Source organism: Macaca fascicularis, chromosome 13 (assembly GCF_037993035.2).
Source record: "Macaca fascicularis isolate 582-1 chromosome 13, T2T-MFA8v1.1".
In the NCBI taxonomy this organism is placed as follows: domain Eukaryota; kingdom Metazoa; phylum Chordata; class Mammalia; order Primates; family Cercopithecidae; genus Macaca; species Macaca fascicularis.
In genome coordinates this window covers 110,138,052-110,210,140 of record NC_088387.1, presented here as the reverse complement: position 1 = coordinate 110,210,140, position 72,089 = coordinate 110,138,052, and the positions used below count along the sequence as shown (strand labels likewise).

At 41.7% G+C, this 72,089-nt stretch overlaps 1 long non-coding RNA gene across 1 annotated transcript; it reads right to left on the bottom strand.

Annotated features, from left to right (window-relative positions):
- Positions 1-29,325: 29,325 nt before the first annotated feature.
- Positions 29,326-44,842, bottom strand: LOC102123950 (uncharacterized). Its single transcript, XR_283560.5, has 3 exons — positions 44,701-44,842; positions 43,941-44,072; positions 29,326-30,406 (listed from the first exon to the last, which is right to left on the bottom strand). It is a non-coding gene; the product is annotated as an uncharacterized lncRNA (long non-coding RNA).
- Between the last annotated feature and the right edge of the window lie 27,247 nt (positions 44,843-72,089).

The following is a 72,089-nucleotide window of genomic DNA, read 5'->3' as shown; positions in this document are numbered from 1 at the left end:
CCATTTGAAGTTGGTTTCATTGGCTAAAGTCAAGGTGTCAGCAATGGTTGTATTTTTCTGGGGCTTAGGGGAGAATCAGTTTCTTCCGCATTCCTTGGCTCATGGCCCTTCCTTACATGACTCCAACCTCTTGCTTCTGTTGTCACACTTCTTTCTCTGATCTCCTGCCAGCCTCTCATGAGGACCCCAATGGTTACATCGTATCCAATCAGATAATCCAGAGTAATACTCTCAACTCAAAACCCTTTGATTAACCACATTGGCCAAGTCCCTTTAGCCATAAAAGGTAACATTCACAGGTTCTGGGGATTATAACTTAGATATCTCCGGGGAGTCATTTTTTAGCCCATAATAGACAATCACATTGTCTATAAATAGGTAAAGCTGCTTCTTTTTTTACTTCATTTTTAATTCTTTTTCGTTTTATTTCTTCTTCTTGCCTATTGGATTGAGTATTTCTAATACAATGTTAAATGGAAGCGATGACAGCAGGCATATGCTCCTACTGTAATAGTTATGCCTCTGATATTTCACCATTATATTTTTGCTTGCTGTGGGTGTTTGTCCGAGACTCCATGAGATTAAAAGGATTCTTTATTTCCAGTTCTTGATGAGTTTCAAATATGCATGAATGTTGGATTTTATGAAGTGTTTCATTTTCTCTGAATTGTTGCAGGCACTTTCAATTAAAAGTGTGATGTAATAGTTATCTGTTGCTGTCTGACAAATCCTTCTAAATGAGCAGTTTTGGATAACAACTATTTACTTGCTCATATGCTGCCACTTGGCCTGGGACACTCATGTTATTTAGCTGCTCTGCTGGTGTGGGATGGTTCAAGGTGACTTCCTTCTCATTGCTGACTGCTAGGTAGGGCTGTCAGCCAAGAGGTCTAAGTGGGTCTCTCCATGGCTTCTGCAGGAGGATCGTTTGGGTTTCTTGCATCGTGGCAGCAATTTACAAGACAGCAAACCCTAATGAGCCTATTAAGTCTCTGTGTCCTGTTTGCTGATATCCTACTGGCTAAAGCAAGTCGTATGATCAACCTTGAGCCAATGTGGGAGGGGAATACAAAAGAGTTTGCCCAATTCATTCTGGGCATTAGCAGAGCAATCCACTACATGCAGTACAGTGTTTAGTTTTGGACTCTGTGTGTCTGTACATGTCTGGGACCAGTAGCTGCTTCTTCCTGCACATTTCCCTAAAATCTCTACCTGTCACCTGCCTCACGACTACAGAGACACAGCCACTTGGCTGCTAAGAAGAGGAAGAATGTTTATAATGCTTACTAACTCACAGAGTTTAGCTTAGCTATGGGGGGAACCTCTAAGACCCTAATTTCCTCCCCAAAACATAACCCCCATTCCCTGTCCCAAGCACAATGTTGTTTGGCTTTAATTCTGTCCTTGATAATACTTGCTACCAAGGGTGGAGTTCTGCAACCTTCTCCAGCCCAGCTCCCCAACCCCTCCTGCACCTCTCACCTCCCTTCCTCCAAACAGACAGGCCTGCTCTCATTATCTTTTCCAAACTGAAACTGCATAGAACCTTTCTGCAATGAACCCTCCCCCTCCTTCCCTCTCTCCTCTTTCTTTCTAACCTCCAGCTCTGCCCTTTGTACTTTTTAGCATTCTTATTATAGATGAAGGTTAGAGAGTGCAATGCTTATCCATCCTTCATTCTCAAGTGTGGTTGGGTTTATGTGCTATTCAGGAAGCCCTGGGTACTTCAATGATGAACAGAACAGAGGACACTTATGAGCAACTGCGGAGTAGTTAAAATGACTGATGGAGAAATATGGGGTGGTGTTCAGCCTCCGGTCAGGTCACTGAGGATAAAGGAAGGAGTAATTAAGATGGTTGGGTAATGCTTCTTGCAGAGAAGAAGCCTCTGCAGGCTATAAGCAGTCAGCAGGAATGGGGGTCAGGAAAGGGAATGAGGTGATTTGGAGAAGCCTCATTAGCATGAAAATGAAGGAAGGGGTGAGACACTGAACATGAACAGAGGCGCGAGCTGGTCAAGTGTTGCCACTGAGAAGGTTACAGCATTGAGGGAGTAATTTGCAACCCTTATGTTTGAATATCAAGGTAGAATAAGAATCTATTCCAACTCTTCATATTGACTAATGACATTTTCTTTACCAGGACTCTGCTAATTGAGAAGGGAAAATGAATGTCAGCTCAATGCTAATTCCCTTTGAAATTAACCTTGACTGGCGGCCACAGTTGGAATTAGTTTTTCATCCCCCAAAGTTCTAAGCTATGCTGACACTCCTGCAGGAATCATAAGGACCCCATCTCCCATCTCTGTCCCAAGAGATTCCTCTTTGCATCCTGCTGAGTCAGAAAGAGATGGGAAAGCTGGCATGATCAGAGAGGGACTCTCTGCCTTGCCTGCTTGTGGCCATCCTCCGCCTTCAGCCTCTATGTTTCTCCTGACTCTTGAGTTGCAGCGTGAAGTGAGATGAAGAGGGTCTCCCTTCCCATAGGCGTATTCACCGGGTATTGGCCTTGCTGACAAGATGGTCTCAGCTTGCGGCCACATGACATCTGTGTCAGAATCACCTGGGAAGCATTGTTGAAAGTTGCTTTCTGGCTCCATCCTATACATTTTGGATCAGTATTCTTGTGGGAGCTGTGGAATCTGCTTTTTTTTTTTTTTCTTTTTGTTTTGAGACAGGGTCTCAATTTCTTGCCCAGGCTGCAATGCAATGGTGTGATCATGGCTCACTGCAGCCTTGATCTCCACAGACTCAAGCAATCCTCCCACGTCAGTCTCATGAGTAGCTGGGACTACAGGCACGCGCCGCCATGCCCAGCTAATGTTTATATTTTTGTAGAGATAAGGTTTTGCCATGTTGCCCAGGCCGGTCTTGAACTCCTGGGCTAAAGTGATCCTCCTGCCTTGGCCTCCCAAAGTGCTGGGATTATAAGTATGAGTCACTGTGCCTGGCTGGAACCTGCATTTTTTAGAAAGTTCCCTTAGTGATACCCTTTTTGTGTACTTCAAGTCTGAGACTGCTCCTCTGGGACATACCTTCTCACTATTTTTATCTCGCCATCTGTTTCCTTCTCCTCACTCAGACCCAGCACAGCTTTGCAATACCCCAGGGAACTATATGCAAAATTGGTTCTTCTCCTTGGGCAGTGTGGCATTCCCCATTTATTCTTCTATAAGGATGAATTCCTTGTTGCAATTCTCATCCTTGCTTGTGTGAATAAAGGCTCCAGTATCATTTCCTAACTTGGGAAGAAGGGCAGGAGCCTGGAGGCACTTTAGCCTTGTAGGCCAGGCCTTTACCTGAGGCCACGATGGAAACAGACCTCAGAGGAGAGACACCAACAGCCCACCATGCAGGGGCTGTGTCTGCACGCCTTCCTCGGCAGCACGGATCCACACTCCACAAACCTCCCCAGGTCTGCTGGCAAATCCCCTGCCCCCACTCGGCTGGTTGCTCTTTGAGGACAGTGGTGGTATTTGCTGGCATATTAGGCTTCTCCAGAGAAACGGAACTCATGGGCTACCTATATATCAAATCGATATCTGCATCTATAGTATCTTTCTACACATACATTTATCTAGCTAGCTGGAGAGATGTTAAGGAAGTGGTTCATGCAACTGTGGGATCTGACAAGTCCAAAATCCACAGACTAAGCAGTAGGCTGGAGATTCAGGTAAAAGTGGATTTTGTGGTCTTGAGTCCAAAGGCTGGAAGCCAGGCAGAATTTCTGTGTTGCAGTCCGGAGGCAGCATTCTATCTTTGGGAAACCTCAGTCTTTGCTTTTAAAGTCTTCAACTGATTGTATGAGGTCCACCCACATTATAGAGGGTCATCTGCTTTACTCAAAGTCTACCAATTTAAATGTTAATCACATCTAAAAATACCTTTACAGCAACATCTAGGCTGGTGTTGGACCAAACGTCTAGGCACCATAGTCCAGCCAAGTGACACATAAAACAAACCATCACAGCTGGTTTGTTTCTAATCACTTTTTAAAGACCCCCCGGCCAGGTGCGGTGGCTCACGCCTGTAATCCCAGCACTTTGGGAGGCCGAGGCAGGTACATCACAAGGTCAGGAGATTGAGACCATCCTGGCTAACATGGTGAAACCCCGTATCTACTAAAAGTACAAAAAATTAGCCAGGCGTGGTGGCGCGTGCCTGTAGTCTCAGCTACTCGAGAGGCTGAGGCAGGAGAATGGTGTGAACCCGGGAGGCAGAGCTTGCAGTGAGCTGAGATTGCACCACTGCACTCCAGCCTGGGCGACAGAGTGAGAGTCCAGCGCAAAATAAATTGATTTATTTTCCAGTGCCTGCTGCTGTCTTGATAGAAAAGAAAAAAATCATTAAATATATAGAAAGGGCTTGAAAAAAATAAAATGTAATCACTCTGTTGCCTGAACTCTGGGCAGAGTAGTAGGAGAGGAACCACGGGAGTTAAGTAGTCCTGTCCCGAAGGATAGCATTTATTGTTGGTCGTTGGCATCTGCAGAGAACCAGAGAGGATCTATGCCCCATTCTCTCCCAGAGCAAGCAGAGTTTTCTTCTTTGGTGCCAGAAGTCTGATGAGTTAAGCCCTCCTAGGCGAGGAAGAGAAAGCCAGGTTGGCTGGCCGTCTGACGCTCTGCAGCTCTTGGCCCTGATATCTATTTGTACCTTGTGCTTTGAGAGATTAGCACTTACGTTTTCTGAAAGTGGAGTGCTGTTTCTGTGAATTCAATCAAGGTATATATTCTCTGCATGTGCTGCATGAAACTGCACTTAGCAATTTGCCACCTCTTCCAATTAAACTCTTTATCTCTTGGCGGGAAGGTGATAGCTGGAAGTGGCTCTTATTACAGGCAGAAATCTTGTGCGTTTTATTTTCCGAAATCATGCCCTGTTGTATGAGCTGCAGGTTTGGATGCAAAATAAATTGGACTTTCTAAAAGAGCCTTGATTTTTTTTTTTCTTGCTATATGATAGCTATGTATTTAGGGAAAATCTGTTTGAGGCTTTTGCAAAGACATAAATGTGTGGTTTCATGCCAATGCATATAGGAGATGTGTGCTACCACTCTTCTGAAGCCTCTGGGGCTATTTGTGAGATCATGAGCTTCTCATTTATCATTCAGCCCTTTTGTGGTGGTTGACACTTCCTTGGACCTTTTCCTTTCTTCTAAGGGAGTGGAGAAAGAAAAGGGGGACATAAGAACCAATGTCTGTTATTAAGGACTATCAAGCACTTCACATTTGTTATCTCATTCAATGCTCACAACTATGAAATGGTTACCAATGTATATGAATGCCCCATTCTATAGATGAGAAAACTGAAGATTGGAGAGAATAACTTGCCTAAGGACTCAGCTCTTGGCATTGATATCTATTTGTACTTTTTGCTTGGAGAGATTAGCACTTGTGTTTTCTGAAAGTGGAGTGGAGTGCACTTTCTGTGAATTCAGTCGAAGTATATTCTGTGCATGTGCTGCATGAAACTGCACTTAGCAATTTATATGACATCATACTTCTTAAAGGATATTGCTGTTTTCTAGTTTCATTAAGAAAAAAATGGGCCAGGTTCAGTGGCTCATGCCTGTAATCCCAGCACTTCAGGAGGCTGAGGCAGGAGGATCGTTTGAGCCCAGGAGTTTGAGACCAACCTGGGCAACTTAAGGAGACTTTGACTCTATAAACAATTAAAAAGTTAGCTAAGCATGATGACATGTATCTGTAGTCCCAGCTACTTAGATGGCTGAGGTGGGAGGATTGCTTGAGCCCTCGAGGTGGAGATTGCAGTGAGCCAGGTTTGCACACTGTACTCCAGCCTGGGTGACAGAGTGAGACCCTGTCTCCAAAAAATAAAAACAAAACAAAACAAAAAAAATAAAAAAACAGCACAAGGAAAGGATTTTGTCTCAGTTGTGCCTGCCTGATTATTGGTCAGGGTTCTAGCTGGCTGTAGCATGATCAAGGGGTGACCTCTTTCCTCCTGCTTGGATATCAGAGTATTCCTTGCCTACATCATTCTGAGGTTGCTGGGTGGGCTGGATCAGGACAAAGAATGGACTTTGATCTCTAGCTCACTCTAGCTCTCAACATTATTGGACAAAATGTGAAACTGAACAACAAGAACGATTTAGTCCAGTGTACAAAAGAAGCCCTAAACCATATTGTTCAGGTAGGTCACATTTGCTAAGAGGCTGTTTTCCTGATAAGCTTTACAAACATGACACCTTCCCCCACTCCCCCAACCCCCACTATATTGCAAAAAATTTGGAAAATATAGTTGAAAAATAACCTTTCCCGTAATTACATCATTCACATTCCTGTAAACATTTTGAGATTATTGCCAGTGGTGTGCTGAAGTTGGCTTGAGCCAGCTTGGGAAAGCCGATTGTGTACAACTATCCCCCGTTCTATGTTCAGAGACATAGTGACAACATGTTGGCAGCTAGAAATGCCACGGGGGGAGGACTCAGAGCGCAGCAACTGGCACATGCCAACAAACCAGATACAAACCAAAGGCTTAAAACAATTCAACACACCTCACCTTCCAACCTTTTTCTCTGTTTTAAGCCTAGTGTATCTAAGTTTTCATTTAACATAAAAGCACAAACATTTCCTCTTGGTATTAAAAAAAACTTATAAACACCATTTTAAAAAATTTTTTATTTCAATAGGCTTTGGGGAACAGGTGGTGTTTAGTTACATGAATGAGATCTTTAGTGGTGATTTCTGAGATTTTGGAGCACCCATCACCCAGTGTATACTGTACCCAATGTGTAGTCTTTTATCCCTCAACCCCCTCCCACCCTTTCCCCCAAGTCCACAAAGTTCATTTGTATCATACTTATGCTCTTACATCCACATAGATTAGCTCTTAATTATGAGCAAGAACATATGATGTTTGGTTTTCCATTCCTGAGTTACTTCACTTAGAATAATAGTCTCTGGCTGGGCACGGTGGCTCACGCTTGTAATTCCAGCACTTTGGGGGACCGAGGCAGGTAGATCACCTGAGCTCAGGAGTTCGAGACCAGCCTGGCCAACATGGTGAAACCCATCTCTACTAAAAAAAAAAACACACACACACACACAAATTAGCCGAGCGTCTTGCATGCCTGTAATCCCAGCTACTCAGGAGGCTGAGGCAAGAGAATCACTTGAACCTAGGAGGAGGAGGTTGCAGTGAGCTGAGATTGTGCCACTGCAATCCAGGCTGGGTGACAGAGTGAGACTCTGTCTCAAAAGATAATAATAATAGAATGATAGTCTCCAATTCCATTCAGGTTGCTGTGAATGCCATTATTTTGTTCCTTTTTATGGCTGAGTAGTAGTCCATGGTACATATATACCACATTTTCTTTATCCACTCATTGATTGATGGACATTTGGGCTCGTTCCATATTTTTGCAATTGCAAATTGATAAGAACCAATTTTTAATAGAAACAAAATTCTTCACAGAATAGATGTACCATAAAATATTTAGTGTTTTAAATTATGACATTTACCTTCCAATTATTAAAAGTTGTGCGTTAGCAAGCATACTTATGTACATAGATTCCAGAAATAGACTTACCCAGAAAGTCTATCCATGAAACTATTTTACAGACCATAAAACTGGGATGCAGGGAGTTCTGTGGCTTCTTATGAGTGTGCCTTGTGTTTTTCCTAAGCAGAAAGCCCAGCATTCTGAGTGCTGCTTGTCTCTCTACTCCTTTCCTCCCTGTCAGCTCTGGAGTTCCCTAAAGCCAGTGACTTGTATTTTGTATCCTTGCTAACCAAGGCAATGTTTGGCTTATAGAAAGTGCTTAATAAATGGTAGTTAATTGAAACAGTGCCTCATTTATGTCTAAAAGAGGTATACCAATTTTTAATATTCCCTGTATTTGCCCCAAATCCTAGAAGATATTAAGAAGATCAATAAAGTCAACAAAAAAAGGCAACCTATTTTAGGAGGTGAGAAATATGTCATCTTGTTAGTTTGCAAGTGAAACGTACAAGAAGATAAAGTAGCCACAGGTGCCCGCTTGGAGAAGATTGGAGGTCTTATAACATTGGACAATTGTGAGCTGTTACCCACCCAGCTTGTGCAGGGAGCCTTCCCTGACTGCTTCCGTATTCCTGGTCCTTTTTCTTCTGAAGTTCAAAAGTGTCTGCCCCAGTCAGACACCATAACATTAAAACAGTCTGCCCCACTCTACTGACGTGTGGCCAATGGCTGGGAAAGGTGAACCGTGGTTTTCTGCTGTAGTTCGACAGCCATGCTCTCAGCTTCTTCTCTGCCCTGGGTCACAGTCCATTAGATTTCCTCCCACACCTTGACCCTAGATTTTGTCTGCTAGTTTTCTCTTTTCTCCTGATATTTGAACTCAAGATTTTCTGGATTTCAGCCTACTTGATCTGTATCACAGTGGAGCAAATCCAACAGGTCTGAGTCTGAATCCTGGCTTTGCCATTTACTAATTGCTTGGCCTTTGCGAAGTGATTTAACTCTCTGGGTCTCAGTTTCATGATCTGTAAAATAGTTTCATGATTACGAGGAAATCAAATGAGCTCTTGCATGTACTAGGCATTCAATGAATAGAAGATTTTGCTGTTATTATTTTATAAGGAATTTGGGTCATACTCGCCTTCTGATTTTTTAAAAATGTTGGCTACCTTGAGTAGAAACCTTCAACCTAACCTCCACCTTTGCTTCATCTCCAAATTCAAACCCTACCTTCTTACCAGTTGTATCTACCCTGCTTCCCAGGTATGTATTAAGCCTCTTTTGTACCATGTGGGTTTTACATTTGGTTTCTAGTTATTTCACCCACGTGAGTTTAGCATCCCTACTGAAGACTCATGCAACTGAGAGTAGCGACTGTCTTCTGCTTCTGCTCCTGCAGGAGCTGGATGTTGGTCAATGAGATCCCAGGTCATATTCATTGATTGACTGGGTTAAGAGTTCTTCTTAAAGGGAGATTAAACAATCTCCCTCTTAATTTCATATTAATGATCTGGTTTAAATTTCTTTTCTTTTTGAAATCAAAATGAAGTTCAGTAACTGAGACTTCCTTTAAGGATTAAGTTCAGTCAGCCTGGAACTGGGTGTTCCTTTTCCCTTCACTAAGTCTGCATTGCTGCCCTGCTTCTTAATACTTCTTTTGTCTTATTTCTTGACAGGGATTTGTATTTTTCATGTTGTCTCATTCAGTTTTCTCAATGACCTGGTAGGTTATTCCTGTTTTACAGACAAAGAAGCTGAGGTTCAAGGTGAGTAAATAATTTGGCCAAAGTTATTCAGTAAGTAGGAGGGCAGGCATTATAAGTCCTGTCTTTGTGATTCCAAAGCTTATACTTTGTCTATCAGATGTCTTCTTTGAATCTCAACTTCATTGTTTATAAAATGAAAATAAAAATGCCCTACTTATCACATCAGATAGTTGTGAAGGCCTAACAGGAATCAGTCCGGGTGGGAGTGAAGGCAATGTGCCTGGGGTCCTAGACCTGGACAGTGGTGGAGGAGAGCAGCTGAGATTAGAAGTAGCCAGACCTACACACGTACTGTTTGTGACTTGTAGTTCACCTCTGCGTCTTGGGTAATGAGAGTGTCTACACTGGTCTTGGTAAAATGCAGGGCCACTAGGATGGAGACCGAGTGGGAAGTGACCCCAGAACTAGAAGTAGGGATAATACAAAAGTAAAGTGATGAAAGCTGGTTGAAGATGGGCCACAGTCTGCCTAAGAGATGCCCCATTCTCTAATGAGGGGTGGCTGGAGATAATAAAAGAAACCTTCCTGTATCGAATGATAAATGCATTGTCTGTAGTTATGCTAAAAATTAGCTGCGTAGTCAATTTAACGAAGTGAGGTAGATGGACCTATGATGGCCAATTAGTGGCTGCATTAACTTGGGGCAAGTTCTTTATCCTCTTAGGACCTCAGTTTCTACAGCTGTAGAAAAGGCTTCCTGTGAGGACTAAATCGAATAATATGTGTGAAATATCTCACCACGTGAGACTTACAGCACATTTTCGTAGTGCTTAATGGGGATTGTCAATGCATTGACATCCAAGTCAATAATGGAAGCCTCCTGAAGTTAAGAGCAGAAGCCATTGGGATGGAGACCAATGTCTTGTTGAGATGTTGGTATTCCCAGTGTTTGGAGTCATCTAGCTGCTCTCTTTCCAGAATGGAGCCTGAACCCAGCTTATTCTTATTTGGGGCCACAAGCAAGGGTGGGGGTGACCAACCACAAATACGCTCTGAAAGTGGCAAACCACTGTTCCGGGTGAAATTCAAGGACATTTCAAGGGAAGTCTTCACTTCCAGTTTAACTGATAATCATCAAGCCTGACCAACTGTATGTTGCAGAAGGAAAGTCTATTAGCTTTCGGGCCCCTTTTAAAAATCTCTCTGTGGGTTGGCTGACTCCTTTTTTGTTTTTGAAAATGAGCAGAAACATTTAGAGATCAAGCCACTGCCTTCTTAAAATGTGCATAGTAAAACATTTGGCTCTTCCGGAAGGGCAGGGGTGAGCACGTTGCTGGGGCTCCCGGCTGGACTGATGTGTTTGTTCTGTCAAGGGCTGTGGCATCAGCATCCTGGTTGGGATTTCTGCCAAAATAACCCATAAAATAATTGAGTCTCCTTTCCTCCCCCACATGGGTAAGTTGCACAATTTCCCTCAACATGCTGTTAAGCACATTCAGGTCACATGTACAAAGGGATTTGGAAGTGGAAAGTGTAAATCAGCTGGGGAGGAAACAGTTCTCCTTTTTCCTGAGTGTATGAAGTAGACGAAGCACTTCCTGGGCCTTTTGCAAAGCAAAGGAGAATAAATACAGAGGCCGCTGGGTCATGGTGGGAGATGCAGAGGAAATGAGAATACACGAAGCTCTGTGTGGGCGTGCAGCCTGGAGCACACACAGTGTGCAGGAAGCCATGGGACGCAGACGGAATCAGAAGCGGCCTCTCCCCAGGCTTCATGTGACCGTGCTGGGGAACAAAACTGTGCCACAAGTGAGCGCCAGGCACTGGCCTTTCTGGAAAGCCAGCAGAGGCCTTGTGACTGGGACCGCGAGGTTTCCTTTCCTGCTTCCTGCTTGGAGGTGGGTTGGGGTGGAGGGAGTGCAGAATACCTAAGGGATAGGCAGGGACCCCTGGGCCACCTCTGTCCCCGTCCCTGGTGGGAGGACTGTTCCATGCCAAGGTCTCCTCAAGGGTGGACAGCACAATGATTAATCTGTTTCCCAGTGCCTGGCACATGGCTGGCCTTCTGGGGGGCACATCTGCCCGGGTGGATACTGGCAGCACGCCCTCCCGGGCACTGGGGCAGGAACAAGAATCTGCTCCTTGGAATCAGTGGGCCTAGCCTCTGGGACTCTAGGCTGACAGTGGCTCTCCCTCTGAAACTAGGTCTTCTCTGTATGGAAGGGGGCAATTCCATCTACAGCCTTTTAGGGGTGCACTGCAGACTGAGTGCCTTCATGTGTCAAGCGCCTCATACAGTGCCTGGCAGATAGGACTCAAAAATTAGTTCTCTTCTTCCTTCTTCCATTTCTAGGTTTTCCAGACCCTCTGGAAATTATTCGATGATGGGAAAAATGGACATAACGTGGGCGTCCAGATTGAGTGTCTGAATTTTCATGCAGGATTTTTATTTCCCAGCCTCCTGACTTTGGGCAAATGACCTGCCTTCCCTGAGCTATCTGTGGCTTTCCTGAGAAGCACTGCAGAGTGCTGGCCCTGGTCTGGACCCTGGCACCACACTGCCTGTATCTTTTTTTTTTTTTTTTGAAACAGTTTCGATCTTCTTGCACAGGCTGGAGTGCAATGGTGAGGTCTCGGCTCACTGCAACCTCTGCTTCCTGGATTCAAGCAATTCTCCTGCCTCAGATTCCTAAGTAGCTGGGATTACAGGCGCCCACCACCATGCATGGCTAATTTTTGTAGTTTTAGTAGAGATGAGATTTCGGCGTGTTGGCCGGGCTGGTCTCGAACTCCTGACCTCAGGTGATCCTCCCACCTCAGCCTCCCAAAGTGGTGGGATTACACACACTGCCTGTATTTTAAATCTGGTTCTTCACTGATGACTTGGGCAAATTCCTTAACCTCTTTCGGTGTCTTTCCTTAGCTGTAACATGAAGATAATAATGGTTCCTGCCTTCATAGGTTGTTATGGGGAATTAGAAGAGATTAATACTTGTAAAGTGCTTGGGAGTGCTATAAAAGTCTTACCTATTATTTCTTCATCTGCAACATAAAATGAGAATAATGCTGCCAACCTGGGTCATTTGATAGATATAAGCGATGGAATAAAAAGTCAGAAACACCTTTGAAGTCTATAGCGCATTCTGCACATGTGAGTCACTGTTTGATCGTCCTCAGAGGCTTCCTCGAGCTGCTTCTCTCATCGTCTGCTTCTCCAGTCAGAATGGTAACTCCCTGCTTTGTGCCCCCATGAATTTCTGTTACAGCATCTGCAAATCTTATTGGCCTTTTAGTTTTCATGTCTGAGTAGGCATTATGGGACTTTTCCTTAGTTCAGCTAAAGACGGGGTCCTTGTCACATGGCCGTGAACGATTAGGCTCCAGACAATTCGAAGGGTGAGTAAGGCAGGGTTTTATTGGATGAAAAGGAAGAAAAGGGGAAACAGTTTCAGCAAAGCGAGAGTGTGTGCTTCCCGCCTTGCAGATTTAATCCTATGTACCACCCAGGAAGAGGATGGGCCAGGCCCCTCCCTGCTGTAGATGGTACAAACCTCTGTGGCTCCACCCCAGTGCACAGGCTGGGTGGAGTTTCCTTGGAGACTTCTTCCCACCTGGCCTTCTCATTGGGGGAACACTCCTTGTGCTGAAAGAATGCATCCAATTTGGCCCTGTATCAGTGCCTAGCTAGGGCTGTGCAATAAATATTTGTGGAATGAGTACAGAACTTCAAAGGAACCCAGGGTAGGCTGGGAAGTGCTTGCCCACAGCTCTCGACCTTTCTGACTTATTGCTGCTTCTCTCTCTTCTAGTAAGCAAAGAAAAGCTTGACTACATTTCTAGCACCTTCATCTGGATATATAATGCTAATACAATAATAAATTTGAAAATACCTAGTCAGTGTTGGCATATAATAGGTGCTGAGTTTAAAAAAAGATGGACCCGGGGAAGCCTTAAGCATGCAATTAATGAGGAGTCATTAATTAACCCTGAGTTGTAATGGCCTTATTGCTGTTGCTGAAAAAGTAACAATCTCTTTTAATTATACTATCCTAGTATATACACAGATTATAGGCTGTTGTCTGTTATGCCAGCATTTTTGCACATATGTATATACTTATTTGCAAAAAGATCACGTGATATGTATTTGTCTTCATCCATTTGGTTGCTATCACAAAACACCACAAACTAAGCAACAGAAATTTTCTTGCAATTCTGGAGGCTAGAAAGTCCAAGATTCGGTGCCTGGTGAAGGCCTGCTTTCTGGCTCATAGACAGCAACTTTTTCCTGTGTCCTTATGTGGTGAAAGGGACAAAGGGTCTCTCTCAGGCCTCTTCTTACAAGGGCATTGATCCCATTCATGAAGGCTCCATAGTCATGACTTAATCACTTCCCTAAGACCCCACCTCCTAATACTGTCCCCCGGGGGGTAGATTTCAACATAAGGAACATTCAGATCATAGAAGTACGAGGAGTATTTTTCCAAGTAATTTTTTTTTCCTGGGGTGATTTTTCACTGGTTAATGTTATTTCATCAAGTATGTGTACAATAAATTATTTAAACACCCCGTTGTTGGACAAAGTGCCCAGATGACATTTCAGTCTATTGGAAGGACAGAGATTCAGCAAGCAGCCACATATATGAATGCAAAATTTCAGCAGTGGTGAGTGCTATGAGGGAGAGGTGCATGGTGTCATCAGAGGGTATGGCAGGGAGATTTTATTTGCTTAGAGAGAAAGTCACAAATGAGCAGTGAGCTGAGGGCAAGTGGGAATTCAACAGATACAAAGAATATCCAGGATTGCGCACGGGGACGTGAAGAGAGTCCTAGAGAAACCTCCGGGAGTGTCAACAGTTCAAGGTTGTATTAAAAGAGGAGTCCACAGTAGAGAGAGAGAAAGATGGATGGACAAGGGAGAGATGCGGGAGAAAGATACCTCAAATGCTAAATAAAAAGGGCATGGTGCAGTGTGAAATGTTTCAGGGAGATCAAGAGATCAGTGCAATGAAAAATGCCCACTGGTGTAGACAATCACATGATCTCAAAGGAAGCTGTGTCTTTGAGAGTCTGGCTCAGATCCAGATTGATTGGAAGGGAACCGAGAGGTTGTTGAGGAAGTGGGAATGTTCATGGTGGACTACATTTCTAGAAACATAGCTATGCAAGCAAGCAGGGAGGAGGTAATAGTTACAGCAGAACCTGTGGTCAAGGCATAGTTCTACCTTCTCAGGGAGCCTCTTTTGGCTCATGCCTGCCAGGAAATCAACCAAGCCTTTCTGTGCCCATGGACTAATCAGAGTGCAGCATTTGTTTGCTTGTCTGTCTCTGCTTTCCTTCAGTAAGAGATCTTAGGTAAGAATTGAGTGCTCTCACCTTCTAGTATAGTGTCTTTTTTTTTTTGGGACAGAATCTCACTATCATCCAGGCTGAAGTGCATTGGCATGATCTCAGCTCACTGCAACATCTCCCTCCTGGGTTCAAGCAATTCTCCTGCCTTGGCCTCCCGAGTAGATGGGGCTACAGGCATGCACCACCACGCCTGGCTAGTTTTTGTATTTTTAGTAGAGATGGGTTTCACCATGTTGTCCAAGCTGGTCCCCAACTCCTGGTCTCAAGTGATCTGCCCTTATCCGTCTCCCAAAGTGCTGGGTTTACAGGTGTGACCCACTGCACCTGGCCCTAGTATAGTGTCTTTTAATAAGTACTGAATATTTGTGGAGTGTCTTTTTCAATCCAATCTGGGGCTAACTTGGGCATTAAATGACCAGCAAAGAAGAGAATGACTATTCAGAAGAGAGCAGCATCAACACAATATTATGGTTTAGGATAAAGGGGCTGACTCTGGAGTAGAGGCGTGGGTCTGTTTCCTCTGAATTGGGAGGAAAGATGGTACGGTTGGGGACAAACACAGACTGAAGACTGGGGACAGGAAATTGAGGAAGTTAATTTCTTGCAGTCTCCATTTTCTCGGTGAAATATTTGAAAAGGTTATATCTGATGAGATAGGGTAGCAGCGGTGTGGTAGGGGCTGGAAGAGGATAGAGAAGAGTATTCCTTTGCAATACTCAACAAGAACAATGACATTGGAGGGCATGGGGCACACACAGCAGGATCTCTGAGCCACCATGAGGGCTCGACTGAGATTGGAGACCTCAGTGCTGAATGACATTAAGGTTAATGTTTGCATTATTAAACAAGAGTCACACATCAGAGGCACTATGTCTGATTGGGATGCATACTCTGGGGTGTCTGGGAGGCCTGAGTTGATCTCTCCCACCACATTTGAGTAGCTGGTTATGAAGTCACCAGCTTTTCCCTCAACTTGTCCTAATAAACCCACTGCAGGGCCTGGGCAAAACCAGAAGTGTATTGGGACAGATGCATAGCAAGGTTAGCTTTGATTCCTGCCCTCAAGAAACACATGATGCAGGCATGTTTGCATAGAATTACTTTTCTGTGAGGTTAGTGTTGGGACAGGACCAATTGCAATCTGCTTATCCAGTACGGAAGACAAAACCACTGATTGTTTATTCTTTGTTATTTGCAGTAGTTTTTACTGGGTTAAGTTTGCTGTCTACTAAAACTGTGCAGTCCAGTCCATGATGTGGGGTCAGTTATTCTGATTAATTCAAATTAGATGACCATCTTTAGAAGGCCTTGTTTTAAAATATAGATTTATTTTTATTTAGGTATGGCAAGGCCAACACACAAGGAGATGACTTTTCTTGAACAGGCAATTTGTTATACTCACATACCCTAAGAGGAGGGGTCACTTCATGCCATGAGGGGCCCAGTGGGGAAACACTGGGATCAATCAGCAGTCAGAGGGAGAGGGGAAATTGTGGGCAAGAGCCTTGACTATGGTTTCTGTGGGAAGATACTGGTGGAAGAATCCACCAGTAAGCTTGGCATTAGTTTGAGTAATAGCAGTAGGCTGTGGCGCACAGGGGCTGTCACTCATTTTCTGGTTTCTGGCCCTGGGATGTTAGGGCAGGTGGCAAGTGGCCAGAATGTGAGAACCTGAGTGAGGAAGTGGTTGGGGTCTGGGCTCTGGATTGGTTGGTTTGCATTTATGTGATCCCAGGTGAGTTGTTGACCATCTCTAGAAATTGTGTGACCCTGGAAGGGGCAGTTCCTCCGCGGTCAGCAAGGCCCTGAGGTCAAAGTGTCATAATATGGAAATAAAATATGTTGCTAATACAAGCTGGGGAAATATCTGAAGAGTGATGCCTCAAAACCAGGCATTGGCACTCAAATGGCATTTGTTATCTTGCTTTAGGAGCCTCATTTGGCCAGACCAGGACAGTTCCTATTGTAAAAAGACACGGATATTTGAGCGTTTTTAAGATCAAATGTGATATCTCAGGACCCCTCACTTGGCATATGGGGATGTAGTGGTTAAGTGCACAAATGTGCCTGTCCAATCCATAGGTCCTGGTTGTGGGTTATCAGGGAAGAAGAAAAGGAGGACTCTTTTTCTGTGCACAGAACTCTCAGGACATGACCCTTCTCTGCTTTACAAAAGCCCAAGTCCCTCCTCAAAGAAGAAGAGAGAGAGTGGCATAAAGAACTGCCAGGTCAATGGTCTCATCCAAGTCATGGCATTTCCTTTATTTTCTCATTTGCTCCTTCAGGTGTGTGATATGTTAGCACGTCCCTGGGTACAAAGATGTGAATAAGATATGCCCGTTGCCTTAAAGGGCTCCCCATCCAGTCAGCAATAGAAGTAAGTAAATAGACCAGGTAGTCAGTGTGAGGTGTCAGCTAAGAGGTTGCAGGGGTGTCACCCAGTCTCAGAGGCTCTTGTTTTCAGTGTCATTGAGTTGGTCTTCTGGCCTCACTGTGTGTGACATTTGACTCCATCATCCCCAGATCTCGCTGACCCCAAGCCCAATGCTAAGTGGGCTGACTCACTGCAGAGGTGAGGTTCTGCAGAGGTGAAGCTCACCCATGGACTGGGCTCCACTGGTTTAGCTTTGAGGACCCCTTCACAACCAGAGCTGGGATCTAATCTGTGCAAGAGACCTTGTCCCCATCATGGCTCCCTTCCACAGATGTGTGTCAAGGTCTGTGGGTTCTGTTGAGCTTAAACACACGTGTCTATTTTGGCTCTTGGGCCCTTTCAGATAGAGGCTGGAAGAACCATTCAGGAGACAGGATCTGACGCGGAGGCACAAGCTCGACTGTGGCTGCCTCCTGGTGGGTCCTTGACTCTTGCCCCGTGCTCTGTAGAATAGTCGATTCACCAGCATTTGCATCACCCTCTCAAACTTACTCACTTTTTCTCACTTACCAGCTGATATTGAGGCAGAAATGACAAGCATAAAAATAAGAACTGGAAAGGGCCACATAAGTAATAACTATGCTGATGTGAATACTTCTTGAGTAACCTGTTTACCAACTACAAACCATATTCAAAGTCATTACACCATTCAAGTCTCACAACCACCACCTATCACATAGGCATTACCATTTCCCATTTTGCAAAATGGAAGATCAGAATATTTAGTGGCTTGCTCAAGATCACAGAGCTAGTAATAAAAAATCACATTTTTCATTCTCCACTTCCAACTCAGTGATCTGGACAGTGCCCCACTAAGTCATTCTAAATTAAGGGCTTAAGTCTGGGTTTTCCAAAAGTAGCTCTGTCAAGCAGTAGTTTGGGGGATGTTTACAGATGTAAAAACAAAACAGGGTTTCACTATCAGATCTTTTTCTTTGGGATACACTGAGTTAAACATAGTGAAATTGAGAGGTGACAACATGCTAGCAGCCCTCACTCTCAGCACGTCCTTGGCCTCGGTGTCCACTCCGGTGGTGCCTGAGGAGCTCTTCACAGTCTGCCACGGGACTGTGGGAGCCCCTCTCTGGGCTGGCGGAGGCTAGAGTCGGCTCCCTTTGCTTGCAGGGAGGTGTGGAAGAAGAGGCTGGCGGGAACCGGGGCTGCACGTGGCACTCGCGGGCCAGTGTGAGTTCCGGGTGGGTGTGGGCTCGGTGGCCCCGCAGTTAAGAGTGGCCGGCTTGCGCAGCTGCCCGGGGCAGTGAGGGGCTTAGCACCCGGGCCAGCAGCTGCAGAGGGTGCGCAGGGTCCCCCAGCAGTGCCGGCCTGCCCACGCTGAGCTCCAATTCTGGTTGGGGCTTGGCTGCCTCCCGGCAGGGCAGGGCTCAGGACCTGTAGCCTGCCAGGCCCGAGCCTCCACACCCCTCCGCCACCGGGGGCTCCTGCACAACCCGAGCCTCCCTGATGAGCGCTGCCCCCTGTGCCTCAGGGCACCGAGGCAGATCGACCCTTGCCCAAGGGCTGAGGAGTGCGGACGCACGGCCCAGGACTAGCAGGCAGCTCCGCCTGCAGCCCCAGTGCGGTATCCACTAGGTGAAGCCAGCTGAGCTCCTGGGTCTAGTGGAGACTTGGAGAACCTTTATGTCTAGCTAAGGGATTGTAAACGCACCAATCAGCACTCTGCGTCTAGCTTAGGGTTTGTAAATACACCAATCAGTACTCTGTATCTAGCTAACCTAGTGGGGACTTGGAAAACTTTTCTGTCTAGCACTCTGCGTCTAGCTAAAGGATTGTAAATGTACCAATCAACACTGTCAAAATGGACCAATCAGCAGGATGTGGGTGGGGTCAGATAAGGGAATAGAAGCAGGCTGCCCGAGCCAGCATAGGGAACCGGGTCGGGTACACTTCCACATCGGGGAAGGTTTGTTCTTTCAATCTTTACAAAAAGTCTTGTTGCTCACTCTGGGTCATGCCACCTGCAAGAACTGTAACACTCACCCCGAAGGTCTGCAGTTTCACTGCTGAAGTCAACGAGACCAGGAACCCATGGGGAAGAATGAACAAACTCCGGACACACCATCATTAAGAACTGTAACACTCACTGTGAGGGTCCGCAGCTTCGTTCTTGAAGTCAGGGAGACGAAGAACCCACCAATTCCGGACAGAAAATAATTTGATTTGCTGTGAGTGGGATCTATAGATCCTGTAACATGTAAATTTGCATCATGACCCCTCAAGGAAGACATGTAACCACTTAACCATTTTTCTTTTCGTAACCTTGATACTGCCTTCCATAGAACACTTTGCAGGACATTCTTAGGAATGCACTTTGGCAAATGCTGTCTCAAAGTGTTAGAATATTTGTGCTTTGACACTGGAATCTGGAAACCAACAATTTCGAAGGGTTTCTAAGGATGGGAGTTAAGACATCTAGTCTGGATGGTAGGGGAAGTATTTAAGGCAAGAAAGTACCCAAAACACACTGTGGCAGCCACATACTGGGGAGAGTGGGCCTGGGAACCTGTTTCGCTGTTTCTTTTGTCAGCCCCAGTGGGACGGAGGCCGTGGGAGAGAGGGAAAAAAGTAGCCATGTAGTCCTCGTGTATTCCTGACAGAGGGGACGGTCATAGCTAGGGAGGTGCTGGGCTGGTGTCAAGTCACTCCCCAACTAGGAGCTCAAGATCCTGGTGATCGGATGGGAAATTCCTCTGCGAGGTTCTCAGGTTTGTGTTTTAAAGTTGTTCGTATAACCCTGGGGGCTCCAGCCAGGCAAGAGATTTTCAAAGGTGGCGTGGAAGCTGAGAAGAATTGCACAAAACACGTCGAGCCCCAAAGGGAAAAATCATGTTGTTAAGGCATGGAGGCCAAATCCTGCCAGCTTGTATGCATCCAGGGCTGCGGCTGACGTCAGAGGAAGCAGGGTGTGTGCGAGCGCAGGGAGGGTCCGCCATGCTGAGGCACGCCTCTAGCCAGCTGCTCCCAAGCTGCTGACTGCTCACAAGTCGCCCTTAGCTCTTACTAAATGATTTGGCCACCAGCTCTTTGCACAACATTTTTATCTGGATCAGTTTTCTGAGAATCCCAGGGACAATCTGTGGGGCCTTGTGTTAGAAGGGGAGGCCTGGGGGAGTTCTTGGTGGCTGAGAATAACAGAAAAGAAATCGTTTCTGTGAATTTGTGGAGAAAAGGTTCTTAAACTACTTCTGTTTTGTAAGGATCTTTTCAGAAAGGTGCGAGGGAACCATGACCAAATAGAAAGAGAAAAAATGGTCTTTGATGGATCTTTGAAAATTGTCACCAATAATTTTTTGTTGGAGGCCCATGATAAATACCTTTCATCTTGATGAATCCCAGAACTGAGAGTATCAGCAGGAGTCGGTTTTTTTTTTTCTTTTTTTTTTCTTTTTTTTTTTTTTTTTGAGGTGGAGTCTTGCTCTGTTGCCCAGGCTAGGGTGCAGTGTCATGATTTCTGCTCACTGCAACCTCCGCCTCCTGGGTACGAGCAATTCTTGTGCCTCAGCCTCCCAAGTACCTGGGATTACAGATTTGCACTATCACACCCAGCTAGTTTTTGAATTTGTAGTAGAGATGGGCTTTCGCCATGTGGGCCAGGCTGGTCTTGAACTCCGTGGCCTCTGTGATCTATACGCTTCGACCTCCTAAACTGCTAGGATTATAGATGTGAGCCAATGCACCCAACTAGGAATCTGGTTTATTTGTGAGCTTCTGGAAGGAGCTTCTAAGTCCTTTCCTTGTGTGCTCATTTCCAGGCTAATGGAAGTTGCCACCTGTTTACACTTTTTATTAGTCAACCTCTTTTTACCTAATTAATGATTCTTTATATTAAATATTTTCTGCTCAATTTCCTTGTGTGACTTCTGGCTTCTTCATGAACCCTGACTGACACAGGTGATTGGCGACTTGGATTTTTATATTTTCCTGGTGGATGAGCTCTTTCATCATAATGACATTACTATCTTTATTTCCAGGAACACTTTTTGCCTTAAAGCCAAAGTTACTTTGTTTTACAGTAGTACAAAAAATCCATCTTTTTTTTGGTTAGTGTTTGCATGAAGTATTTTTTTTCTTTTTACTGTTGACCTTTCTATATGTTTACTTTTGAGACGTAGTTCTTTGCAATTAGTATGTAGTTGAGTTTTGTATAAGGTGTAGTTTTTTTTTTTTGTAATTAGCATGTAGTTGGTTTTTGTTTAAGGTGTTTTTTGTAATTAGCAGCATGTAGTTGGGTTTTGTTTAAGGTGTAGCTTTTTGTAATTAGCGTGTAGTTGGGTTGTGTATGAGGTTTTTTGTAATTAGCATGTAGTTGGGTTGTGTATAAGGTGCTGTTTTTTGTAATTAGCATGTAGTTGGGTTGTGTATAAGGTATTGTTTTTTGTAATTGGCATGTAGTTGGGTTGTGTATAAGGTGTTGTTTTTTGTAATTAGCATGTAGTTGGGTTTTGTTTTAGGTGTTGTTTTTTTTTGTAATTAGCATGTAGTTGGATTTTGTTTGCCCTTATCCCAGGGATCTTGCCTTTCTGGGGTTCCAACAGGAAGCTCAGATGTTACCAGGACCCATCTCCTTGAGACCATCAAAATCTCTGTTCAGTTTCCCAGCTTCGTGCCTCCAGCTTTCTGGGTGTGACTAACCCAGTGGTTAGTCCCTCAAATTCTTGCTTTCTTGGTTGCCTTCCAATACCTTCGAACAGATTTTTTAAAAGTCTAGTTTTTCTAGGATTGTTCTGAAACAAGTTGTTCTTCTATTGGTAGAAATGGAAACCTGGAAATATTAAACCAGCAAAAAATGTATTCTCCTTAAGAAACTAGTAGCTCTAAGCATTTAGCTGAAACAAAATAAGAGTAAGAAAGAAAAAGCAAATACAATACAAGCTCTTAAAACCCAAACTAGTGGCACATAGCTTGGAAATGAAGACATGCAGTGCCTGTTAAGAATTGATAAGGAATGACAATTAGATTCACAGGATGGTGAATACTGTGACATTATCTTGATTGAGATAAGAAAATGGGGGGAAGTGGTGGTGTTTCATGGGGAGGATACTCAGCTCCCTTTCTTGCCACTACTGTTATGACCTGGAAAAACTCATGGAACAAGATGGTAGCCAGAGCCCTCTGATACTAAGGAAGATGTAGGGGAATCCTGCTAAGGTAAAACCAGATTAAATCTAGTTAATATTTAATTAAAAATTTTAACTAGATGGATAGTTGCGTCTTGGTGGTTGTATTTATTTACATGCTGGTTTACATCATGTTTTAATTTAAATTGCAAACAATTTTCAGTTATTTCACTACAGTATCTGGCATATATAGATACCTTAATAGGCACTGGTGGGAGGAACGCAGTCAGCATAACTGGTAGTGAGCGTGTTATCCCCACAATTCAGTAATTTAAGCAAGAGACTGCATCTAACGCTTTGGGGCTCTCACCCTTTAGTAAGCCTCATCTTTCAGTGGGAAATAATGAAAATGTAGTTATGCCATTTTAGGACAAGTTAATCAGGATCTCTGGGTCTGGCCTGACCCTTGATGACTAATCATGTAATGGTGACTGTTAGGAGTGATGGAAAGAAAGAGACTAGCTTTGGGGTTGGATGACCTGGGATAGAGCCCCTCTTGGCCACTCACCAGCTTCAATGACTTGGAAAAGTTACTTAATCTCCCTGAGCCTCAGTTTCCTTACCCTACTGCTTTACAGGCCCACTGCGAGGAATGAATGAGACAAGGTATAAAGTACCCTTTGCAGTGTAAATTCTTAAACGTTAATTCTCCTCCTTGGCCCCTTTCCCATGGAGGCCATGCATTCAGTGAGTCCTCATGGGAGCTTAGGGGTGTATTGTTTTCCAGCTGATGGAGGCAGGACTGACAGATTCACATCTAAAAGGTAATGCCATTTAGGTGGCTTATAGAGCACCCTTGTCATAACTAACTCCATCTTAGAGAAAGACTCCATGTTATATTTCATAGGGCACTTTGCCAACAAGGATAAGATGTTTTGCTTAATAAACAAATCAAATAACAAAGACTGCATCCAACCAGATACGGACACAAACAAGCACACACTTCCACTACCAGTTCTCACCAGAGGACTCTGACCGTAAAAGAGTGGGCCTTCGGCATCTTGAAACAGCCGTCAACTGACAGTTGTCTTGCAGTCACTCCTGATAAGAACTCGGCATCTACCGCCAAGGGCTCTTTCTGGCAAGACTGATCGCCTGGCCCAGACCTGGATTCCTTCTGATGTCTTTGCTTCCCTGGAACTGGCTCATTAGCCTTTTGTCCTATCTCTTTTTCTCTTGACGCTAAATGTTACCTTGTTTGTTGTGTGGAAAGTTTAATCTGTATCTTTTATGTATTGTGTACTATTATATATATTTTGCAATATTTGTAGCTGTGACTTCTGAGTGAATGGGAAGTACGAAGGAGAATTGCCTCCTTGGGAAGACCATGTAGCTCGTGGCTTTTGTGATTGAAATAGCATTAATAAAAGCCTGACATTGTGGAAAAACACAAGCATACGTGGACCTGGTTATCTCTAACTTTGCACTGTTCACGACAGTCCCTTAAAGCAGTCCGTTCCAAATTCAAGTCTAGGACAATTACTCAACGAAGTTAGAGGCCATCTGCAACTTTGGTCTCACTGGGACGGGGCCAGAGCTTAGGAACAAATGGGAAGGAACCCATGTCAAGTGGTGGGTTCTTTTCTCATTCCTTTTGGCATGTCTGTTATTCCTTATGTGGTCTCAAACTGGTTCCTAAAATATGGTAAAGCCAGAATGGGGTATAAGGGAGAAAGCAGTGAGCCAGGGGATGCTTTCTGCCGGTGCCTACTGTTCTGTCATCTGGTTATGAAATCATTCTAATAGCTCATGTTTCCTGAGCTCTTTCTATGTGTCAGGCAGTGTTTTACATATATTAACTGACTTACCCTCCGTCACATAGCTTTTAAGTGTCAGAATGAAGATTCATAGCTGGGCAGTCTGGCTCCAGAGTGCTGCTCTTAAACTCTGTTGCCTCTTTGTGTACAAATCTACTTTGTCTTCCCTGGCTGTTCCGTGCAAACCTCAGAGAACATGCCCTAACTGAACTCTTCATCCTGCCTCCCAGACCTGCTCCTGCCTCACTTGGGATTTCAGGTGATCTCTCTTTCACCCACATGGTTACCCAAGCTGAAGCCCCAAGAGCCCTCCTGGATCCCATGCTGGTCACTACAGGCCTCACATTTAAACAGTCACCTATCTGTATTGATCTGATCTCTCAAATTTGTCTAAAACCGGAACCTGCCCACTCCACCACCAATGTCAATGCCTGCTCTGACCTTCTACCTGTACTATTGCATTAGAGAGCAGCCTCTGGAGGGGGCTCCCTGACTCTAGTTTTCCTGGCTTTGGTCTACTCTGCACAGTGCACAGAAAGAACAGAGAAAATGCTGGCCTCTGCATGCAGTCTTCAGTTTAAAAAGCCTCTGGTGGTTGCAGTGAGGCGGGATCGTGCCACTGTACTTCAGCCTGGGCAATGAAGCAAGACGCTATCTCAAAAATATAAAAGTAAAAAGCTTGGCTGGACACAGTGGCTCATGCCTGTAATCCCAGCACTTTGGGAGGCCGAGGCAGGCAGATCACGAGGTCAGGAGATCAAGACCATCCTGGCTAACACAGTGAAACCCCATCTCTACTAAAAAATACAAAAAATTAGCCAGGCATGGTGGCAGGTGCCTGTAGTCCCAGCTACTCGGGAGGCTGAGGCAGGAGAATAGCGTGAACCAAGGAGGCGAAGCTTGCAGTGAGCTGAGATCGTGCTGCTGCACTCCAGCCTGGGTGAGAGAGCAAGACTCCGTCTCAAAATATAAAATAAATAAAAAAATAAAAAGCTTCTGGTGCCCCCCTCTGACCCATGGAAGGTGCTAGAACCTGAAGAGTATTGGCCCTAGAATCAGACAACCAGGTGTTGTGAATCCTAGCTTCACCATTTAATAAGAGCTTCTTGAAAATCTCATGTAAAAATTGAGGATTAGCAGAAAAGCTGCCCTGTAGATGTTGTGAGTGTTAATTGAGTTCATATGTGAAAGGCACTTGGCATCAATGTGGTGAGGAAGGGCTCAGCGATTGTTGCCTGTGTTTATTATTACACTATAAAGCTCAGAACCCTTTGCTTGCTTTGTGTTCCTCTGTATGGTATTTTCAGTGGAATATCTTGCATATCCCTATATATATATATTTTCATGTTTGAGCCTCCCTAAACCTCATTATCCCAGGATTCATCAGTATTTAAACTTAGTGTTGTTGTTGTTGTTGTTGTTTTCTTCTCTAGAATCTCCTTTTCCCCATTCCACGCCCAAGTAAACCATACTGAAGAACACAAGTGTGACAGAAAAAAAGGATCCAGGAGTCATGAAGAATTCCAGGATGACCCAGAATCTCCCTAGTTATACTAGCATTTTTATTTGAAAGTAGCATAGGCCAGGTGCGGTGCCTCAGGCCTATAATCCCAGCACTTTGGGAGGCTGAGGCAGGTGGATCACTTGAGGTCAGGAGTTCGAGACCAGCCTGGTCAACATGGTGAAACCCCGTTTCTACTAAAAATATGAAAGTTAGCCAGGTGTGGTGGTGCACACCTATAATCCCAGCTACTCTAGTGGCTGAGGCATAAGAATCACTTAAACCCAGGAGGCAGAGGTTGCAGTGAGCCGGGGCTGCACCACTGCACTCTAGCCTGGATAACAGAGTAAGACTCTGTCTAAAAAAAAAACAAAAAGTAGCTTAAGATGGTGGTACAGGGATGTGTGACCCTTTGTTACTGAAACACCAGGGGTTCAGTCTAGGTCCTGTTGCTCACTACACAGAAAGTCAATCACTGAGACAATGAGTATTTCCAGGGAAGAAGGCTTTAATCGGGTGTTTCAGCCAAGGAGATGGGAAATCAGTCTCAAATGTGTCTCCCCAACAACTAAAATTAGGGGTTTATGTAGTGGGGAAAGAAATGTAACCATGTGTGAGAGGTAAAGAAGAGGAGCTGGTCAACAGGCAGTGGGCAGTTGGTTAGGCAGTTATGACAGATGAGAGGTCTGGCATTTCATTGTCCAGATGCTATGGGCTAGTGAGTTTCAGTTCCTTGATACTATTTGGCAGGACTGATGGTTGATTTCCTGAAAAAGGAACTCTGATAAAACTAAATGTCTCAAGTTTTAAGACTGGGAGGTTCAATTTCTGTGTTTATTCAAAAGAAACCATACATCAGTTCTATGGGACATTTGGGCCAGTTTCACCTCCTTTTTATTTCTTCACCTCGAGTGACGTGGAGTCTGAAGCTAAGCAGGGGATCAGTATGCACATGGACTGCTGAGAGGCTGCTCTTTCTCATGTTTAGGGTTGGTCACTGAATTCTGCCTCTGGTCCTTGGCTGTCTGGAGAAGCAACTGAACATAGACAAAAAGTAAAAAACTCGTTAAAGAGGTGACAGATGTCACTCAGAGGAAATGAATACACCTTGAAGTGGGTATGTTTTAATCAGAGACAAGCTTTTCAGCAGTTCTAGAAAATGATAGCCAACATTTATTGATTATCATATGCCAGGCACTGTGCTAAACACTTCACATACATTATCTTTTTAATGTCAAAACAAACTTGCGAGCTGTTACTATTATCTTCATTTACAAATGTGACACCAAGATTTAGGGAGGTTGAGTTATTTGTTGAGAGTTGAAACTAGCTGTCTGATGCCAAAGTCTGTTATTTATTATTTTCAGAAGTCTCTAAAATATCAGTCCTTCTAAACTCCATCTGGTCAATGGATCAATTGGGTTAGTGGTTTTTAAACTTTTGACCTTAGTCCACAGTAACGAATACATTTTCTTTCATGACCATGACTCATGACTCAGGACACACACACACACACACACACACACAGTCTTACACCCCCCCCCTTTTTTTTTTTGAGAGAAGGTCTTGGTCTGTCACCCAGGCTGGAGTGCAATGGCATGATCTTAGTTCACTTCAACCTCTGCTTCCCAGGCTAAAGCAATCCTCCCACCTGAACCTTCTGAGTAGCTGAGACTACAAGTATGTGCTACTATGGTTGGCTCATTTTTGTACTTTTTGTAAAGATGAGGTTTCACTATGTTGCCCAGGCTGGTCTTGAACTACTGGGCTCAAGTGATCCGCCTGCCTCAGCCTCCCCAAATGCTGGGACCACAATGAGCCATCGTACCCAGCCTGTACACTCATATTTACATGCCCACATACAAAAAGTAAAACTGAAACAAAAGTTTCACAACTCAATAGTTGCACTTCCTATATGTTTTCTATTAAATTTGCATTTTATTGCCAAAAAAAAGGCTTCTTATAACCACCAAATTTGTACGTGGTAATTTGCACTTTGAAAATCTTAGAATATTTTTAGTCTTTTTTCAAATTATTGGATCCTTATGTTTCTGTATTTCTTGGAAATCCTTTTAGGCTTATCCCACCCACTAGTCGTTCCAGGAAATACCTTCTCATCATATATGTAAACATTTAGTATGACATGGTTATAAGATCTTAGAGTATTATTTTATAGAAATTACTAAAAAGGTATTTTGTAAAGTGGGTTTTTTGTGTTTTGTAACAGGAGAATTTGCTTTTATTTATCTTATTACCAAAAGAAATTGTATTATACTGATCATTTCCATGTGTGTTTTTAAAGTTGCTTGGCTGGGTTGAATCTTTATTCTTTAAGTTACAAGGGCATTGTATTCAAATAAAAGGAACAATCATAATATTATTAATTAGAAGAGCAATAAGGTTTTGGTTTCCATGCAAATAAGCATAATTGAAATAGAACTGAGTGTTTTTCAAGTGGATTTCAAAACTGGTGGAAAAACTTGGAAAATAAATATCTCAAATCTAAAGCAAACGCAATCTGTATATGTAAATAAGTGATTAATTTTAGCAGGCAAATGAGAAAATCAATGATTTTCAAAATCTAGTAATTTGGTAACCATTAGTTTCATTAGTCATTCTGTTTTAAACTTAATTATTTAAATATAGAACTAGATTGAAGTATAATTTATGGAGGAATTATCCTTAAATTAATTACATGCAAACTTTTCTCTATAAATGGAAGAATTGAGGGTGAAATTATAAATGCTTATTGCAGAGCATGGAGACCTTTGGTCATGGCTTGTTCAAGTTTGACTTGGGAGATGATGTGGAAATGGGAGTACACTAGCTTTGGTTCAAAGCAAGATCTGAATCTCAGCTTTGACTCTGTGAGCTCTTAGGCAACTTTCTTAACTTCTAAAGGGCTTCAAATTTCTTAACTATTATATTAAATAATTATATCTATGCTGCAGAGCAATTGTACAGACTAAATAAGGAAATGTATGTGAAAATCTTAACCTAGTGTCAGGCACACAGATAAGGCTCTTGTTAGGAATGGTGTCCCCCAACCCCTCACCTTCCTGGGTGGATGGAGAAAGTCTTGGGTTCAGGAAATTCTGTGTTTCTGGGACTGCTTAGGGAAGAGTGCATGGTCTGCTGGCATTTCCCCATTAGTTGGCAGTAATCTTATCTGATGACATTCTGTGGATCTCTCACAGTATCGTTTCCATCAGGAAACCAAGATGGGCTTTAGCAGGCAGGTCCTTTGAATTGTTGAAAAGGCCAGAACAGCAGATGAAGTAGGGACAAATTCATACATTTGGTTTTGTTTTTATTTCCCCATTGCAATGATTGGTTTTCCTAATATTTTTCATTTCCTCTTCTTACTAAATTGTCTCATTATGACAATCATGATAACCAATGCCCATATGCTACCTACTCAATGACTTTGTGGGATAACTAGGGTAGGTATTAGTTTGTTCTCATGCTGCTGTAAGGATATACCCAAGACTGGGTAATTTATAAAGGAAAGAGGATTAATTGATTCACAGGTCCACAGGGCTGGAGAGGCCTCAGGAAACTTACAATTTTGTTGGAAGAGGAAGCAAATATGTCATTCTTCACAAGACAGCAGGAGAGAAGAATGAGAGTTGAGCAAAGGGGGAAGCCCCTTCTAAAACCATCAGATCTCGTGAGAACTTACTATCACGAGAATAGCATGGGGGAACCACCCCCATGATTTGATTACGTCCCACTAGGTCCCTCCCACTACACATGGGGATTATGGGAACTACAATTCAAGATGAAATTTGAGTGGGGACACAGTCAAACCATATCAGGTATTATTATGGACATTATATAGACAAGGAAATAGAAGCTCAGAGAGGTTACATGGACTGCCCAAGACCATGCAGCTAGAAAGAGATTGAGATTCATACCCATCTGGAGGTTCCAAGTTTGTTTTATATATATATACATACACACACACTATATATACTTAAATTACATTTAATTTTTAAAATTAACACATAATATACATATTCATGGGGTACATAGTGATATTGTGATACATATATAGTGTCTAGTGATCAGATCTGGGTCATTATATTCATCATTTAAAGAATTTGTCATTTCTTTGTTCATTCCTTATCCTCCTTCAATATCCTCAATACTCAATATCTCCTGGCTATTTAAACTAATACATTGTTAACTATGCTCATCCGGCTGTGGTACAGAACACTAGAACTCATTCTTCCTATCTATCTGTAATTTTGTGTCTTTTAACAAATCTTGCCCTATCCTCTCCCTCCTCCACCCCTTTTAGCCTCTCATATCCTGTTTTACTATTTGCCTCTATATCATCAACTTTTTTTCTTTTTTTCTTCTTCTTCTCCTCCTTCTTCAACTGAAGTTTCTCTCTTGTCACCCTGGCTGGAGTGCAATGGAGGAATCTTGGCTCACTGCAACCTTTGCCTCCTGGGTTCAAGTGATTCTCTTGCCTTAGACTCCCAAGTAGCTGGGATTGCAGGCATCTGCCACCATGCCTGGCTAATTTTTGTGTTTTTAGTAGAGACGGGTTTTCACCATGTTGGCCAGGCTGGTCTCAAACTCCTGACCTCAAGTGATCCACCCACCTCAACCTCCCAAAGTGCTGGTATTATAGGCATGAGCCACTGCGCTTCGCCAACATCAACTTTTTTAGTTTCCACATATGAATGAGAACACGCAGTGTTTGACTTTGTGTTCTTGGCTTATTTTCTTCTAACATAATGTCCCCCGAGTTCCATCCATGAGCTTTATTCTTCTCAATCAAGCTTTGCCCCACATGGATGCTGCTGGTGGGCCATAGGCAAGGCTTGGTGAAATGGTACATGTCACTGCAGGCCCTACTGCACTGGGGGAGAGTGGCAGATGATAATTAGTCTGATGTTAGTTGAAATTTCTTCTTCAGAGCCTAGCAGGCTGCTCAGCAAATGGAAGATCATTAAACTGAAGGGAACCATCTGACCCAAAAAGGGAAAGATCACCAGGGTGAATGTAGTCAGGAGTCATTCACTTTGCCCAGCACAGTGAACCTAGAATAGCACAGAACAATTTTTAAAAAGTAGAAGACAATTGGAAGACTTATATGAGTTGATTTTAAGTCTTAACATAAAGTTACAGTATTCCATAGAGTGTGGTATTGGCATAAAGGTAAAAATATAGATCAATAGAATAGAAAAGAGAGTCTAGTAACAAACCCACACATAAATGGTGAATTGATTTTTGACAAAGATGTGAAGACGATTCAATAAGAAATGTTCTAATGGTCAATTAGAACAATTTACAATACATATGCACAACAATGAACATCAACCCTTACCATACACAAAAGTTAATCTAAAATGGGCCACAGACCTAAATGCAAAGCCTAAAACCATAAAACTTCTAGAGAAAAACATAGGAGAAATTCTTGGTGATCTTGGGATAGGCAAAACTTTCTTAGATAGGACCCAAAAAGCATTAATCCTAGAAGAAAAAAATAAAGATAAATTGGACTTCAGCACAGTAACTTCTACTTTTCAAAATCTACTTTGAGAAAATGAAATAAAAAGACACACGGGAGAAACTATTCAAAAATATATATCTAATACAGATATTCAGAATATAAAACTCTTACAACTGAGTATGAACAAAAATTGGCGAAAGACTTAAATGTACACTTCAAAAAAGAAGACATACAAGTGGTGAATAAAGATGCCCAACATTATCTTGGAAATGCAGATTAAAACCTCAATGAGACACCACTTCACACTGACCAAAATGATTAAATTAAAAAGGCTGACATTATCAAGTTTTTCTGAAGATGTAGAGTAATCCAAACTTTCATAAATTACTGGTGGGATTATAAAACAATTTAACCCTATTTGAAAAGAGCTGGATGGTTTCTCATAAAGGTATACATGCCCTGACCATATGACCCAGAAATTCCACCCCTATTTACCTAACAGAAACAAAACCATATGCCCAAAGATGTATACACAAATGTTTCTAGCTGCTTTATTCATGTTCATCAACAAACTGAAAACAAGTAAAATATCCATCAGCAATTGAATGGATAAACAAATTGTGGTGGCCGGGCATGGTGGCTCAAGCCTGTAATCCCAGCACTTTGGGAGGCCGAGACGGGCGGATCACGAGGTCAGGAGATGGAGACCATCCTGGCTAACACGGTGAAACCCCGTCTCTACTAAAAAATACAAAAAACTAGCCGGGCCAGGTGGCGGGCGCCTGTAGTCCCAGCTACTCAGGAGGCTGAGGCAGGAGAATGGCGTGAACCCGGGAGGCGGAGCTTGCAGTGAGCTGAGATCCGGCCACTGCACTCTGGCCTGGGCGACAGAGCGAGACTCCATCTCAAAAAAAAAAAAAAAAAAAAAAAAAAAAAAAATTGTGGTAAATTTGTAAAATAAAGCATTACTCAGCAATAAAAAATAAAATACTGATAAAACAACATGGGTATATCTCCAGAACCTTTTGAGTGAAAGAATTCAGACACAAAATATGCCATTTATGAGACATTCTTGAACTGCCTGATTAATCATTGGTGATAGAAATGAAACCAACTCAATAGTTCCATAGTTTTATTTGGGAGGGGGATAAACATAGAAATTAACCCTTCTGTTAGTAAAAGGTTCTATTCGAGTTCCCTCCTTAGGAAATGACCGTCAGGCCTCTAAACCTACCAAACTTTGAGTTTCTAGTGAAACTCATCAGATCACCACATCCAGACAATGAAATGCCAGACCACTCATTCATCACGATTGCTTCCTTGCTCCTCCTTAGTTCCTGTTTTCTTACACATTGTTGCATTTCTTCCCTGCTATAAACACCTCTAATTTTAGCTGGTCAGGGAGATGGATTTGAGACTGAGCTCCTGTCTTTTGGCTGCAGCATCCGATTAAAGCCTTCTTCTGCCTTGGCAATACTCATCATCTTAGTCATTGGCTTTCTGTGTGGGGAGCAGCAGGACCTAGATGGAATGCCTGGTGTTTCAGTAACAGACATCCTATCAGTGATAGTTGGGGTGCCAATGATTGGCTGAAAAACAGAACAAAGGGAAATCCTAGGGTGATGGGACACTGTATCTTTTTGCCCACTTGTGTAGATATTGTCAAAAATCTTCAAACCATATGTGTAAAACATGAAATTTATTGTATGTAAATTGTATTTTCATAAAAGGCAAAAAAATGGAAACTTTATGTATCAAACAATATTAAAAGTATAAAGATAAACTACAAGTCTATATTTTCAACATATATAATCAATGATCATTTAATATCTAAAGACTCACAACAGATCAAAAAGAAAAAGACAAGCTAAAAAAAGTGGGCAAAAAATAAAGCATTTCAGAGGAAAGGAAATTTGAAATGGCCATAAACATATGCAAAGATGTAGTATCTCCTTAGAAATCAGGGAAATGCACATTACAATTATAAGTAGATGCCATTTCACCCCTAGCAGACTGACAAAACTTATGTAATGAAAAATAGTAGAGAAAAACAGAACCTTACAGTATGTTGTTGGGAATGTAAAATGCGTATAAACATGTTGGGAAAAAAACTGGCATTATCTTTTCAGGTGGAGATGAGTAATATCTCTGACTCAGCAATTCCTCTTCCAGGTACACACAAAAGATCTCTTCTTGTTTGTGTGTACCAGGAGAACTGCAGAAATATGTTCTTAGTAGCAATGTTTGTGATAGCAAAGAGCTGGAAACAACTCAAATATTCATTAAGAGGAGAATGCATACATAAATGGAGGTTTTTTTCATGTGATGGAATACTATGGCAAAATGAATTAACCATAACTGCATGCATCAGTTACAGTGAATCTTAAGGAAACATTATGCTGAACGATAAAACTAAGTTTCTGAAGAATATTAAGAGTACAATACTGTTTGTATAACCTTCAAGCAAACAAAACTGTACAATTGTTTAGGGATAGATATTATTCAGTTACACTTTATATGAAAGCAAGGTACCAATACAACAAAATCAAAATTCAAAATCATGTTTCCCTTTGAAATGAGGGAGAGGTATATAGGGCGATTGAAGGGAATTGAAATAATCTATTTTGAACTTGACTCACCAGAACAATGGTGTTTTATAATTCTGGATATATCATCTATAATTCCTCCCCTCTCCCCTCCCCTCCCCTCTCCTGAATCTCACGCTGTTGCCCAGGCAGGACTGTAATGGCGCCATCTTGTGCAACCTCCGCCTCCCAGGTTCAAGCTCATGCCTCAGCCTCCCGAGTAGATGGGACTACAGGCATGTGCCACCACGCCTGGCTAATTTTTTGTATGTTTAGTAGAGATGGGGTTTCATCATGTTGGCCAGGCTGGTCTCCAATTCCTGACCTCAGGTGATCCGCCCGCCTTGGCCTCCCAAAGTGCTGGGATTACAGGCTTGAGCCACCACGCCTGGCCTTCATTTTCATATTTTTTGTGTGTGTATATAAATATTTTCATAATAAAACATTTAAATGGGTTTTTAAAAAGTTGAAACAATATTTATAGCACGTGGACTAGCGTCCTACATGAGGCAGTGCAAATACAAGTTAAATTATGAATGAGCTTGTGTTGGAAGAACATAAATGAGATGAATCCTTCAGTGACAGACTAGGGGCCTTTGGTCTGCAAGGCTTGAAATGCCAGGCAGATGCCTGGGAATTGGAGTGGTGAGTGCTGGGTGGGCCTGAGGAGCCTGCAGCTCGAGGCCCTGGAGTGAAACCTGCACAGGGGCAGACACTGTGTGGGGAGGCTTCGGGACCTTGAAAACTCCCCCAGATTTACATGGAGAGACAGCATAGTGAGCAGCCCTGACCAGGGCTTGCCCTCCTTTCCCTGGAGGAGCCACATAGAATGACCAAAAATGACTTGCTTTCCAGCCTTCGCAAATGAGGGGTTTCAATGATGTTTTACTTGATTTCAAAAAAATAAGATATTTCTCGTACCTTGAGAGAATTGGCTTGGTTTCTACCCAACACTAAAGAAAAGAATAATCAGCAATATGACTTTATAACAGGATGTTCATAACAGCATTTATTTATAATATCAAAAATGGGGCTTTTATATCTAAATATCTAAATATTTGTATATTCTTATATATAATTTTGTATGTAAGTACTATATATGTTTATACTTTATACAAGTCCTATTATATGATATATGAATACAAAATATAAAATACACAAGTATATATATGCAATATATAAACATATAACTATATTGTAAAATATTTCAATATATACCTATTGAAATGTAAATATAAACCCACTTTTTGATATAAATATTGTTGTTATGAATGTCCTATTGTACGTTGTAAAATACTCACTGATGTTATTTGTTAGTGGCGAGACTATGGAATTTAAAAAAATCTTTCATGCTCTGACTTTCCCACAGAGCCTATGAAGACATGTTATTGCTCCTTAAACACTAAATTAAATATCTGGTGCTTGATTTTAAGAAAAGTGCATGATCACATAGACACAGTGCTTGCGCCTCTTCATGCTCCTAGAGCTTCCAGTCTCATCAGGCAATTCGCAGGGACTGCTGACGCAGGTGGGGGCGCCATAGTCATGGCATGAGGTTTCCACAGAGGGTGACTTCCCACATGTGTGTGTCACTTCTGGTCCCAGTTTGACTCCTGGGTGTTCACGGCCCTTTTCACAAGCTTCAGTGACTCACCTTATACATGGCTCCATCGTAGCACTTGCAACTTTTATAAAACAACATAACTCAAAAGCTAAGGGTAAGTAAGCAACATTTCAGACCAAATTTTGATGTAGCTTATTTGAAGGATTAATGGATGATGCAGGCTCTCCCATTCTGAATAGCAATGATAGCAACAGACTTAAAACACGACGGTGCCACAGGTTTCCAGGGGAGGCTGCCAGTGTGTGGGGTCGGGGTGCCTTAGATGTCAGGCTGATAGGTTTTCTCTTCTTTTGATCTGATGGCTGGGGTCACACTGAAGTGCTAAAGATGAAGAACTTCTATCTTAGGGACATTGTCTTCTGAAATTTCATGAGGTTAGATCTTTACTGCCAAAAGAGAGAGTCTTACTCCATGAAAAATACATGGCATGACTTTTGAGTGCCATGGAAAGAAATAAGAAGGAAGGAGAGGAGGGAGAGTGCAGTTCCATAAGTGAGATTTGCAGGCAGCGGGTGCGGCCAAAATAGAGGAATGATTGAAGGAAAGAAGGCTGAAGGAAAGATCTGTTGGAAGAATGAGGATGGAATAGACTGTGGGGTGCTCTATAAAGGAAACAATATAAAGAGTACCAGCTCATGAGTTAGATAATCAGTTTCAAATTCTATGACCTTGATTTAGTGTATTAGTCCATTCTCACACCGCTAATAAAGACAGACCCAAGACTGGGTAATTTATAAAGAGATTTAATTGACTCACAGTTCAGTATGGCTGGGGAGCCCTTGGTATACTTACAATCATGGCGGAAGGCAAAGCAAACATGTCCTTCTTCACATGGTGGCAGCAAGGAGAAGAATGAGAGCAAAAGGGGGAAAAGCCCCTTATAAACCATCAGATTTCGTGAGAACTCACAATCACAAGAACAGCATGAGGTAACTGCCTCCATGATTAAATTACCTCGCACTGGGTCCCTCCCCCACCACACATGGGGATTATGGGGACTACAACACAAAATGAGATTTGGGTGGGGACACAGCCAAACCATATCAGTTACTTCACCTTTCTGAGCATCACTTTTCCCATCTGTTCGATGTTCATTCTGCCAATATTAAGCATTGACCATGTGTCAGCCCTGGAGATACAGCAATGAATAACACAGCAAGATTTCTTGCTTCATAGGATTTACTATTACCAAAATGCCAGGGGTTTGGTCTAGGTCCTTTTGCTCACCACACAGAAAGCCAATCACTGAGACAACAAGTTTTGCCAGGGAAGAAGACTTTTTGGGTGCTGCAGGTGAGCAGATGGGAGACAGGTCTCAAATCATCTTTTCAACTGACTAAAATTCAAAGTTTATGTAGCAGAACCACATGTGGAAAAACAGGAATTAGGAAGAGGTAAAGAAGAGGCACTGGCTAATAGGAAGAAAGTGGTCAGTTAGGCAATCATGATGGATGAGGGTCTGGCATCTCATTGTCCAGATATGGTGAGCCTCAGTTTTTTGATACTATCTGGGAGGACTGATGGTTGGTTTCCTGAGAAAATAACTGTGATAACACCAATGTAAGTTTCAAGCTTTAAGACTGAGAGGGTCAATTTCTATGTTTATTCAAAACAAAACAAAACAAAACAAAAAAACAACCCATAAAGCAGTTATATGGGGACATCAGGCCAATTTCATGAATGTCAAATTGGGAGGATGGACCAGTCAACAGTGTGATGCTATGATGATTAGGGGAGTGTAAGGAGCCCTGAGGATGTGCAGCAGGGGAGTGGAGCCTGATGTTTTAAGACCCAAGAGAGGGGTAGCTGATAATCTATAACCCTTCCTCAGAGGGACTATCATGATGGTTACATGAGATGGTATATGTGCAGAAGCCCAGTGCCAGCTGGTATCTAGTAAGTGGCCCATGGGTATTATTATGATCAGATGAACAACTTGACAAATTATGGAACTAGAATGGTTCCTAACAGATCATCTAGTCCTTTCTAACTTTCTAGAAAGGACTGGTGACTGGTACAGAGCTGATTGTCTTAGGAGCTGGGCGATGGAGAGGGGGATTGTTAAAAATAAGGTCGTTGGCTTTCATCCTGTGAAGATTCCAATTCAGTAGGTCTAGCTTGGGCACCTAGAAGTCTACATTTTAAAGGAATTTTCCAGGTGATCCTGATGTAGCCTACCAGTTTCTCCTAACCCCAAATTAGAGATGGAGAGATTGCGATTCAGAAAGGGCAAACTTGAGCAACTTGGGCAAATGCCCAGAGAAATTGAATATTGCATAAATGTGACCATCTGCAATTGAGGAATGAGCAGTGCCTGATGCTACACACCCTTGGGACAACAGGCAGGAGGGAGGAAAGGAGGAAAGTTAATTACAACATGTTTAAGCCACTCTTGGAGCTGCTAGGGGAGGGAGACCTACTGGGTGACAGCTAGCAGAGGGTTTTGTTAGGGGGTTAAGAGCGTAAGAATAGGTAAGAGGGAGACCCAAGGAGTTCTGATAGCATAGGTCTGAGGAGTGTTTGAGATAAGCATTCCCTTATTTTCACCTTCTAAGTGTCTTCTGAGTGTCTTGAGGTTGCCAGCCGAGGAGCTGATGTGAAACCATCATGGTTTTATCAGTGTTTGAGGCAAGAGCAGGGCTAGGGTGGGGTAAGGGGTAGCTGGGCTGCTGGAATTACCTTTGGGCATATTGTCCCTTGGCTGCCAGAGAAATCGGAAAGCCAGGCTGGGAAATTGCCGTGCAATCTCTCTAATTCAATTCCGCGTTGATATCCAGTATGTAAAATCGCTGTGCAGATGAGATGACAACACGGCAATTGTGTCCTTGTCACAGTCTGTTATTTTCAAATGTGTGTGAAGATCTGTAATTGTGTTGACACCCATTAGGTCTCCCTCCCCGGGCAGCTCCGTGAGCGGCTTAAACATGCTGTAATTAAGTTTCCTCCGTTCCCGTCCTGCCTGTTCTCCCAAAGACGTGTAGCATCAGGCACTGCTCAGACCTTGATTGCAACAGTAACATTTATGCAATATTCAAACAGCTGGACATGTACTCCTTTTTCTGCCTGTGCCCAGCCTTGGCCCTGGTCATGTGAGGGGAGTATAGGCTGATTAATTTAAAATAACAAAAATCTTTTGGCCAAGTGCCATGCTCTGATTGGCTGAGAAGACTACCAGCACTGTCTTCATGATTTCTGGCATCTATTGTGCTAATAACCGTCAGTTCTACCACTGACTGATAATTTATACAGCCAGTTCGGTCTTGCTTGATGAATTAATAGAAATGGAATAGGGCAAGCTTGGGAAGAGTTTCACCTGCTCCTTGCTGAACAACATTGGCAATAAAAGACTTAAGGGTGAAAGTCTACCTGACTTTCATTAAATGTAATGTGCAACACAATTATATCCTTCCTTCTGATTCAAAGCAGTATTAAATACAGACCCAATCCCATCGTAATCATCTCTAACCGACCATCTAAACATTTTTTGTTTTTGCAAAAGCAAATTGGAAATTTCTATAGTTACTTGAAAAGGGAATGCTTGGTTAGGGCATAGACTTTTTTTTTTTTTTAATTGGAATTTAAAAATGCATCTTTAGGTTGTAAATAGAGTTCTGTTGATGCTTGTGCATTTCATTTCTACCGTTGCCACAATAGTGTCAACTGAGGAAAGGAACAATGTGATATTTATGAAATGCTAAATTTATGGTAGGAAATAATATCACTAATGATAATATTAATCCCCATTACTATACATTTTATTTCTTAGACCTTCCCTTTACACATGTGGTAGATGCTTATCTTACCTTATATAACTTTATTCTTTGAGTAGCACTGTGAGATAGGTATTATTTTATCCAATTTACAAAGGGAGATGATGTGGTTTAGTGAGTTGAATAACTTTTCCAAGGTCAAAGAGCTAGAAAGTGTTAGAGTTGGGAGACAGCTCAGGCCTGTCTTCAAGTTCATACACTTTTAAAAAATGATAATAAAACCATTGTGTAGATATTTCAATTTTCAAAATATCCCTCCTATTCCCTTATAGGTGGAGCAAAATTTTTCCTACTTTTTTTCTTCATACTTCATCTCCTTGGTTCTAAAATACATCATAAATCCAATATTATTTTTAACAGAAAAATAAACTTTTCTACTGCATTATCTGTACATATTAAGACTGCCCAACTTCTTAAATATGAAACTGTTAATACATACTGATTTTACAGCGTGTCCTCGAGTCAAAGAAATAGAGTAAAGCCTGCATGTGTCAACACTGCTGGGTGAGGAGCTTTGAATTCTCATCTTCGGTTACTCTAGGGTTGTGAGAAACAGTAAAGGGTTTCCATTGTGAGAGTGACTTGATCTGATTTGTGTCTTAGAGGATTACCTTGCAGGACAGAGGGAGGCTGGAGACAGGTAGGCTGACTAGGTGGTAGCCACAGCCCAGGTGGAAGGTGAGCCCTGACCTGTGCTGCAAAGAAGCAGATGGATATGGCTCTGTGAAGGAAGTAGAGTGGGCAGGATGGGGTGATCCATGACTCTGGCTGGAAGCCCATGGATGGGGTCCCTGGGGAGGACTGACGTAGGACAGGAGGAGGAAAGGTGGTGGAGGCTTTTCCAAGATGGAGAGTGAGACTTCTGGACTCACACTTCTAGCACATTGCTCTTTCTACTGCCCACCAAGGAGGAATGAGGTCTTGGAGGCTTTTAGAATGCTGGGCAGATCCCTTTAGATTTGACAAGGTATGCAATAGGAAGGAAACTTCGGGGGGGGGGGCAATTATTTACAGGCAAATCTTGATTTGATAAGGAACAGAAGACTATCAATTGCATTTTCTCTGCTATCCCTTTAACTCTCAAGCCCATTCTGATTTTATGGCTCCCTAATTAACCAGATAATTAAACAAATGTAAATAGCCATTTCATTCATGCAGCACCATGGTTTGGTGCTGCCTTTATGTTCAGAGTTCTCATTAGTAGCCCAAGTTATTTCTTATTTATGTGCAAGGACTCAATGCTCATAGAGAACTGCAAAAAGTAGCTCAATTTCTCACAGTTAAATTGATGATGCTGTACGTATATATGTATGATTTTATTGTTCCCTCAAACTTTATGCTATAACAGTACCTTCCTGTGATTATGACTGATCATTCATTAAATGATTTGCATTCATTTAATGAGTTTTTGTTAAAGAGTATGTCTACTACTTTACTAATACTATCATTTTACTACTGTTATTGTTTTCCTTTTCACCATTTGTTTCTCTATGTGCTGGGGCCAGGAAAAGAGAGTCAAGGTGATGGCTCCAGAAATTTCATAAGATTCCCCACCTTCCCATTTTGGAAGCTGAAATGACACCTTAGACAATGGTAGACACCTTAGAAAATGGTAGTGGAAGTACATTTTGAATGCAAAGCTCCAAGTAGAGATCTGAGACTTGTCGACTCTTGGTGGCAGCATGGGCTTCTGTAAAATACACAAACTTTAGAGTTGCAAGAAATGGGTTTAAGTACCAGCTCTGACTTTCACTAGCTGGGTGACCTTGGCCTATTTCTTACTTTTCTATTGACTTATATGAAAAGTGAGGGGGGGATTCTACCTTCCTTATTTGTTGGTGTGAGTATAAATGAGATATTCTATGTACAAGTATTTTGTAAAATGCAAAGTAGTCTAAAACATATCACTTCATTTCACATTTATTAATTTTTTTTTTCACCAAATTGACTTTTCTTTCAATCATATCCTACCTTAGACTGCACTTATTTCTGCGCTATACTCCTGTACCACTGGAGGTGTACTTCTATCATTCATTCATGCCTTCAACAGATATGCATTGGGTATTTGTTTGATATTAGACACTGTGTTAAACACTTAGCCCTCTGTACTGAAATTATTCGAGCATTTTTTGAAGAGACTACTTGCTTTTTGAAGGCAGGGATGTATTTTTCCTTTTTTTGAAGGAAAGGAGTATCTGTTTGTTTCTTGAAGTCAAGGAACTCTGTATCCTAGCTCTTTGCAAAGTGTCCGATGTGCCATAAATATTTATTGAATTGAACTGAGACCTACATCCCTCTCATGAGCTCATGTCCAGTCTGATTATGTTATATAACAGTAAAGGGAGAGGAAGAGGAGTTGAGAAGCCTAGGGGCTTAACATGCTTTAACATCTTCTTAACATGCTTACATAATCAACGATAGCAACTATATTAGAATATATCTGTTTTTAATGAATGAATTCCTCATTCTTTGCAGCATCAGCACTGTGTCCTGTTTGGACCTCTTGCTTCTCTAATCCTTGCCCATTCTCTAGTTTTGTGCTTGTCCCAGCTTTACACATAGTGAGTGATTTTTCTTTCTATGAAAACTTGTCTCTCCATTCTGGGGTGGTACCTCCATAGATGCACCACTTGGAATAACTCTGCTTGACTACAGACCTTCCCAGCCCTGTTCCCTGGGCGGGTAAGCAACTTTAGCAAAGTCTCAGGATACAAAATCAGTGTGCAAAAATCACTAGCATTCCTATACGCCAACAACAGCAAACCAAGAACCAAATCATGAATGAACTCTTATTCACAATTGCTACAAAAAGAATAAAATACCTAGGAATACAGCTAACGAGGGAAGTGAAGGACCTCTTCAAGGAGAACTACAAACCAATGCTCAAAGAAATCAGAGATGACACAAACAAATGGAAAAACATTCCATGCTCATGGATAGGAAGAATCAATATCATAAAAATGGCCATATTGCCCAAAGCAATTTGTAGATTTAATGCTATTCCCATGAAACTACCATTGACATTCTTCACAGAATTAGAAAAAACTATTTTAAAATTCATATGGAACCAAAAAGCCCAAATAACCAAGACCATCCTAAGCAAAAAGAACAAAGCTAGAGGCATCATGCGACCCAACCTCAAACTATACTACAAGACTATAGTAACCAAAACAGCATGGTACTGGCACAAGAACAGACACATAGACCAATGGGGTAGAATAGAGAACCCAGAAATAAGACCACATACCTACAACCACCTGATCTTCAACAAACCTGATGAAAGCAATGGGAAATGGATTCCCTATTTAATAAATGGTGCTGAGAGTACTTGCCAGCCACAAGCAGAAAATTGAAACTGGACCCCTTCCTTATGCCGTATACAAAAATCAACTCAAGATGGATTAAATACTTAAATGTAAAACCCAAAACTATAAAAACCCTAGAAGAAAATCTAGGCAATACCATTCAGAACATAGGCACAATTAAAGTTTCCATGGTGAAGATGCTAAAAGCAATTGCAACAAAAGCAAAAATAGACAAATGGGATCTAATTAAACTAAAGAGCTTCTGCACAGTAAAAGAAATGATCATCAGAGTGAACAGACAACTTACAGAATGGGAGAAAATATTGGCAAACTATGCATCTGACAAAGGTCTAATATCCAGCATCTACAAGGAATTTAAACAAACTTATAAGAAAAAAACAACCCCAATAAAAAGTGGTTGCAAATGACATGCACGAACACTTCTCAAAAGAAGACATACATGTGGCCAACAAACATGAAAAAAAGCTCAACATCATTGATCATTAGAGAAATGCAAGATCAAAACCAAAGTGTGAGATACCATTTCACACCAGTCGGAATGGCTATTATTAAAAAGTCACAAAAACAACAGATGCTGGTGAGGCTGCAGAGAAAAATGAATGCTTTTACACTGTTGGTGGGAGCCTACATTAGTTCAACCATTGTGGAAGAAAGTGTAGCGATTCTTTAAGGACCTGGGGCAGAAATGCCATTTGACCCAGCAATCCCATTACTGGATATATACACAAAAAGGAATGGAAATCATTCTATTATAAAGATACATGCATGCATATGTTCATTGCAGCACTACTCACAATAGCAAAGACATGGAATCAACCCAAATGCCCATCAATAATAGACTGCATAAAGAAAACGTGGTACATATACACCATGCAGCCATAAAAAGGAATGAGATCATGTCCTTCACAGGAACATAGATGGAGCTGGAAGGCATTATCCTCAGCAAACTAATGCAGGAACAGAAAACCAAATACCGCATGTTCTCACTTATAAGTGGGAGCTGAATGATGAGAACACATGGACACATGGGGGTGAATAACATACACTGGGGCCTGTTGGAGGGTGGGGGTACGAGGAGGGAGAGCATCAGAAAGAACAGCTATGAATGCTGGGCTTAATACATAGGTGATGGGATGATCTGTGCAGCAAATTACCATGGCACATATTTGCCTATATATAAAACCACATCCTGCACATGTACCCCTGAACTTAAAAGTTGGAAATTAAAAAAAGAATACTTTGGCCACAGAAAAGAATGAGATCATGTCCTTTGCAGCAACATAGATGGAGCTAGAGGCCATTATCATAAGCAAACTAACATCAGGAACAGAAAACCAAATACCTGTTCTCACTTATAAGTGGGAGCCGAACATTAAGCACACATGAACACAAAGAAGGGGAAAAACAGACCCTGGGGCCTACTTGAGGCTGGAGATTGGGGAGAGGGAGAGGGTTGGAGAACTGCCTGTTGGGTACTATGCCTATTACCTAGATGACGAAGCAATCTGTACAACAAGCCCCTCAGACATGCAGTTGACCTATGTAACAAACCTGCACATGTACCCCTGAACGTAAAACAAGTGCAAAAAGTATGAGATTTGACATTTGCTTATGATCAGGCTTATGATCTTGACACTTGATCTTAACCAAAAGGCCGCGAGGTGATGGTGCTAATGATCTTATTGGAGAGATGAAACATGAATTCAGGAAGATTTATTAGGCCTCCATAAGGAAGTGGTATGATATGGTGGAAAGAATTCAGGGTGGGGGGCGGGGGAGAGAGAGAGAAAGAGAGATCTGTCATCTGAGCTTTTACCTGTTTCTTTCACCAGCTCTCTTTCTTATTTAGGGAACTCAGATGTCCCCTAAGGTCACAATTATACTTTTATCCGTTTCTGTGCAGTGAGTTTCTCAGTGACTTCATTTAAACCAAAGTTTGCTGCTGTTGCTGAAAAATAGGGTTAAAAAAACACTCAGCAATTATTTTGTTAAATAAGCTTTCTGTGCCCTTCTGTCTCTCTCCCTTTGAAACACTCACAATGTGAAGATTTATTTACTTAATGATGTCCCGTAAGTCCTGTAGGCTTACCATTTTACTTTCTATATGCCTTCCATAGCATTATGTCGTAAACATGTATTTTATACAGACAACCGAACCCACTCAATTGCTAATGTCCTTTTAGTTTGAATGGTCCACTCTTTTATGAGATGTCTTAAGACAGCAAGATTCATTTAGTCTTTCTTGACGATAGCATGAGATGTCATACGTCCTTAGCACAAGCCACACATTCGCTAAGTGCTAAATAAACAGCTAGCTTCTTTCTTTCCTCCCTTTTTCCTCCTGCCAACTTTTGCCTTTTCCTTTTCTCTGTCACTTCTTCAGGCCTCCCTTTGGTAGTATGGCGGAGCTCATCTGGATCTTTTGGTTTCAACTTAAAATCCAATAAATTCCACCTCTGACCTGCAGTTACTGGCTCTAGGCAAAGCCAAAATGAAATTAACCATGACACCTTGAATTTGATCAAATTGAATTATTTGGCTCTGCCAGTATCCAGGAAGCTTCAGTCTCCACTTACCACCGAAGGTCCTCGTGAGCACAAGTGAAGTGTGCCTTGGGATAAGTCCTATCTCCTGTACATTTCGGCTTCTGTGGCCGGTGTCCTGAGTTGGCCTCCCTGGGACCGGCACTTTTACTCTTCCACTTTCCGCATCTGGTCTGAACTAGTCTGGGCTGCTTGGACTGAAGTGACTCCTCCAATTTCCCCCATAAATGTGGCCTGTTGTTATGAGCTGGTTATTCAGCCCTTTGAATACGGCACAAATGTTTTTCATCAGTTAGAACAGTGAAACCCTGGCCATTGGAAAGGTAATAAAATCTCTGACCCAAGGAAAGAATGTTTCGCACATACCTAGCAACCAGAGGGAACTCATAAAAAGTTCATTCCAAGGCAACACCATTCATCTTTGCGTATCTCCCTGTGACTGTTGCCATAAAACTTCACTCTAGAGTAGACGTCCCTACAGCTTTATAGGGATGAAACTTCCAGAACTCTTCACTTAAAATGCACGTCGTTTAAAGATTCTCTTCTTTTGGAAACCATCATTTGTCTCCCCATTTTTCCATCTCTTACTCGCCAATCTACCAGATCTTTCCTCCTTGTCCTTTATCTCCTATTCATTCTCATCAGACTGTAAGGAGGAATCCTGAAAAGAGGCCAGTTAGAACGACATCCAGCAGATCTCAGGGCAGAGGCAACTGATCCCGTGATAGCTAAGAAACTGTGTATTGTATACATTGAATATTTAATAATTATATTAAGGCTTTGAAATGTAATGTGCTTTAGTAAAAAATGTGCTGAGCTCAGAAATCAGGGAAGAAAGAATCACCTATGAGGTATGCATCACCTTTTCAAGTCTTCTCTTGTCACCTTGATGAGGATACACCAATGCATATATGTTTTCCCCAGTTTACTATAAAACTGAAGAGTTTTCTGCCTCCTAGTAGGAAAGATATGAAGAATATTTATTATGTAGAACACTCATCTCGAATGAGAGAAAGCCTGATGGCCAGGGTTTTGAAAAGTCTCTTCAAAGAAAATGCACTGAAGAAGAAAGGCAGCAGTAATATTTTAAATTAACTTCAAGCATGGGATGTTTCAGAGAGGTATATTTTTAGGAGGAAATAATACTTTGACATTTCATTGTAAAAAAAATAATTGCCAGTTGATTGTTTTCCTGAGCAAATGTTTCTCCTCTGCATGGCTTTCTAATTTTTGCCTTTTTTTGAGAAGGTGACTGGGCTGGTACAGACATGCAAGGCAAAGGGCAGTTTCTGACAGTGACCCTAAAGTAGCTGTATGGTTACAACCATTAGCCAACCCAAAGAAAACACGTGGCTCCTGCCCTATCAGGGATGATGGAACAGAGTACGTAACCATGCCAAGAGGCACCTTGGCATCCTTTCCTTTAAATCTCTATAAACATCCCTTTATTTTAGTGAAGTGATGCCAAAGAAAACTCATTAGAGAAAAGGTTTTAATTTTGATAAAGTCCAGTATATCATTTTTTTCTTTTATAGATTGTGCTTTTGATATATGTCTTTCCCTATCTCCAGGGCACAAAGATTTTCTTTTATGTTACTTCTAAAAGTTTTACAATTTTTGGTTTTATATTTAAGTTAATATATTTGAGTTAATTTTTTTTACAAGGTGTGAGGTTTAGGTCAATATTCATATTTGCATATAGATTATCCAGTTGTTCTAGCACTATCTGCCAAAAGGACTACCCTTTCTTGATTGAATTGTTTTTGCACCTTTGTCTAAAATTAGATGACTGTATTTGTACATCCATTTGTGATCTCTTTATCCCATTGATCTAAGTGTCTCCTCTTTCACTCATAACACACTATCATAATTACCGTACTTTTGTAATAAGCCTTAAAACTGGGTAGTGTAATTATTTCAACTTTATACTTTAAAAAAACAGTTTTAGCTTTGCTCATTGCTTCACCTTTTCATATAAATTTTAGAATTAACTTGTTATATCTACAGACAAGTTCTGGGATGTTGATTGATACTGTGTTAAATCTGTAGATCAGTTCTGAGACAGCTGTTATCTTTACTATACCGAGTCTTCCAAACCATGAACACAGGATGTCTCCCCATTTATTTGTGTCTTTTTTGATTTTTTTCATTAGAATTTTGTAGTTTTTAGCATACAGATCCTATAGATCAGGAGTTTGCAAACTATGACCTAGCAGTTAAATCTGGTCTGTGGCCTGTTTTGTGGGACTAGTGAGCTAAGAAGTTTGTAAAAAACCCCGAAACAAAACAAAACAAAACAAAAACAAAGGAGAACATTCAATAGAGATCATAGTAACCTGCAAAGCCTAAAATACTTACTATCTGGTCCTTGCAGAAAGTCTGCAGACTCCTGTTGTAGATGACTTGTTAGGTTTATATCTAAGTATTTAATTGGGGGGAGCAGCTACTATAAACTTAAAAAAACTTTAGTTTCCAGTTGTTCATGGGTAGTACACAGGAATCTGATTGATTTTTGTGTGTTGGCTTTGTGTCCTTGCTAAATGCACTGACTAGGCCTAGAAGTTTTTAGTGTAGAAAACTATTTCTTATGAAAATAAGTGCAGTTTTATTTCTTTCTTTCCCATATGTAGGCCTTTTACTTCTTTTTCCTGCCGCAGTTCACTGGCAAGCACTTACAGTGTGATGTTGAACAGTAGTGAGGATGGACACCTTTGCCTTGTTCCCGATCTTTGGGAGAAAAGTTCTCAGTTTTCACTGTTAACTATGGTGTGAACTGCAGGTTTCTTGTAGATGTCCTTTCTCAGGTTGAGAAAGTTTCCTTTTATTTCTAGTTGCTGAGAATTTCTATTATGAATAGATACTGAGTTTTGTCATATGCCTTTTCTGCATCAACTATATAATCATTTGGTTTTTCTTCTTTAGACTGTTAGATGATTACTCACTGAACAAGCTTTGCATTCATAAAATAAACCCCACTTGGTCATGGTGTGTTTTTTTGGTGAGAGAGATATATATATATCTCATATATGTATGTATATCTCTATATATATCTATATATATATCTGTAGACAGAGTCTTGCTCTGTCACCTAGGCTGGAGTGCAATGATGCGGCGCGATCTTGGCCCACCCGCAGTCTCCACCTCCTGGGTTCAAGCGATTCTCCCGCCTCAGCCTCCTGAGTAGCTGGGATTACAAGCGTGCACTACCATGCCCAGCTAATTTTTGCATTTTTAGTAGAGCTGGGGTTTCACCATATTGACCAGGCTGGTCTCAAACTCCTGACCTCATGTGATCTACCCACCTTGGCTTCCCAAAGTGCTGGTACTACTGCACGAGCCACCACACCCAGCCGATTCGTTAATATTTTGATGAGGATTTCTGTGTCTATGTTCAAGAGGATTATTGGTCGGCAGTTTTCTTTTCTAATCCTGCCTTCATCTGATTTTACTATCAGGGTAGCGTTGACCTCAAAAAGTGAGGTGTGAAGCATTCTGTCTTCTATTTTCTGGAAGACAGTGTGTAGAACTGTTGTTTCTTCTCTAAACTTGAAAAAAATTTGTAAGGGACATCTTCTGGGGCAGGATTTTCCTTTTATGGAAGGTCTTAAACTATGAATTTGATTAACGTAAGAGGAAAAGAATCATCGCTTACACTTACCCAGATCTCACTCTTTCAGTTGCTCTTCTTTGTTCTTGATGTTCCAAGTTTCCTTCTGCTCTCATTTCCCTTCTATGTGATGAACATTTTTAACATTTCTTTTAGAGCAGATCTGCTGGTCATGAATGTCCTTTGCTTGCTTTCATCAGAGAATGTCTCTCTTTCATCTCTTTATGAAGGATATTTTTCCTGGACATAGAATATTAGTTGGCAATTGTTTGAGTTCTTTAAAAGTGTTTCACTTCCTTCTGGTTTCCATGGTTCCTGATGAGAAATCCACATTCATTTGGATTATTATTCCTTATAAGTAACATGTCTGTTTTCCCTGACTGCTTTTAAGACATTTTCTTTGTTTTTTGTTTTCAGGAATATAATCATGATGTGTCTGAGTGTGGATTTCTTTTAGTGTCTCCTATTGGGGATTCCCTGAACTACTTGAGCATGTAGCTGCAGGTCAGATTTAGAGAATTTTCAAGCATTATTGCTTTAAATATTTTTAAGCACTTTTTTCTTCTCCTTCTGAGAGTCTAGTGACACAAATGTCAAACCTTTTCTTATTGTCTCAAAGGTCCCTGAAGTTCTGGTCAAGTTTTAGTCAATTAACTCTTTTCTCTGTCATATCCATTATGCTATTCAGCTGATCCAGGGTTTCTGTTTGTTTTTTCATTTTTCCTTCCCCACCCATCCTCCTCTTCCTCCCCCTTCTTCTTTTTCTTCTTTTCCTCCTCCTCCTCCTCCTTCTTCCTCTTCCCCTTCTTCCTCATCTTCTTGTTCTTATTGTTCTTCTTCCTCTTCTTCCTTCCTTCTTCTTGGTTTTTGAGACAAGGTCTCCCTCTGTTGCCCAGGCTGGAGTGCAGTGGCACAATATCATGGCTTCCAGGCTTGAGTTATCCTCCCTTTTCAGTCTCCTGAGTAGCTGGGACTACAGGTGCACACCACCATGCCCACTTAATTTTTGTATTTTTTGTAGAGATAGGGTTTCACTGTGTTACCCAGGCTACTCTCAAACTCCTAGACTCAACTGATCCTTCAACCTCAGTCTTCCAAAGTGCTAAGATTACAAATGTGAGCCACTGAGCCTGGTCTTCTTTGGTTTATTGTGTTTTTTATTTCTAAAATTTCCACTTGGTTCTTCTTTGTATCTTTTTATACCTTTGCTGAGGCTTTCTGTGTTTCCATTGGTTTCAAGAATATTTGTGATTGCTTGCTGGTACATTTTTGTAATTGCTTCTTTACTATCTTTTCAGATCATTCCAATATTTGTGTGATTTTGGCATTGGCTTCTGTTAATTATCTTTTCTGATGTGAGTTGAGATTTTTCTAGTTTTTGGTATATTGAGTCATTCCAATTGTAGCCTGGACATTTCTAATTTTATGTAATTAGATCCTGGGTCCTGTTAGATTCTTGTGGAACACCTTGGTATTTTTGTATTTGCAGGCCATCAACCTGCTTATGGTTAGTCTACAAGTTTCAGTCCACACGCTATGATGGTGGTTCCAATGTCAGTTTGTCTTTCAATGTCAGTTCGATTTTCAAGCCATTTGCCATGGTGTTTTGGTCTGTCCCATATGTGTGCAGCACAGTGATCTCTCTGGGATCTGGGTGATGTCTCTTTGTTAGTTCAGTTCTCCAATTTTTTTTCTTTGTACATCGTTTAGGAACAGATCCACCTATATGCAGCTCAGGAATGAGGTAAAGAGTTAAGAAACAACATATGGGGTTGCTTTCCCAAGTTCCTGTCTCTCTGCTATTTCCCTGATACTTTATGGTTGTCTGGGCCTCCTGTTTTGCATTCTCTGGGTAGAAAGTTTGCATATTAGTTTTCTGTTCTGTTCTGTTGTATACTCTCCAACTGCGCCACATTCAGGAGCAAATGATGAGAAAACCTAGAGAGAGGGGAAGAAAGCAGTGGGGGTTGGCTTTACCTTTTTTGGAACCATAGCTTGACTGAAGGAGAGGAAGCTTTTCCTCCTTCAGAGTCTTGATTCCTGTGGGATTCTGTTACTATCATGGTCTCTACAGCCATGGGATTGCTTGGGGGTTAAAGCAAGAGAAAATGAGAAAAAAAAAAGAGAGAGAGAGAAAAAAAACTTTAGGAATTTCATTACTCTTATGGAGCCTTAGGAGTTCCTGTCGTCCTTATGACCTCCCCTTTAATTCCTCCAAAGGCTCTCCAAAGAGCACAAATAGCAACTCCGTAGGGAGCAACACACATACAAGCAACCTCCACATATATTTCCTATCAAAAGTTCATTTCGTTGCTCCTCAAGCCAGAACTAGAAGGCTTTTCCTGCATTTGTCTTTTAGGTGCTCTGTTGCCCGCTTCTGGGTTTCTGATCCATTTTCAGGCCAGGGGATACTAGAGGGGAGTATAGTCACCTAACCCCCAGCTCAGTGGTCCTTTGAATTCTGATCATCTTCCCCATTCTGCCTGCTACTCTTTACTTTTAGAATCCTCACATAGATGCTCCCCGAGTTCTGTCCAGGCTTTTATAGCTGTATTCAGTGGGAGAGGCAGGGTGATGTGAACTTATTCAACCTTACCCAGAACTGGGACAGAAAAACTTATTAGGAACTGAGCTAAAAGTTAAAATCATTGAGTTTTAAAATCGTTTGCAATGCCAAACTCCTGTGGCTACAGCATCAGTGAAGATGTGGCCCTTTCCCTCCACTGACTCAGCCTGATGGTGGTGGAGGCAGTGGTGCAGGAGGTGATGAGAGCCATGGACAGTTGGAACTCACTGGGAGTTATGTGCTGTGGTGTAGATGGGCACAGGCTATCTGTGGGCATGGGGAGCACAGAAGGGCACTACACCACACAGGCAAAGAAGAGAGGCAGGTCCAGGGAGGCCAACATACAGATTAGCTGAGTCTTGAAGAACAAGTAGGGGTTGAGTAAAGAAAACTAAAAGTTTTCTTAAAACTTTTAAGTACATCACTTTTACATTAAAAGTAATGGCAAAAAACACAATGACTTTTGTACCAACCTAATAAAAAGACATTGAAGAGTAGCTTTATTTCCAGAACCGTGTGCAATTTAGTGTGATAGGGGCCAAGTATGTATATGTAGAAGGGGTGAGAGATGCTATTACAGGGTCCGAGGATATGGACTGTGTGTGCTATGTGAAGACACCTCAACTTTACATGGACAATCATTAGAAGATGTATTAGTCCGTTCTCACACTGCTATGAAGAAATACCTGAGACTGGGCAATTTATAAAAGAAAGAGATTTAATGGATTCACAGTTCAACATGGCTGGGGAGGTCTCAGGAAACTTACAATCATGGTGGAAGGCAAAGGAGAAACAGGCACCTTCTTTACAGGGTGGCGGGATGGAGTCAGTGCAAGCAGGGGAAATGCCAGATGCTTATCAAATCATCAGATCTCGTGATAACTCACTCACTATCACAAGAACAGAATGGGGGAAACTGCTCCCATGATCCAATTACCTCCATCTGGTTCTGCCCTTGACACCGTGGGGATTCTGGGGATTATAACTGAAAAGGAGATTTTGGGTGGGGACACAGCCAAACCATATCAGAAGGTATTAGAATTCTGTGAGCAGGAGATACACAATTTCTCATACTGCGTATGACTTTGGCTGATTTTTGGTATCTAGATCCTAAAGAGTAAATGCCTCCATCTGGGGGGCGGTGGTGGATGTGACAAAAATCTTTTTGAACATTTGCACTCTCCTCAAAGAGTTACTTCTCACGTGCATCATCTAGCCGGCCATCTGCGCTCAGGTTGTGCCTTCAGACTCCTCTGTTCCTCACCTCCTCATCTGCCCTTCAGCAGCTTCCAACATCTTGGCAAGCACTTCTCTGCCTATGTCATCTTTCTGCTCTGCATTTCCGATTTTTTATCTGAAAGAAATCCCATTCTTCACGGTTCTTGTGGGTTAAAGAGTAGGCAAAGCAACGAAATGAACTTTCGATAGGAAATATACGTGGAGGTTGCTTGTACGTGTGCTGTTTCCTACGGAGTTGCCAGTTGATCTGCCCCATGTGCCTTATATTTGTGCTCTCTAGAGAGCTTTTGGAGGAATTAAAGGGGAAGTGGGAAGAAAGACAGGAGTCATCCTTTGTTCTTCATGATTAAGAAGGACATGCATATATTTTATCATCAGTTCTAATTCTCCCCCTTTGTGACTCACAGAACACATGTGATCCTTCTTCCACATGATGGGCCCTTCGGACATTTTAAAAAAGTAATTTCACTCCTTATTACATTTTTCTTTACTAAATAAGCCCTTTTTATTTTCAGAGTAATGAGATTATACCAGGATCCATCTCTAGGCTTGTAGGCTGTCTGCTTGTAGGCTGAAATTCCCATGACTACAATCTCCAAATTCCCCGTATTAAGAGAAAACCACAACCACAAATCAGTCTGCATAAATGCACCAAGCGTCACTATGTGTGATGCAGCTGGAGAAGAATTGTAGAAAAGAAATGCTTCACAGCAACAAACCAAGTCCTTCAGGGTTGACAGTAGAGGGTGAATCTGTGTGTGTGTTGGGGAGGGGGGTATTGTCAAAGGAGACTCAGGACTGGAGGTCAAGTTGGGCCCTTGGAGATGATGTCATCGGAGGGAGGACGTGCCTCTTCTTAGAGCCCCTCACTAATTTTAGCTGCCTTGGCTGCAAGGCTGCCTCAGGGCAGTGCTTACTCCTGCTGTGCCAGGGGGACTCCTGCTGCCCCAGGGGTAGCCACAAACCCTCCCTATTTCATTAGAGCACAGGTGAGGCCTGGGGCAACATCAGGGAATTGCAGAGTGGCTCACACATGAGTGCCAGGCAAACCTGCTCTCACAGTACTGGGGCTCTGGACCATCCACACAGGTTTTACAGGCAGTTTCTGTCCCCCTGCTTGTCCCTGGAGGATCAGATGTGGCAGGGACTATCATTGTGACTTACATGTAGGAGCCCCCTAGTGCATCCAACTTCTCACAATAGTGATCCAAAGACAGGACTCAGGTACAGGTAGAAGCTCTGTCCTCTCCGCCCCTAAGACTCACTTTCTAAGTCTGTTTCTTGCTCCATGAGCCACCTCTTCTTGAGATGATGCGAGTTTTCTTTCAGTGAATACTTTGTCCTTTACCCACACGGGTGTGGCTTCCTCATGTGCCATGAGCAGGTCTAAAACACTAGGGCACAATAGCCCAACCTCCTTACAAGGACTCACAAAGGACTCCCGTGTCCTGTTCCAGTCATGTGCCTCATCCATGTGCCAATTTGTTGCTGTAGGGTCCAGATACTATGGAGGTCAGCTCTGGTCACATGCCCAGTCTCATGGTTAGGAGACAAGATTTATTATTTGAAGGAGAAACCAATAAATGACTGTGATTTGTGTCTTATCTTTCTTCTACCCATTATATTAGCTTCTATCTACTTTAAAGCATTCTCTGACTTGGAGCATAAGTGCATTCTGACCAATATACTGAATAATAATTATCAGCATTATTATCAAAATAGCTCTTAAACACTTGCCATGCTTCAGGTCCTACACAAAATCTATGTCACTGATGATTTTCAGCAATCCTGTGATTAGTTGGGAGGCCAAGGTGGGCGGATCATGAAGTCAAGACATTGAGACCATCCTGACCAACATGGTGAAACCCCATCTATACTAAAAATACAAAACAAAAAAACAAAAAAACAATTAGTTGGGCGTGGTGGCACGTGCCTGTAGTTCCAGCTACTTGGGAGGCTGAGGCAGGAGAATTGCTTGAACTCAGAAGGTGGAGGTTGCAGTGAGACTCCATCTCAAAGAATTAAGATACCTTCCTGAAAGCTAAATTGAAAAACCATCGTCAAGAGAAAAGAACAGCGTGATACAAAATCACCTCCAACAGAAAAATATTTTCTGGGTCTCAAAGACTTCTTGAAGTAACTCAATTGAACGTGTTAGCCTTTTTTTTTTTTTTTTTCTTTTTTTTTTTTTGAGATGGAGTGTTGCTCTGTGGCACGAACTGGGCTCACTGCAACCTCTGTCTCCCAGGTTCAAGTGATTCTCCTGCCTCAGCCTCCTGAGCAGCTGGGATTACAGGCATGAGCCACCATGCCTGGCTAATTTTTGTATTTTTAGTAGAGACAGGGTTTCACCACATTGCCCAGGCTGGTTTCAAACTCCTGACCTCAGGTGATTCATCTGCCTTGGCCTCCCAAAGTGCTGGGATTACAGGTGTGAGCCATGTGTTAGCCTTTCTAAGAAAAGGCATGAGGCCATAGAAAGGACCCAAGGAAGCAGATGAGCTGTGGAGACAAACTTCACCAGTGCTGTGGGAGGACCAAGTTGTCTTGGATGCTTTGAAAGAGGTGTTTCATTGAATTCTCTTGTTCTGATTCCATGTTCACCAGTAGACCTTCTGATTATAATTTGGCTTCCCATGTGCTTTCAAATGGACCGTGGAAATGCTGTCGACTTTGAGGTTGTATTACAATCTAGTCCTTATTTAAAAAGTTGATATTCTCGCTTTTCATCAGTTTAGTGAGCTTGGGGAATGTGATTTCACCCTAAGAAACAGATGTTTGGTGGGCCAAAAACAATGCCATTATTGTAAAACAACAACAACAGAAACAAAAAAAAACCTCTCATACCTAAGCCTTAGATTATATTACCTTTTTTTTTTTTTTTTTTTTTAGTGAGACAGGGTCTCACTCTGTCACCCAGGCTGGAGTACAGTCATGCAGTCTCGGCTCACTGCAACCTCTGCCTCCTGGGTTCAACCAATTCCCCTGCCTCAGTCTCCTGAATAGCTGAGATCACAAGTGCCCACCACCACACCCAGCTAATTTTTATATTTTTAGTAGAGACAGAGTTTCACCATGTTGGCCAGGCTGGTTTCAAACTCCTGATCTCAGGTGGCCCACCCACCTCGACCTCCCAAAGTGCTGGAATTACAGGCATGAGCCACTGCAACTGGCCAGATTATAGTACATTTTTGAAGTGAATATTACTCTATGTTTACTATTCTCACCCTTGGACACAATCATATACTGCTCTGCTTTGTCTGTGACCAACTCTTTTCCTTACTCTATTAAACTTCTCATTAACATCACTTTTCAGATGGGGAAAAAATACTTAGGGAAGTTAAATGATTCCTTAAAAAATCACTGTGCTAATGGCAACAAAGGCCAAAATAGACAAATGGGATCTAATTCAACTAAAGAGCTTCTGCACAGCAAAAGAAACTATCATCAGAGTGAACAGACAACCTACAGAATGGGAGAAAATTTTTGCAATCTACCTATCTGACAAAGGGCTAATATCCAGAATCTACAAAGAACTTAAACAAATTTACAAGAAAAAATCAAACAACCCCATCAAAAAGTGGGCAAAGGATATGAACAAACACTTCTCAAAAGAAGACATTTATGCAGCCAACAGACATATGAAAAACTCTCATCATCACTGGCCATCAGAGAAATGCAAATAGAAACCACAATGAGATCTCACACCAGTTAGAATGGCAAGCATTAAAAAGTCAGGAAACAACAGGTACTGGAGAGGATGTGGAGAAATACGAACACTTTTACGCTGCTGGTGGAACTATAAACTAGTTCAACCATTGTGGAAGACAGTGTGGCGATTCCTCAAGGATCTAGAACTAGAAATACCATTTGACCCAGCCATCCCATTACTGGGTATATACCCAAAGGATTATAAATCATGCTGCTATAAAGACACATGCACACGTATGTTTATAGCACTATTCACAATAGCAAAGAGTTGGAAAAAACCCAAATGTCCATCAATGATAGACTGGATTAAGAAAATATGGCATATATACACCATGGAATACTATGCAGCCATAAAAAAGGATGATTTCATGTCCTTTGTAGGTACGTGGATGAAGATGGAAACCATCATTCTGAGCAAACTATTGCAAGGACAGAAAACCAAACACCGCATGTTCTCACTCATAGGTGAGAATTGAACAATGAGAACACTTGGACACAGGGTGGGGAACATCATACACCGGGGCCTGTTGTGGGGTGGGGGGAGGGATAACATTAGGAGAAATAACTAATGTAAATGACGAGTTAATGGGTGCAGCACACCAACATGGCACATGTATACATATGTAACAAACCTACATGTTGTACACATGTACCTTAGAACTGAAAGTATAATAATAATAAATCACTGTGCTATAGTGAAGAAGATTTAGAATCCAACTCTGCTTGACTTCACACCTCATGCAGTTTCTCTGTTACTTTAATTTCTTTCTTGTTCGGGCCCAGTATTTCTCTTACTGTAGCCTTATATTACATTAAATATTCAGTAGTTAGTGTGCTACCTCCAAATGTATTTCCTTACAAATAAATACTTCTGTAGAGGAAAGAGCAATTGCCATATTTGTGACAACATGCAAGACTGTGTCACCAGGTATAAGAAGGTAATACCAAGGGCATGACAACGAAAGGCATTTTCAGATGAGTGTGCAAAGTGCAGTGTTTGGAGTAGAGTAGACACTGAGTCACTCTTAGTTCTTTTCTTTATGGGGACAGTGGTGTAGGGAGATAAAGAACATAAGCCAAGGGTTCTCTGGGGGTGCAAACCACAGGGACGACTTGCTGCATAAAAGCTGCTTGGAAATCATCCACCTCCCATGAGCTGTTTCTCCCTTCGAGTGAGAGGGCCAGCCCAGACAGATAAGAAGCAGCAATCTGTAAAAACCATCTGCAAGTGCCGACAGGACTTTGGCAAGGAGGTAGGCTGGGATCTGTTCCTACTAATCTGTAAATCCAGCTTTCAAAATGGATCCCCCAGGAGGCCTGGGAGTGGCTTAGAACATTCTGTGGGTCAATTTCAGAAATAAATGAAAGAGTATGTTGAAGGGCAGGAGGATATGTCAGCTGGAACCACTTCAAGGGACATTGTTTGGGTCGCAGCTCAAATGTTACCTCTTCAAGAAAGCTTTACTTGACAGGTGCCCATCCCTGAATCACATTTACCTATTTATATATTTTAGAGATCAGCTATCTGAATGCTATTTAGATGGTCAAATCCCTTCCTAGCTAGGATATAAGCTTCATTTGGGTAGGGACCTCGCTTGTCTTTTGTTGCTCCACTGCAGTTGCCTAGAAGAGAGTCTGGCACATGGAAGTTTCTCCATAAATATTTATCGATTGCTGGATTTAATGAATAAATGAATAACTGAATGAATGGGCAGAGAAGGTGGTGAGGATTAATGGGAAACCATGGTGAGTAGAAGGAGCCAATATTTGGAAGTATACAGATGGGATCCCAATCTTGATGCTAAGCTAACTGGATGTATGACCTTAACCGTTCTGACTTTCAGTTTCTGGTCTATAAACTTGTGTTTCATAGAATTACAACGATTAAATGGCAAAACAATCCAGGTTCACTACCATCTGCAAAGTGACTGGCATAGAGGCTGACATGTAGGTCCACTAATCAATATTCGTGTCACTGTCTTCCCTCCAAATACATAAGCTCCCAGAGATACACATGTACCTTGTGATAGGTAAGATTCAATTCAATATTCAGTTTTAGTATCAAATGCTAAGCACAGAGGATCTGGAGATAAATTTGAGACTCTGCCCTCAAAATGCTCATAGTGCCACCTGCTTATAAACATAAAAATCAAGTTTGTTCTGAGCAAGGCATATGGGTTGGCATCTCCCTCATTTCTTTTATGATGTTTAAAATGGGTATATAATATTTGTACATGTTTATGGGGTACATGTGATATTTTGTGACATGCACAGAATGTGTAATAATCATGTCATGGTATTTAGGGGACCCAACACCTCCAAAAATTTATGGTTTTTATGTTTTGGGAACATTTGATTTGAAGTTCTCTCTTCTAGCTGTATACAGTACATCGTTGCTATCCATAGTCACCCTACTCTGCTATCTAACATTAGAACTTATTCCTTTTATCGAAGTATATGTTTGTATTCATTCACCAACCTCTCTTCGTCACCACACCCCACATATATTAGCTACTGTGAATAGTGCTGTGATAAACATGGGCGTGCAGGTATCCTTTTGATATACTGATTTCTTTTCCTTTGGATAAATACTCAGTAATGGGATGGTTAGATTATATAGATTTTTTATTTGTTTATTTTTCTTTTTGTTCTTTTTTTTTAGCTTTTTGACGAATTTCCAGTTTTCCACTGTTGTTGTAATAATTTACATCTCCATAAACAGTGTATAAGAGTTCTTTCCCCCCACATCCTTGCCAACATCTGTTGGTTTTTGTTTTGTTTTTTTTTCAATAGCCGTTTTAGCTGGGGTGAGATAATATATCATTGTGGTTCTGATTTGCATTTCCCTGACAATTAATGATGTTTAGCATTTTTTCATATACCTGTTGGCCATATGTATGTCATCTTTTGAGAAATGTCTATTTATGTCCTTTGCCCACTTTTCAATGGGATTATTATTATTATTGCACTGAGTTATTATTATTATTGCACTGAGTTATTTGAGTTCTTTGAGTATTTTCTAGATATTAGCCCCTTGTGAGATAGTTTGCAAGTATTTTCTTCCATTCATCAGGTTGTCTTTTCATTCTATTGGTTGTTTTCTTTGCTATGCAAAAGGTTTTTAGATTAAGTCTCTTTTGTCTGTTTTGAGGTGTTGAGGTCTTAGCCTTAATACCTTTGCCTAGACAAATGTTCTGAAGTGTTTCCCGGATGTAGTAGTTTTATATTTGCAGGTCTTATGTTTAAGTCTTTAATCCATCTTGAGCCAATTTTTGTATTAATATATGGTATGAGATCTACAGTGAACCTAGGGGTCCAGGTTCATGCTTCTGCATTAGAGCTTCACGGAAATCTAATTTTCCCAGCACCATTTATAGAAGAGGATGTCCTTTCCCCAATGTATATTCTTGCCACTGTGAAAGAAAAGTAAGTCTTGGGACCACAAAATCACTAAGCTAAAGAGAAAAGGCAAGCTGAGAACTGCTTAGGGCAAACCTGCCTTTCCTTCTATTCAAAGTCATCCCTCTTCTCACTGAGATGAATGCATATCCAATTACCTCCTTTAGAAAGGAGGCAACCATTTGTCTTTTATCTGCCTACGACCTGGAAGAACCCTCCCCAGTTTGAGTTGTCCTGCCTTTGCTTAGAGTTGTCTTGCCTTTCTGACTGAACCAGTGGTCATCTTACATATATTGATTGATGTCTCTTATCTCCCTAAAATGTGTAAAACTGAGCTGTCCTCCAACCACCTTGGGCACATCTCATCAGAACCTCCTGAGGCTGTGTCACAGGCATATATCCTTAACCTTGGAAAAATAATTTTCTAAACCGACTAGGACCTGTCTCAGATATTTGGGGCTCATAGCACCTTTGTAAAAACTTGGTAAATATGTGGATTTCTTTCTGGGTCCTCTATTCTATTCCACTGGTCTATGTGTCCCTTTTTATACCAATACCATGCTGCTTTGATTATTATAGCCTTTTAATACATTTTGAAGTCAGGTAGTATGATGCCTCCAGCTTTGTTCTTTCTGCTCAGGATTGCTTTGACTATTCAGCTTCTTCTTGGTTCTATACACATTTTAGGATTTTTTTTTTTTTGTATTTTTGTGAAAATTGACACTGGTATTTCAATAGGGATTGCATTGAATATGTAAATTGCCTTGAGTAGTATGGTCATTTTAATGATGTCAAGTCTCCCAATCCATGAGCATGTGATGTCTTTCCATTTCTTTGTGTCATCTACAATTTCTTTCATCAGAGTTTTGTAGTTTTCCTCTTAGAGGTCTTCCACCTCCTTAGTTAAAAATATTCCTATATATTTAATTAATTTTTTTTTTTTTTTAGCTAGTATAGACGGGATTGCCTTCTTGATTTCTTTCTCAGCTAGTTCATTATTGGCATATAAAAACACTACTAATTTTTGTATGTTGATTCTGTATCCTGTAAGTTCACTGAATTTATCAGACATAAGAGCTTTAGGTTTTTCTAGATATAAAATCATGTCATCTGCAAAGTGAGACAGTTTGACTTCCTCTTTTCCAATTTGGATGCTTTTTATTTTTTTTTCTCTTGCTTGATTGCTCTAGTTAGGACTTCCAGTACTATGTTGAACAGGAGTGGTGAAAGTGGGCATCCTTGTCTTATTCCAATTCTTAGAGGAAAGGCTTTCAGCTTTTACCTATTCAGTATAATGTTAGCGGTGGTTTGTCATATATGGCTTTTATTATGTTGAGGTATGTCCCTTCTACATCTAGTTTCTTGAGAGTTTTGTATCTATTGAGATAATCATATGGTTTTTTCCCTTGATACTGTTGATGTGATGTATCACAGTTATTGATTAGTATATGTATTCTTGCATCCCTGAGATAAATCGCACTTGATCATGGTGTATTACCTTTTTCTGTACTGTTGAATTTGGTTTGCTAGTATTTTGGGGAGATTTCTGTGTCCATACTCATCAGGAATATGACCTGTAGCTTTTTTTATTTGCCACATCCTAGTCTGGTTTGCTATTAAGGTAATGCTGGTCTTGTGGAATGTGTTAGGAGGAATGCCAGAATGCCTTCCTCTTCAATTTGTTGAAATAGCTCGAGGAGAATTGGTATTATTCCTTCTTTGTGTGTTTGGTAGAATTCAGCAGCAAAGCCATCCAATTTTGCACTTTTCTTTGTTGGAAGACTTTTTATTACTGATTCAATCTCATTATTCATTATTGTTCTGCTCAAGTTTTCTATTTATTTTTTTCTGATTCAATCTTGGTAGGTTGCATGTGTATAGGAATTTATTTAGGTCCTCTACATTTTCCAGTTTGCTAGTGGATAGTTGTTCATAATAGTCCCTGATCATCTTTTATATTTCTGTGGTATCTGTTGTCATGTCTCCTTTTTCATTTCTGATTTTATTTATTTAGGTTTTCTCTTTTTGTCTTTTGTTAGTCTAACTAGCAGTTTATTGATTTTGTTTATCTTTTCAAAATGCCAACTTTTCATTACATTGATCGTTTGTATTATTTTCTTAGTCTCTATTTCATTTAATTCTGCTCTGATCTTTATTTCTTTTTTTCCACTAATTTTGGGTTTGGTTTATTCTTGCTTTTTTAGTTCCTTGAGGTACATCATTAACTTGTTTATTTGAAATATTTCTACCTTTTTTGATGTAGGCATTTATTGTTATAAACCTCTCTCAGCACTGCTTTTGCTGTATCCCATAGGCTTTGGTATGTTTTGTTTGGATTTTCATGTTTCAATAAATATTTTTTCCCCTTCTTTATATCCTCCTTGACCTGATGGTCAATTAGGAGCAGGTTGTTTAGTTTAAATGTATTTGTACATTTTCCAAAGTTCCTGTTGTTATTGGTTTCTAGTTTTATTCAGTTGTGGTCTGAGAGAATACTTAGTATGACTTAGATTTTTAAAAATTTATTGAGACTCGTTTTGTGTCATAACAAATGATGTATTCTGAGGAATTTTCCATGTGTTAATGAGAAGACTGTGTGTTCTGTATTTGTTGGATGAAATGTTCTGTAAGTGCCTGTTGGGTCCATTTCCATTTGTTCTAATGCCTTTTTTTTTTTTTTTTTTTTTTTTTGAGATGGAGTCTCGCTCTTTCCCCCAGGCTGGAATGCAGTGGTACAATCTTGGCTCCCTGCAAGCTCTGCCTCCGGGGTTCACATCATTCTCCTGCCTCAGCCTTCCAAGTAGCTGGGACTACAGGCACCTGCCACCACGCCCTGCTAATTTTTTGTATTTTTAGTAGAGACAGGGTTTCACCATGTTAGCCAGGATGGTCTCAATCTCCTGACCTTGTGATCCACCCATCTCAGCCTCCCAAAGTGTTGGGATTACAGTTGTGAGCCACTGCGCCTGGCCCTAATGTGCTTTTTAAATCCAGTGTTTCTTTGTTTATTTTCTGTCTAGATGATCTGTCTATGTTGAGAGTCAGGTATTGAAGTCCTCAACTAATACTGTATTGGAGTCTATCTCTACCCTTAGATCTAATAATATTTGCTTTACATATCTAGGTGCTCCAGTGTTGTGTGATATATGTTTATAATTGTTCCATCCTCTTGATAAATTGATTCCTTTATTATTATATAGTGAACTTCTTTGTCTCTTTTTACCGTTTTTGACCTAAACTCTGTATTATCTAAGTATAGAAACTCCTGCTTGCTTTTGGTTTCTCTCTGCATGGAACATATTTTTGCATTTCTTTACTTTCATAAAGTCTATATGTGTTTACAGGTGTGATGAGTTTCTTGTAAGCAGCATATAGTTGGGTCATTTAAAAACTTGATTCAGTTAGTCTGTATATTTTAAGTGGAAAGTTTAGTTCATTTACATTGAAGGTTATTAATATGTGCAGGCTTATTCCAGTCATTTTATTAATTGATTTCTGGTTGTTCTATAGATTCTTTGTTCCTTTCTTTTTCTCTTATTGTTTGTCACTGTGGCTTGGTGGTTCCTGTTGAGTCCTTTCTCTTCCTTGTTTGTGTGTTTGTTCTACCTGTGGGTGTTACACTTTTGTGTGTCTTCATGATGGTAGATATCATCCTTTTGCTTTTAGCTATAGGACTCCCTTAAGCATTTCTTATTTGGTCAGGCTAGTAGTGATAAATTCCCTCAGCTTTTACTTGTCTGGGGAAGATTTCATTTTTTCTTTGTTTATGAAAGATAGCTTTGCTGGATATAGTATCCGTGACTGGTAGTTTTTACTTTCCGCTTTTTGAATATATCATCCCATTCTCTCCTGGCCTGTAAGGTTTCTGCTGAGAAGTGTACTGTTAGCGTATGGAGGTTCTGTCATAAGTGATGAGATACTTTTCTCATGCTGCTTTCAAAATTCTCTCTCTCTTTTTTCTTTTCTTTTTTTCTTTTTTTCTTTGAGATGGAATGTCACTCTGTTGCCCAGGCTGGAGTGGAGTAGCACAATCTCAGCTTACTGCAACCTCCACCTGCTGGGTTCAAGCAATTATCCTGTCTCAGACTCCTGAGTGGCTGGGACTACAGGCATGCACCACCATGCCTGGCGAATTTTTTGTATTTTTGGTAGATACAGGGTTTCACCATTCTGGCCAGGCTGGTCTCGAACTCCTGACCTCATGATCCATCTGCCTCAGCCTCCCAAAGTGCTGGATTACAGGTGTGAGCCACCATGCCAGACCTAAAATTCTCTCTTTATCTTTGAATTCTGACAGCTTGACTATAATGTGTGGTAGAGAAGACCTTTTTGAACTGTGTTTTTTGGGGAATATCTGAGCTTCTTGTATTTGTATGTCTAAATCCCTGGCTAGACTTGTGAGGTTTTCAGCTATCATTTTGTTTAATAGGTTGTTTTCTCTTTGCCTCCTGGGTCAGTGAAAATGTGAATATTTGGTTACTTTATGGTGTTCTATATGTGATGTAGACTTTGTTCATTCTTTTAAAAATTTTTTATCTGACTCTGGGTTACTTCTATAAACTTTTCAAGTTCTAAAATTCTTTCTTCTGCTTCATTTAGTCTATGTTGAAGTTTTCAAATGTATTTTGTATTTTATTCAATTAATTATCCACTTCCAGAACTTCTATTTAGTTCCTTTTATGATATTTCTTTGGTAAATTTGTTATTCATTCCTGAATTGTTTTTCTGATATCTTTGTATTGTTTTTATAAGTTCTTTTTTATGTCACTGAGCTTCTTTAATAGCATTACTTTCATTCTTTGGAATTTCATAATTTTTTTCATTGGAATCTGTTGCTGGATAATTACTCCTGTTCCACTGAAGATGTCATATTCTCATACTTTATGTTTCCTACGTTCTTACATTGACATCTGAACATCTGGTGCAACCATCCCGATTTCATTTTTTTTTTTGAATTTGTTTTTGTAGGAGAGGACTTTTCCCTGAAACGTCTATGGTTTTGTTTGGGTGGGGCACTCTGGCTTTGATTCTGGGTTTGTGAAGTAGTGTAGTCTCTGTGTGATTTCTTTGGTTGTAAACAGTGTCACTAGTGTCTGTGACTTCCTCAGTGGCTGAGAGTATGGTTGGTAGTAGAGGCAGGCTGTGGTGAAGTTTTGCTGTAGACAGGGACATTTGGTTGACCAGTTCTCAGTACCCAGCGTTGGCAGCTGCAGGTGGGGGATGTGAGTGGGACTCCAGGGATGTGTAGATGGATGTAGGGGCTGTTGGGCCTTAGGCCATGATGCAGTTTGGTGGGGGCTGGGTTCTCAAAATAGTACCTTGCTGTAGCTGCTAAGGACTCAAGGGGTGTGCAAGACCCAGCATGAGCTCCCTCTCTGGAAGAATGCCATTGCTTGGTCTCCAGGCAGCCTCTCTATGTTAGTCTCAGGGCCCATGTGGATAGAGGGGCTCTCCTGTGGCTAGGATTACAGGAGTCTGTGGTGGGAATGTCAACCTCTGGGACTACTCACTTACCTTTTCCTTGCATTGGGGAGCTTCTCCATGCTTTCTGCCAATTCAGGAAGAACAGGGTGCCTTGCTTCCTTCTCCTCCCAGGTTTTAGGTATTTCCTGCCACTTCTCTGTTGAATTCCAGCATTCTCTCTTAAATGATCTATTTGAAGTGTCTCCCTCATTTCTTAATAGAAGCACCTACTATGTATCTTATATCATTGTTTTATTTAATTTTATCTTCAAACCCTAAGAAGTAACGACTATTATTTTCAATTTGAAAATGAAGGAATTGAAACTCAGAGAAGTAAAGTAACTTGTTCAAATTACACTATTAATGAGCAGTGGATCACTGGCTGGACACTAGTTTTCATCCAGTGTCAAAGTCTACACTATTTTCATTGTACTTCATGCCTGCTCATTTTTAACAACTCCACCGGAGACTTTAGAGACCATTTCTCTTTTTTATTTACCTATTTGCATAGGCAATGTGTATTCTTCTTATTTGAATTCAGTCTTTCTCCCTGGAGTTCACTGAGAGTTTAATATATGTCTGCTTTTATTTAGGCTGTTGGCTGTGACTGCTTGGCTTATTTCATTTATTGTAAAGGATGTGCACATTTTATGTATTATGCTTCAGGGCAGCTTAGTGAATCATCCTGTGATTCAAGATATCAAACTAGTGGTTTTTTGAACTGCAGCCATCATTTGGTACAATCATAGAAGTTTAGCCATTTGGAAGTTTTCTCTGATAACCATTTTGTTTCAAGGCGACAACTCACAAACCGAACTGAAAAATAATAACACAAACATTGGGAATAAACTACAATTACATATAACATCTCACAAATTAAATGTTGAATAGAAGGAGTCAGATTAAAAAGATTATGTATTGTATGATTCCATTTACGTAATATTCAGAAACAGGTGAGGCAAGTGTACGATGAGAGAAGTCAAGTTGCTTGTTTTCTTGGGTTGGGGTTGAGGGGCTGGTAACAATTAGGGGGAAGAATAGGGGAGACTTCTGGGTGCTGGTCATATTCTGTTTTTGGATTTGGGTACCAGTGACATAGGTATGCCCACTTCTTAATATTCATTGAGCTGTATGCTTGTAATTTGTGTACTTTTCATACATATGGTATATTTTAATATTCAAAAATATATTTTATACATATAGTATATTTCAAAAAATATATTTCAATAAATATACCATACGTATGGTATATTTCAATAAAAATAAATATTTTGAGCTCCACTATGAGCTAAACATCATAGTAGATGTTTTACGTAAGTTGTCTATAATCTTCACAACTTTCATAACTTCATAACTGTAATTGTCACGAACTTTCAAAGTTGGTTTTCTTCTCTCTAGTTAACACATATCACAACTGAGGCTCACTGAGTAAATTTACACAAGATCACCTAATGAATAAATGTAGAGCTGAGATTTGCAATCTAGGAAGCTTGACTCCAAAAGAGCCAACTTTCTCTTTATGGCATGCGGACTATATCATGATATTGTTTAATAGAGTATCATGTTTGATAATAGCTGTTCCTTTTTTTTTTTTTTTTGAGACGGAGTCTCGCGCTGTCGCCCAGGCTGGAGTGCAGTGGCGAGATCTCGGCTCACTGCAAGCTCCGCCTCCCTGGTTCACGCCATTCTCCTGCCTCAGCCTCCTGAGTAGCTGGGACTACAGGCACCTGCCACCGCGCTCGGCTAATTTTTTGTATTTTTAGTAGAGACGGGGTTTTACCGTGGTCTCGATCTCCTGACCTCGTGATCCGCCCGCCTCGGCCTCCCAAAGTGCTGGGATTACAGGCGTGAGCCACCGCGTCCGGCCGATCAATAGCTGTTCTTTTGAGAAACATCACTGAGACTGGTGACAAATACAAAATTCTGGGTGGAACAAATTTTTAAAAGTGAGTTTGATTTAGTAAATATAGGCCTTTATGAGGGCCTGCTCATGAAGGAAAACAATTTCAATGCGAATGGAAATCAAAGAGGCTGAGAACTGGGAATCTTGTTGGCAGAAGTGTGGTGATGGATGGAGCTAGTCTCTTAACATTTTGTGGTGTCACGGGGATGGAAGACCCTTGAGGGCATGCAGCTCAGCTACTCAATGGGGCTGGCCTTTCTTCTGTCATATTCTCGACAGCAGGCTAATTTTTATTCAGATGTTACTTAAACGTCTAACCACTCCTTACCTGGACAGGACCCTTTACAATGAACAAAGCACTTCCCCAGCCATGATGTCATCTGGCTATCAACCATGTGAGGGACAGAGGTGAGACCATTACCTCCACTTTACAGGAATGGAGACTGAGCATTAGAAAGATAGAGTGATATGCTTGAGATGATACAGCTGTAGGTGGGAGCAGGACCTCCGAATTAATTCTGATGTTCTTTACCCTACACCGCATGCCTCTTTCCATGCAGGAGCTTACTCTGCAGAAGGCAGGCTTTTCTGGTTTTGAATCACTCTAGTTGACTGAATGCTCACTAGATTGAAAAGGTTCTTTTTGTAACTTCCAGCCATTGGTCCTAGTTATGTCCTCAGGTGTTATCTAGAGAAGCAAGAGTAATCACTATGATTTACTTGAGACCAGCCGTGTGCCAGACACCTTAGATATTTTCTCCTTTAATTCTCATTAACACCCTCCTAGTTAGCTAATAGAATATTTTGCCTATTTACAGATACAAAAATTGAGGGTTGGAAAAATTAAAGATAGGTACTACTTTTCCTTTTCCTTTTTTTTTTTTTTTCTTTTTTTTGAGACGGAGTCTCGCTCTGTCGCCCAGGCTGGAGTGCAGTGGCCGGATCTCGGCTCACTGCAAGCTCCGCCTCCCGGGTTTACACCATTCTCCTGCCTCAGCCTCCCGAGTAGCTGGGACTACAGGCACCCGCCACCTCGCGCGGCTAATTTTTTGTATTTTTTAGTAGAGACGGGGTTTCACTGTGTTAGCCAGGATGGTCTCAATCTCCTGACCTCGTGATCCGCCCGTCTCGGCCTCCCAAAGTGCTGGGATTACAGGCTTAAGCCACCGTGCCCGGCCTATTTTTCCTTTTTCTTATTTAAGAAAATCGAGCATCAGAGAGGTTAATAAATTACTCAAGGTTACACAGCAACCAGATGGCTGGTTTCAAACTCAGGTCCAAGTTCAAGGCCTGTAGATTTTGGATCACTCCACTTTGCCCTCTCTCTCTCTTTTATAGGATAGCCTGTTAAATGCTTGAATATGTGTCATTGCACCCTGACTCCCACTTCCAGCCAGAGTTTTAATTTCTCCTCCGGCTTTCCTCTGAGAACACCTGCTCTCTGTGTGTCCAGCATGTTCCCTGCAGCTGTGTGGCTCCCACAGGAGCTGCCATATTCTGACACAGCCCTGCCCCTGATCACAGTTGATTGGTTCACACAGGTTCCTAGTCCAAGCCAGCCTGGGAGTTCTGATTTTCCTCCTATATTGCCAGTCTCTGCAATGAACCATTTACAGTTATCTGCTCTATGTTAATTTAATTACAGAGACACAGGAACAGATAACCTGGATAATGGTTTTTAGTTGTCTGTCTTTTCTATGGTTTCCTCCATCATTTGTTAAGAAAAACTCTTCCTGGAATGCCCCTCACCTTTTTCTAGACATGGAGTAACTTTCTACCATTGGCCATGGTGCGATCCCTCGCTCAGAGCTAAGCTCTGCCCCCATTTAAGCAGAACATCCTGTCACTCTCCTGGCCTACGCATCCAGCCCCCGTGCCTCCACCTGAAACATAATTGTGCTTGATTTGCTTGTCAGCCCACATCTAGTAAGGTTCTTGGACTCTCTGTATGACTCTCTCTTACATGCTGTTGGTACATTCATGTGTCTTCCCCAGGGGACCTTAGGCTTCGCTGGTGGCGAGAAATCATGGCCTGTACATCTCTGTTTCTCTGACTTCACTGGAGGTAGGCCAGAGCTCTGCTCAAAGAAGGGCCTTCAAAGAATTCAAATAAAATATAAACATAAATGAATGGAAATTAACTTGCTGCAGAATGTGTGGTAACATTTTGGTGCATCAAAATTCCGGGGAGACAGATTTCAGATCAAAGGAAGAACCTTTTTTAAATCACTGAGAAGGTCAGTGATAGAGTCCTGCCCAGGAAAGGGGCTGGGTCAAGCTCTGGTGCTATGGTGTTGAAACAGAGGTGGACATTCACTTGGAAGACGGCCGGACAGGAGGGAAGCATGGCCAGGCGATGGTGTGATCTACTTTGTTGAACATGAATCACAAGGAATGTTTTACACTACAGTCTCAGTTCTCTCTCTTTTCTCTCCCTGTATATATATATAAAATTGAAACAAATGTTTAATAAAAATTCTTCTTTTCTGTTATGTTTTATTCCGTTTTTTTTTTTTATGTTTTCTGACCATGACCACGCAATTAACTTTCCAATCTTTATTTTTTAAAAACACTGTATTTGATGATGATGATAAATGTTCTGGCAGTTCACAGTATAGCTGCTAGCATATTTTTAAAGTAGATGCTAAGAGCTTTAGAACACACGCTTCATTTCTGAACAAGTCTGTTTTCATTTTATGGACACCATTCGTTTTGTAATTGACAAAATTAACTGAAACTGAACTATTTCTCTCTTTGCTTTGACCACTAGAAAGCTCAAAGCAAAGTCTGTAGCTTATTTCTGTCCTAGAATCATAGGGAATGCAGTTATGTGGACTGATATTTTCCTTACCTTTCTTTTTTCCCTTTTATTCATGGCTTCCCCTCTTTGCTAATTTGTTTTTCTTGCTGCCTCACATGTCTATTGATAAATGCTTAACACCCTTTGCGGTGTGAAATAATGTAGGGTAAAAAAAGGACAAAAAATAGATAAACATTGTTTAATGTAATTGTTACAACAGGTTATGATGAATTCCCCCCATTTTGTAGATAACAAAATGAGTCTCAGGGTTGGTGACAAAGTTGTACAGCTTGAACATGGGGGCTCTTGATTTCAAGAACAAAATGAAGCCTCTCTAAAACATAGCCGCACTTCTTCCCTTGAAGTGTCCTTTTGGTCTTGAGAACCTAAGATTCTGCTTCCCCTGTCAAAGGGCAGGCGGGGTGGGTGTAGGATGGCAGCAGAGGGACTCTCAAGGCTCTGTAAGTAGCACAGTCACCTCTGAGCCTTCCACCCAGAAAGTCCATTCAAACTCCACCTCCCATTTCTCCTTTCACACAGAAGGGCCTACTTGTCTCTCCATCAGCAATCATAGTTCTTTGTTAGGTTAACGAAGTGCGACAGCAACATGCCTGCAGGATAGGTTAATTAGGAGCCTCACATCTGTGCTGTCCTGTCACCTTCAGCAACTGGGTCAAGGCAGAATCATCTTTGCTTTCATTGTTACCTAAGCAGACCACGGGCAGCTCTGGGTCAGGGACCAGGCCTCCCTGTCCAGGGCCGAGCACCGACAAAGGACAGGGAAATCTCTATGAGCACATCAGCAAGCAAATGAAGCCACCCTTTCATAATAATGATTATAATAATGATCACAATAGTGGCAGCTGCAGCAGCCACAGCACCTAACTTCATTGTATGGTTGCTGAATGCCAGGTTCTTCTAAAGAGTTTCATGGATATCTTCCATCTAATTTTCATGTTTGCATGATGACATAGGTACCATTTTGATCTTCATTTTAGAGATGGGAATACTAAGTCACAGAAGAGTTAGGTCACCAGCTTGCACACTCACATAGCTTAGAAGCAACAGAATCAGATTTTTTTTTTTTTTTTTTTCAGATGGAGTCTCACTCTGTTACCTAGGCTGGAGTGCAGTGGCACAATCTCAGCTCACTGTAACCTACGCCTCCCGGGTTCAAGCAATTCCCCTGCCTCAGCCTCCCAAGTAGCTGAGATTAAAGGCACCTGCTACCGCGCCCAGCTAATTTTTGTATTTTTAGTAGAGATGGGTTTCACCATCTTGGCCAGGCTGGTCTCGAACTCCTGACCTCGTGATCCACCTGCCTCAGCCTCCCAAAGTGCTGGGATTACAGGTGTGAGCCACTGTGCCCGGCCACAGAATCAGAATTTAAATGTTGGTGATCTTGCTTTACAACCCATGATCTTAATCACTGTAGTCAAAATGGTATCATTCCCCACTGACTCCCATTTGATGCCCCAAGATCGGGCTCAGAAACCTTGGCTGTGAATTAATAGGGCCTCGGCTATCCCAGCATTCTTTTCTGGGTTTTGTGAAGATAGGATTCCATTCCTAGGCCCTCTCAATGCTCTGATTATATTGTAGGTTTATACTGGTTTGGTTTCAAATCATGAAGCAAAAAGGAAGCAGTCTCACCCCCTGCCCAATCTGTCCTGCCCAGCTGGCCTCTTCCCATGAGAGCTGTACCGTCTGGAGTGGCATGCCTGAAGCCTGGAAGAACCTCTAGTTCCAAGCCAGCCAAGTCTCATTCCTGCCTTCAAAGGCCCATCTCAAGAAGATGCCAGATCCCAGCATCAGATCCCTGTCCAACTCATGCAAGCCACAGAACTCCGGGGCAGCTCAGGCTGCAGAATCCGGAGTTGAGATCAAGTGGCTGAATAACAGAGGAAAACATTTTCAGTTTTGTTAGAAAGAAAGTAAAACAGGCATGATATTTAATTCTCCAGCTTGCTAGTTCATTTTTACTTGGTCAACTCTTGATAGGATGTGATGTCTGAGTGCCCCAACCCACAAATTGAGAGTCAAAGAAGTCACTGTTTTTACATGGATCAAGCAGACGTCAGGAGACAGATTTGGACCCACTGAATATCCACAGAGGGATTTTTTTTCTTACCAACTGCTGGGATGGTTGATTTTGCATAGATTTTCTTGTTGATCCTTATAATAACTGCTTTATGTCTTCCACTATGTTTAGTCTCATTTTATAGATTTGAGGATGAAATTTACAGAAGGAAGAAAAGTAACATTTTATTGATCCTAGAAAGTAGAAGGGCTGGGCTCAAATCCCACATTCTGATTCCAAGCCCAGTGCTTTGGATTCATGAGCTCAGGTTCAAATGCTTCCTCCACTTTCACTTTCAGACGCTCCCTCCGGCCATTCCATGGTACTGAGAGGTGACAATGTGCTAGCAGCCCTCACTCTCAACGCCTCCTCTGCCTCGGCGTCTACTCTGGTGGCGCTTGAGGAGCCCTTCAGCCCGCCAGGGCACTGTGGGAGCCCCTCTCTCGGCTGGCTGAGGCCAGAGCCACCTCCCTTTGTTTGCGGGGAGGTATGGAGGGAGAGGCATGGGCGGGAACTGTGGCTGCCAGCAGTGCTCGGGGGCCAGTACGAGTTCGGGCGCCAGCGTAGGCTCAGTGGGCCCTGCACACGGAGCGGCCGGCGGACCGCTGGCCCAGGGCAGTGAGGGGCTTACCACCTGGGCCAACAGCTGCGGAG